Genomic DNA, 72089 nt, shown 5'->3' with positions numbered 1-72089 from the left:
ACTACAAGTGATATTCCTATCATTATTGCCATTTTTGTAAACATTGCACCCCATTTTCCCAAAGTTAAGTCCATCCAGTCCCAAACATGAGCATCATGCCCAGCATTGTCCTTAACCTCTTTTCGTAGTCCTTTGAGCTTAGTCATTGCTTTAGTGAATGAACCATCCGGGGCAGTATTATTGGGGATAAAAGTACAACATTAATCTCCAAACATAATACAAACTCCACCTTTTTCCGCTAATAGCCAGTTTAGAGCCTGCCTATTCTGCCATGCCATTCTACTGGTAGCCTGTACTTGCTCTCCTAGGGCTGATAATGCAGAGTCTGTGTAATTAATAAACCTTTGTTGATTATAATAAATATAATTGATCCATTCTAGGATTTTGTTGGTTGAAATCCAGACAAATATTGATTCAAATCCTGCTTTCATTTAATCTCTTGCCTTATATTCATTTGGAATTCCTATGGGTTGACCTATTGCATCTAAATATACATTGGGGTCATGTTCATATGCTCTTTTTACCCTTTTATTACTATTCTGTGCATCCCTATTTGTTGTCTTGTCTACCTCCCACTCTGATATAACCACCACCTGAAGCATTTGTACTCTAGCACATACTCCCTTCCATCCTTTAGGCAAAGTAGCTCTAATCTTTTGTTCTCCACATACCCAAAAGAAATCTGCCACTGCCACCGATTGATCCTCATAAGGAGAAATCAATGGCATTGCCAGTGTTTGCTTCTCACATTCCCCAGGGTCACCCGGCCCTCCATTTGTAGCTATTACCCCAGTACTTGATCCTGCGTCCTGATAAACTGCTCTGTGGGGAGTATCTGCATTCCAGGACATATCATTATTTAGGTGCCATGTGGTCTCACACTTTCCCTTAAATTTTCCCAAATCGTGCTCCCCATCCGTTTTGTTGTAGCATTCATAATTTTGATTATAGTCTATAGGGTATTTTTCCGGTGCTTCCATTTTTCTGGGCTCTATTCTGATATCAAATTTTTTACACCACTCTCCCCATCCTACTTGATTATATAATCTGTAATGATAGGGATTTCCCAAAAATGATAAACATTCTGCAGGACAGTAGGGCCTTTCTCCTCTTTTAAGATACTCAGTAGCTTCGTTTAAAGTTAGCACAGTCCTTGTAACTGTGTGGATTTGGTATTACTATCAATTATTTTAATTGAGAAGGAGCACATACTAAACAATTCGTTTTTCTATTAATTGTTTTAGCTGAATATTGTGCCCATTTGTACCAATCATTTTGCATGGCTCCCTCCCATAGCCTTTCTAATTTTGTTGGTGCTTTCATTACTTTCGGTATTACTGTTGGGGCTGAGGTAGATTGTCTATTTTCCTGATTTCCCCAATTAGTTAAAGAATCCCATACATTTTGAAAAAACCCAGTTGTTCCTATTTTTTCTAATCCTGTCTTTGTTGGTTCAACTGCTATAGCAATTAGTGGTCCTTGGGTAGTGGTCATAGTTACATTAACTATTTCAGGTTCTTCTTTGTTTGGAAATAGGATCAATGTCCATTGTTGTTATACTATTCCCTTCTGACCCTTTAGTGCTAACTATTTCCAATATGTACTTTGCATTCTTTTCTTGAGTCAATTCCTTTAAGGTAATTTCCCAACTAGTGTCTCCTTTGTTAACTTCTATTTGGCAGCCATATTCATCCCAGATTGCTTCTCCTCTTGTTTGATGATTAGCCCACCCACAAAGTGATTTTTCCGGCAGAGGTTTATCCTTCGTATTGAAAAGGATTTTTGAGTTTCCGTAGCTGTCAGTACTTGGGCTGGAATAGAAATACTGGTTCGAGCTATTTCCAAAGGTACATGCTTTTTTATTATATTTCTTATTTTAGCTTCAGGAACCAATTTCTTAAGTACTGACGAAATCATGAGATGTTTGGCTTGTTTTATATCCATAATTATTCCATGTCCATTCCCTTTTAGCTCTACTTCTACACAATTATTTTTTTGGCATTTTATTTTAAACATCGGATATCCTTCAATCTGACATTTCCCCAATCTAGGCCATCCTGTGTACGATACTTGTTCTTTATTCACAACAACAATTATTCCTGGCTCAGTAAGACTATTTCTAGAATATTGTATAGTTGTAGGCAGACTCACCACCATCTCTCCTAGGTTAACTGCTATTACCGTTAGAGCAATTCCACAGTTCTTAAATTGTTGGGGACCATGTGAGGGCAGAGAAGTCAATTGTGGGAAAGTCCCCTTCCTCAACAGCAGAGTCTCTTCCTTAAATGGTGAAGAAGTCACCTCCCTCAATGGTAGAAAGATCGCTTCCTCCTCCTTCTCCTGTTGTCCCTCCATTCCCTGGGTCTCTGCTTGTGTTTGGGGCATCTGCCATGGCAGGTATCCTATCAGCAGTATTCCCCACATCATAAGGCCCCACCTCCCGACTCTCCGGATTTTCAGGAGGGAGTGCCTGCTGTCCTTCGACGTTGGCATTTGGACTCGTGCTTGCTTCTTCTTCTTGGACTCCATCTGGTGCCTCGACATCCTCCGCTTCCCTATGGCTCGCCGACGGCAGACCGGTTCTCTTCGGGACCCTGGTGCAGTGGTTCAGATGGTACCATGTCGTGCTTCCTTCCACCTGTACTGCTGTGGGCGTCGCTCGGATCACCGTGTATGGTCCTTCTCTCCTGGGCTCGTTCCACTTCCTGCGAAACACTCAGATGTAGAATTGATCTCCTGGAATCACCGGCCCTGGCTCCTCTGGTCCAGGTTCCGGTTCTCACCCTTTTTCCTGGAGATAGATCACTTTATGTATAGCAGTTAGTTGTCTTACATATGCTTTAAGTTCCATCTCTAATTGTTCCAATGAGGGTCCTTTGTAGGGCCCTCTTAGAACTGGCACTGGCATGGGTCGACCCGTAAGCATTTAATGCGGGGTTAGATGCGTATTTCTGTTTGTTTGCATGCGATAACTCATCAACGCTAGTGGTAGTGCATCCATCCAATTGAGCTTTGCACTGGCACAGATTGCGGATGATACACACACCCTAGTCTTTGCTTAATCCTTAGCTGCTGTAATAATTGCTTCACTGTTTTCTGAATAAATTCTGATCCATTGTCTGAACTGATTTATGTTGGTATTCCAAATCTGGGTATTACTTCTCTGGTTAGAAATTTGATTACTGCTCCTGATCCTAGATCTGCTGAGGGTACCGCTTCTACCCATCTACTGAATCTATCTATGATCACTAGCATGTACCTTTTGCCATTCACCTTTTTTATCATATCTACATAGTCCATGACTAAGTGTCGAAATGGTCCTTCAGGAACTGGTATGTGCCCTATAGGCGTTGTTATTCCATTCCTTACATTGTTTTGTGCACACACCTTACATCTTGCTAATGCCTCATCTATTGTTGCCTGTAGGTATGGAGACCATTATACTTGTTTTTTAATTTTCCTTATTATCTCCCCCCTTGCGCAATGGTCAAAACCATGCGCATCAGTCATCAGTAGGTTGAGCAACACACTAGGTGCTACTATGGTTCCTTTATGAGATCTCCATAATTCCTTCACATCTTTGGTGGCCCCTCTTTGGTGCCACATAGTCTGTTCATAAGGTCCTGCTCTTTCCTGCATCCTTATTATATCATCTGGCTGTGGTATGGATTCAATAATGACTATTGGTGCTGTTAACACTGGGATGGTGCATCTAGATGCCTTCTTTGCAGCTTCATCAGCTGCATTGTTTCCTTTGGTTATAAATCCTTTTCCTTTCCTATGCGCCTGACATTTCACTATCGCCAATTTAGTGGGATACATTAACGCCGTCATTAATTCCACAATCTGCTTGTGGTGTTGTATGGGTGTACCATCGCTTTTCTTGAACCCTCGCTGCTTCCAGACTGCCCCAAATAAATGACACACCCCATGTGCATATGCTGAATCAGTATAGATATTAACAGTTTTTCGTTTTCCTAGGATGCAAGCTGCAGTGAGTGCTTTTAGTTCAGCCAACTGGGCTGAGCATGGCTGTGGACAGTATTCTGCTATCACCTCTTTGAAATCTTCTCCTTGTTTTTGCACTACTGCATAGCCTGCATGATTTCCCACATGATCTTTATAACAGGATCCATCAACAAAATACTCTTCTATGCACTCTTCCCCCAGGCTGGACAACGGGGTTGACTCTAAGTCTGGCCTTAGTCGAGTAAATGTCAATGAATCTGCTACACAGTCATGTGCTTGCCCCTCAAACTCCAAGGGGATTCTTTCAGCTGGGTTTACAGTACTGCATCGTTTAATGGAAACATCTGGATAGGTCAATAGAGTCATGTATTCTAAAGTTCTAGCATTGGTAAGGACAAACTTTCCTTGTTCTATTAGTTCCACTATTTTATGGTGTGTATGTATTGTTACCGGGTATCCCATAGTAATTGTGGACGCTTTGTCATATGCATATTTCTGCTTCAGGTTTCATATGGTATTGAGCCCTCCAAGGGGGCTTAACATCTGGCTTTGTTTTGACAAACACAGGACTTGCTGATTTTACCAATCCAACATCTGTATCATGTTGTGACCATACCTCATGAGGTATGTTTTTCTCCATTTCCTGTTTTTGCTGGTCCTCAAATTATGTTGCTTCCCCTAGCTGTGTTAGCTGTTGGGATGTAACTTCCACTTCCCTTGGGTCCCCAGTCATTATTGTAGTATGGTGTATCTTGATTAAGGCTTTATCTTTTGAGTGATAAATCAGTGGATTTTCTGTCTTGTTCCATTGAATTGTTTTTGCTCGCTTCATCATGGGTCCCAAATCCTTGGCCTCCATTCCCTTGTTTACCAGCAAGGTAATGTGTGGGGCAGCTTCAGAAACATTGTACCATTTTGCCACAAAGTCTGAGCCATCCATGTCCGTCACCTCCATTGCTGCTCCTTGTTTTCCTATAATTACAGTGGGGGAAAAAAGTATTTAGTCAGTCACCAATGGTGCAAGTTCTCCCACTTAAAAAGATGAGAGATGCCTGTAATTTTCATCATAGGTACACATCAACTATGACAGACAAATTGAGAAAAAACTTCCAGAAAATCACATTGTAGGATTTTTAATGAATTTATTTGCAAATTATGGATGAAAATAAGTATTTGGTCACCTACAAACAAGCAAGATTTCTGGCTCTCACTGACCTGTAACTTCTTCTTTAAGAGGCTCCTCTGTCCTCCACTCGTTACCTGTATTAATGGCACCTGTTTGAACTTGTTATCAGTATAAAAGACACCTGTCCACAACCTCAAACAGTCACACTCCAAACTCCACTATGGCCAAGACCAAAGAGCTATCAAAGGACACCAGAAACAAAATTGTAGACCTGCACCAGGCTGGGAAGACTGAATCTGCAATAGGTTAGCAGCTTGGTTTGAAGAAATCAACTGTGGGAGCAATTATTAGGAAATGGAAGACATACAAGACCACTGATAATCTCCCTCGATCTGGGGCTCCACGCAAGATCTCACCCCGTGGGGTCAAAATGATCACAAGAACGGTGAGCAAAAATCCCAGAACCACACGGGGGGACCTAGTGAATGACCTGCAGAGAGCTGGGACCAAAGTAACAAAGCCTACCATCAGTAACACACTACGCTGCCAGGGACTCAAATCCTGCAGTGCCAGACGTGTCCCCCTGCTTAAGCCAGTACATGTCCAGGCCCGTCTGAAATTTGCTAGAGTGCATTTGGATGATCCAGAAGAGGATTGGGAGAATGTCATATAGTCAGATGAAACCAAAAAAGAACTTTTTGGTAAAAACTCAACTTGTCGTGTTTGGAGGACAAAGAATGCTGAGTTGCATCCAAAGAACACCATACCTACTGTGAAGCATGGGGGTGGAAACATCATGCTTTGGGGCTGTTTTTCTGCAAAGGGACCAGGACGACTGATCCGTGTAAAGGAAAGAATGAATGGGGCCATGTATCATGAGATTTTGAGTGAAAACCTCCTTCCATCAGCAAGGGCATTGAAGATGAAACGTGGCTGGGTCTTTCAGCAAGACAATGATCCCAAACACACCGCCCGGGCAACGAAGGAGTGGCTTCGTAAGAAGCATTTCAAGGTCCTGGAGTGGCCTAGCCAGTCTCCAGATCTCAATCCCATAGAAAATCTTTGGAGGGAGTTGAAAGTCTGTGTTGCTGAGCGACAGCCCCAAAACATCACTGCTCTAGAGGAGATCTGCATGGAGGAATGGGCCAAAATACCAGCAACAGTGTGTGAAAACCTTGTATTGAGAAACGTTTGTTATTGACCAAATACTTATTTTCCACCATCATTTGCAAATAAATTCATTAAAAATCCTACAATGTGATTTTCTGGAAAAAAATTATCATATTGTCTGTCATAGTTGACGTGTACATATGATGAAAATTACAGGCCTCTCTCATCTTTTTAAGTGGGAGAACTTGCACAATTGGTGGCTGACTAAATACTTTTTTCCCCCACTGTATGTACTGAGACATTATAGGTACTGATTTCCCATTTGTATTTAACAGCCACAGTTGCTCTAAAAGATCATCACGATAGGGATCATATTGCATGGTGCAGTGATATTCAGACTTTCCTCTTTCTGCTTCTGGTATCTGAGCCTGAATAAACCTATCCCATTTCTTGACTACCCTATCTACTTCTGTCTCAATATCCCCTAACCAATAGACATTTGCTGTATCCTGTTTCATTACCATTTGTAAGTTTAACCCTGCCCTGTCTATGATTACCCCTTCGGAGGAACATCGAATTTGTATACCCATTTTGGATAGGGCATCTCTTCCCAATAGATTGACAGGGGTGTGCTCTGATACAAGTATAGGGAGGGTTGCGGATTTGTCTTCCGCTGTCAGGCGAACTGGAGCTGTCATTGGAATTAACTGCGTTTGTCCCGAGAATCCTACAGTTTTGGCATATTTGCCAGACATGGGGAGGTGAGAGGCATAATTTGGACTTACACAGGTGTAAGTGGCTCCAGTGTCAACCATCATGAGTGTGCCTCTGTTCTCTATTTGAACCTGCAGCATAGGTTCTCGATCAGCTCGTGTAGTTTGTACTGGAAACTGACCCTCCCTGGTAGGATTCTCTGGGCACCCCTAGTACCCCTGATTGGGCCCTGCCCATGGATTCACAGGACCTTGGATTTGTTGCTGATTTTGTTGCCAGCCGTCAGGTTGCTTTGGTTGCCAGCCGTCTGCTTGCTTCCAATTATTTTGGTTTTTGTTCCCCTGTTGTTTCCAGGGGTTTGTGGGGCAGTTTCGTCTGGTATGCCCTGGCTGCTGGCATCCCCAGCAAATTCCAGGTGGCCCTTGTGGGCCCCGATTTCCTCCTTTCTGATTATTTTGCTGAGATTTTTGCTGTTTATTGTTATTATTCCATTGCCGGGGTTGTTGTGCATACACATTCACTACTGGTGCTGTGGGTTGTACTTGGGCCTGTGGCGCGGGAAGCAGATATGGCCCTCCTGGAGTGACTGCAGCCATCATTCCTGTTTCATTCGCAGGTGCTGTTACTGGGGCCTGGATTTTCTTCTTCCCTCTGTTTGTCAGTTCTTCCAATTGGAGTTGAGTCAGTTTCCTCTGAATGTCTCTCCCCTGCTCCATAAGTCTCTGTTCATCCTTTCTGTGTTTTTCTACTGCATGTATCACATGTTCACAGAATTCTTTGTGTGTCTTTGAGGTTAGTCCCACCACATCCTCCAGCCTGCTTCTCACCTGATTGGGGCATGGCCTCTATTATTGAGTTTCGGAATAGAGTTGTCATCAGTGGGTCCCCTTCTGGATCTCGTTCTGTTTCCAGTCTCCATCGTTTCATCTGTTCATGTAGATAGGCAGCTGGATTCTCAGTTTCTCCCAGTGTCCCCCCTTTCAGTGACTTGGGGTCAATTCTCGCCGGGTATTCCAGTCGTAATGCTTGCCAGACTTCAGGGCGGTGTGAATCAAAGTCCATCCCATCTCCTTGTGGGTCACTCACTTCTCTCCTCAGGTCACTGTTCCCCAGTATATCCTCAATTTTTGCCTTTCCAACCACCCTTGCCAACAGTGCCTTCAGATCCCCCACAGCCAGCAGTTTCCCCATGGTTTGTTCCTCAAAAATCCTTATCCATTTTCCTGCCCCATCATGCAAATCTGGCAGACGGAACATAGTGAGCCTGGGTACCTTTTATTAGAATTTGATATTGTCCCTTGTATTTTTCAGGTCTTCTCAATGTTCTCCTATTCCGCAATCTTTCTTCCCTTACGCCTTGATTGCAATCTCCCCATATTTCAGCTGCTGCTCCTTCTTCCTCCTCTAGCTCTCTGCCTGTCCCCTGTCTTACCTCACTCTGCTCCCCCTCTATTTCTTCATTTTCTCTCAATATTCTCCTCATCCTGTCCATTTTTTCTCTATTAGTTCGTTTGTTGCTTCAATATCTGCCATTTCTTCATCTGAGAGTTCTCCATCATCTCTCTTCGTCATTTTCATTCTTCCCAATGATTCCCTCAGGTCTCCATAGCAGTCCAATCTGTTTGGCTTGATTTCTGCCCTTCGCTTGATTCCATCTGTTTTCTTTGAGTCTTTTTCCATCCTTTGGGAGGATGTAAACAAAGGTCTTTCTTCTTCCATTTCTATTTCTCCTTTTATTGATACTACTCCGGACACCTGGGGATATTGTCCACCAACATATGGTGGAGGTCCCACAGACCAATCTGCTTTCTTTTTGTTTGTTTTCTCATCATCTTTTCTCAACATGTTTCTGGCTTCTCGCATGTTCTTTAGCAATCCTTCTCCTTCCATTTTGAACATGTTGAGTACTTCTTTTTCTCTTTCTTTTTTGGCGCTTCTCTTCTTTCCTGTGTCTTTTGCTTTATGGTTCTTTATCAGTGTTTCCATTTCCTCACATACCGTGACATCAAATGTTCCTCCTTCTGGCCATTTGGTGGCCATTTTTCTGGTCCGTTTCTCCCATTTTTCAGATGTTTTCGCTATTCCTCCCTTGCCTAAGGGATACCTAGCACTCAGTATTTCTACCGCCGTTTTATTCATATTTATGGCCTGTATTTTTTTACTTCTTTTTAATCTATTTTAGTATTCGTCCTATTTATTTATTTCTCCTTCTTAATTATTTTTATATTAGTATTTGCTTTTGCTGTTAAACTTCTTCGTGCTTTTTTAATTATTGTTTGGTCAGAACTTATTTATTATTAATGGTCATTTGACAATCTCTTTATATGATACTAATATAATATCTCCTGATGTCCACTTTTCTTTTGTGTGGAACACCTCATGAATCTTTCCCTTGCTAGTGTTTTTCTTAGCTTTAAATCACTCAATTATATGTGTGTTTCTACCCCTATGAGCATTCACACACCATTCACTCTTCTTCCCTTGGTGTGAGACCGGGTGCGTCCTTCCTACCAGGTTACACTTAAGTAACGGTCCAGGAAAGGTGCGCCAACCTTTCTCCACCGATACAGAGATTTTCACACTTACTTGCACTCTCACAGAGAAAACTGAGCAAGGGAACACAGGGAAGTGAGGGCATAAATACACAGGTGAACCGATAGACACAGGTGACACAAATAGGATGATGTAATTAGTCCCTACTGTGAGTGAGGAGGTGCCTAAGGTTGTCGGAGTATGACACCTAGTGGGTCGCTCCGGAACTGCAACTCCCTCCTGTAACATGTCCCGGAACAACTCGTTAACGAAAAGTTGGAACACCGACGAAGCATTGGCTAATCCATAAGGCATCACCAAGTACTCGTAGTGGCCAGACATCGTGCTGTGTGCAGTTTTCCATTCATCCCTCTCCCGAATGCAGATCAGATTGTAGGCACTCCGCTGGTCCAAGTTGGTAAAAAAAACGGGCCCCGTGGAGCGGTTAGATCGCGGCCGCTCTGCGGTACTTGGGGGTGAGGGAATTGAGGCCTCTGTAATCAATGCATGGGCGTAGACCACGAAGAAGAAGTCTGCCGACACAGGGGAGGTGGACGTGCGGATTAAACCCTGTTGGAGAGCCTCCTGGATGTACTCCTCCATAGCCTTGGTTTCAGCAACCGACAGAGGGTAGATGCGGCTGCACGGAGGTTCAGAGCCTACAAGCAAGTCGATGGCACAGTCCCAGGGGCAATGAGGAATGAGACAGGTGGCGCGGGTCTTGGAGAAAACTTCCCGGAGATCCTGGTATACCTCCGGGATGTTGGGCTGGAGGGCAACCACAGGACTCTCAACCGACGTAGAACCACAGGGGAAGGGAAAGCAGGTCCTCCGCCATTCAGATGCCCAGTCTGTGATTTTCATCCTCAACCATGAGATGATGGGGTCATGACGTTGGAGCCAAAGGAGGCCGAGGATGACTTTGTGTCCTGGTGCAATGATGATGAGGAAGGGAAGGCTTTCTTGACGCATGGGTTCCACTGTGAGGGTGAGTGGTGCTGTGATGTGCGTTATTGTGCCGGATCCCAATGGTCTACTATCCAGTGCTTGGATCGGAAAAGGAGAGGAGAGCGGGTATGAGGTGATGTTTAGGGAGGAGGCTAGGGCCTGATCGATGAAATTCCCTGCGGTGCCGGAGTCCACTAGAGTTATAGAGACAACACGAGGGACAGCCAGACAGTGAAAGGGAAACCAGAAAGGGTTTGGCGGAAAGTGATGATGATGGAATACTTACGCCTACCATGGAAGACGGATGATCACGGGGCCGCCCCTCTGGCCTCGTGGACTCCGGGTTGGAACTCACCGGACACCGCTGAAGTTGGTGGCCCGCCTGACCACAATAAGAACAGAGCCCCAGCTGTCTCCGGCGAGCACCTACCTCCATGGGTTCAGGCTCTGTTTTAGGATGGCAAAAGGAGGAAGGCGAGAGAAGAGGGGGGTGCCGGCGCTCTCGAAGAAGGTTATCCAGACGGATGCCCATCACTATGAGTGTGTCCAAGGAAAGGTTGTCGTCCTGCCACGCCAACTCCATCTGGACCTCTTCGTGCAGTTCTCTTCGGAATAAGGTGCAGAGTGCTGGCTCATTCCATCCGTTGGAGGCTGCCACAGTCCGGAAGGTGAGGGCGTACCCCGCAGCGGTCTGGGCACCCTGCCAGAGTTGGAATAGTTGCTCACCTCCCTCTCTGCCCTCAGGTAGATGATCGAAGACCGCCCTAAACAGAGCCATGTACCTCTCATAGGAACCCAGTTCTTCCTCTCCTCTCTCCCAGACGGCCGTAGCCCACTCCAAAGCCTGTCTGGTCAGCAGGGAAATGACCGTGGCAACCTTGGACCTCTCGGTGGTGGGGGCTCCTGTCTGATGGGTGAAATAGAGAGAGCACTGGAGTAGGAAGCTACAGCATTTCGATGGAGTCACGTCATATTTGTCCGGGACGGACAATAGGGCATCGCTGACCTGGGTGGACTGCTGGATGGGATGGGGGACTGGCTCGCTGGGATGACTCATGGTAGAGGATCCTCCTCTAGATGGAGATGAATCCTCTCGGGTGTTGTCGAGGGGGTGGAGAACGCGGAGGACCTCATCTATTACCGTAACCAGTTGAGCCAGCTAGTCGTGGTGTTGACGGAGTAGGTGTTTCTATTCGTCGACCATCTGGGAGATATCCTTAACTTCTGCTGCTTCCATATCTTGAGAGGCAGTATTCTGTAATGAATACGCAGGGAGTCAGGAAGCAGGTGCAGAAGGTGAGTTTAATAATAAGAAACATGAAGATAAACAAAACAGGAGTAGTGTAATGAACGTAAACAAAACTAATACTGCCTGAAGACTGAGGCTACTGAGGGCTAAATAAAGGGAGAGTAATCAGGGTGATGATGAAGTCCAGGTGTGCGTAACGATGGGGAGCAGGTGTGCGCAATGATGGTTGCCAGGTGTGCGCAATGTGGGTGGCCAGGACCGGTGGTTAGTAGACCGGTGACGTCGAGTGCCGAAGCAGGAGACCGGGAGTAGGCGTGACAATTCCACATTGACATTATTGGGCCAGTGACAAAAAATCTAAATTTAATCTATTTTAAATTCAGGCTGTAACGCAACAAAATGTGTAAAAAGTCAAAGGGTGTCAATAGTTTCTGAAGGTACTGTACATGTAGGGTTAAAGTGACTAGGCAACAGGATAGATAACAGACAGTAGCAGCAGCAGGTAGCTATTTGATTAGCTATTTAGCAGTCTTGTTTAGCAGCCTTTTGGCTTGTGGGTAAAATCTGTTCAGGGTCCTATTGGTTCCAGACTTGGTGCACTGGTACACTCTTAGAAAAAAAAGAAGCTAAGTAGAACCATACAGGGTTCTTCGGTTTGTCACCATAGCGGAACACTTTTTTGTTCTGGGTAGAACCATTTGCAGAGGGTTCTATCTAGAACCATCTATGACGGGTTCTACCAATAACCATTTTATCATCTAAAGGTTCTTCTTAGAACCGTTAATGAATGGCTCTAACGGGAACCCTTTTATCTTTGGAGGGTTCTTCCTAGAACCCTCTATGAACAGTTCCATCAGCCTTATTTGCATTTAAAATTGTATGATTTATGACATTACATATACTAAGGCCTTTCTTTCAGGGCCTAGTTATACCCTAACACAGGTTTAACAAAGGGTATAAATCACAAAAAGCATATTCCTCTAAAATGTTCTGCGCAAATTTGTTAACATCCCTGTTAGTGAGCATTTCTCCTTTGCCAAGATCCACCTGACAGGTATGGCATATCAAGAAACTGATTAAACATCATGATCATTACACAGGTGAACCTTGTGCTGGGGACAATAAAAGGCCACTCTAAAATGTGCAGTTTTGTCACACAACACAACGCCACAGATGTGTCAAGTTTTGAGGGAGAGTGCAATTGGCATGCTGACTGCAGGAATGTCCACCAGAGCTGTTGCCAGAGAATTGAATGTTCTCTACCAACGCCATTTTAGAGAATTTGGCAGTACGTCCAACCGGCCTCACATCCACAGACCACGTCTAACCACGCCACATCCGGCTTCTTCACCTACGCGATTGTCTGAGACCAGCCACCCGGACAGCTGATGAAACTGTGGTTTTGCACAACTGTAGAATTTCTGGACAAAATGTCAGAAACTGTCTCAGGGAAGCTCATTTCCATGCTCGTCGTCCTCACCAGGGTCTTGACCTGACTGAAGTTCAGCGTCGTAACTGACTTCAGTGGGCAAAGGCTGACATTCGATGGCCACTGGCATGCTGGAGAAGTGTGCTCTTCACGGATGAATCCCGGTTTCAACTGTACTGGGCAGATTGCAGACAGCGTATATGGCTTCGTGTGGGCCAGCAGTTTGCTGATGTCAACGCTGTGAACAGAGTGCCCCATGGTGGCGGTGGGGTTATGGTAATGGCAGGCATAAGTTACAGACAGCGAACACAATTGCAATTTATCAACGGCAATATGAATGCACAGAGATACCATGACGAGATACTGAGGCCCATTGTCGTGCCATTCATCCGTCGCCATCGCCTCATGTTTCAGTATGATAATGCATGGCCCATGCAGCAAGGATCTGTACATACAGTAATTCCTGGAAGCTGAAATTGTCACAGTTCTTCCATGGCCTGCATACTCACCAGATATGTCACCCATTGAGCGTGTTTGGGATGCTCTGGATCGACATGTACAACAGCGTGTTCCAGTTCCCGCCAATATCCAGCAACTTCGCACAGCCATTGAAGAGGAGTGGGACAACATTCCACAGCCTGATCAACACTTTGCGAAGGAGACGTGTCGCGCTGCATGAGGCAAATGGTGGTCACACCCGATAATGACTGGTTTTCTGATCCACACCCCTACCTTTTATAAGGTATCTGTGACCAGCAGATTAATATCTGTATTCCAAGTCATGTGAAATCCATAGATTATGGCCTAATGAATTTATTTCAATTGACTGATTTCCTTATATGAACTGTAACTCAGTAAAATCTTTGAAATTGTTGCATGTTGCGTTTATATTTTTGTTCAGTGGTATATGAGTGCATTCTAAGAAGACACATTTGACAAGAAATTGAATACCTGAATCTCTCTTAATTATTTGTCTATATCAGTCAAATGTTTTATGTGCTATAATTCAGTCAATATCGGATGAATTATAACAATTCTAAAAGTTTGGAGTATCTTTGATGACCGTTGCTAATGTAGTCTGATGAAAGCCATATGAGCCAATACAGAGAAGTTGTCTGATACTTTCCGAGGTGAATTTGTAATACCTCTCTCCACCCACACCCATTCCCATCATACAGGAAGCATCAATCTGATGAACAAATACCAAGAAAGATAGCCACTGTGAGTCATTATCAGAATAGAAAACAGACAGGTTATGACAGAGGAACTTCCTGGAACCCAGAGGGTTACACTATTTTGATTTTAGCCATTGTGATATGATTATGCATGTGGGGGATAGGGAGGGTGAGGATATGATGGTATGATTTGTGATTGAGAAGACAAGACAGGTGCTGTCCATTTATGAGGACATAAATATGATGCAAAAAAATATTTTACACAACTATACACTTTTTTATACACTGCAGGTTCCATTGAGCTGAAGATGCCACCACAAAGGATCCCCAAAGTTGCTCTCAGATGGACACCAACAGGAAATCAGGCCAAAAACAACACAGTGACGGACAATGGTGGCTGAGCTAGAAGAGGTCTCACAGGGCACAAGCTGTGGCCAAAGACAAACTCCAGTGGCTGAAGATTGAAGACAACTAAGTAAGTAAGCAATACACTTTTTTTTACAAGTGTAAAAATTAGATTCAGATCATAGAATGGCTATGACTACAACGCTACACATGCATCATAAAGGCTCCCTTTTCATTGCAGTGATTGGGACCACATTTTAGCATGCAGTCCTGTTGTTAGGTTGATCAAATCACACTGCTACATCCAACATCCAACAGACATGACTATACTGTACTGTATTTACACACTCTCTTTTGTCAAACCGGTATAACATCGTCTGTCGACACACGTTTAACGGAAAGGTCAGAGCAGACTGTGAGTATACTGAAGGTGTAGGTGGAGAATAATTTGCATATTACAGGGCTTATCAGTGGTGATCTGATACACAAACACAAGGATAGTCATTGCAGTGTCTTGTTACTATCCTGTCCCTGACAGGTAAAAATAATAATCATCACAGAGGTAGGTAATGGAGGGGAGGCTGTGGTGTCAGATGTGCAGAAAAACAGTGTTTTATTACTAGGGGGAAAAAAACTATAGAAATGTGTTCAAGCAATCAATAACAAAACAAATGTACAGTGAGGGAAAAAAGTATTTGATCCCCTGCTGATTTTGTACGTTTGCCCACTGACAAAGACATGATTACATTTACATTTACGTCATTTAGCAGACGCTCTTATCCAGAGCGACTTACAAATTGGTGCATTCACCCTATAGCCAGTGGGATTTTTATTTTTTATTTTTGTATTTTTTTTTTGGGGGTGGGGGGGTAGAAGGATTACTTTATCCTTTCCCAGGTATTCCTTAAAGAGGTGGGGTTTCAAATGTCTCCGGAAGGTGGTGAGTGACTCCGCTGTCCTGGTGTCGTGAGGGAGCTTGTTCCACCATTGGGGTGCCAGAGCAGCGAACAGTTTTGACTGGGCTGAGCGGGAACTATGCTTCCGCAGAGGAAGGGGAGCCAGCAGGCCAGAGGTGGATGAACGCAATGCCCTCGTTTGGGTGTAGGGACTGATCAGAGCCTGAAGGTACAGAGGTGCCGTTCCCCTCACTGCTCCATAGGCAAGCACCATGGTCTTGTAACGGATGCGAGCTTCAACTGGAAGCCAGTGGAGTGTGCGGAGGAGGGGGGTGACGTGAGAGAACTTGGGAAGGTTGAACACCAGACGGGCTGCGGCATTCTGGATGAGTTGTAGGGGTTTAATGGCACAGGCAGGGAGCCCAGCCAACAGCGAGTTGCAGTAATCCAGACGGGAGATGACAAGTGCCTGGATTAGGACCTGTGCCGCTTCCTGTGTAAGGCAGGGTCGTACTCTCCGAATGTTGTAGAGCATGAACCTGCAGGATCGGGTCACCGCCTTGAACGACAGGGTGTTGTCCAGGGTCACGCCAAGGCTCTTCGCACTCTGGGAGGAGGACACAACGGAGTTGTCAACCGTGATGGCGAGATCATGGAACGGGCAGTCCTTCCCCGGGAGGAAGAGCAGCTCCGTCTTGCCAGGGTTCAGCTTGAGGTGGTGATCCGTCATCCATACTGATATGTCTGCCAGACATGCAGAGATGCGATTCGCCACCTGGTTATCAGAAGGGGGAAAGGAGAAGATTAGTTGTGTATCGTCAGCGTAGCAATGATAGGAGAGGCCATGTGAGGATATGACAGAGCCAAGTGACTTGGTGTATAGGGAGAAAAGGAGAGGGCCTAGAACTGAGCCCTGGGGGACACCAGTGGTGAGAGCACGTGGTGCGGAGACAGCTTCTCGCCACGCCACTTGGTAGGAGCGACCGGTCAGGTAGGACGCAATCCAGGAGTGAGCCGCGCCGGAGATGCCCAGCTCGGAGAGGGTGGAGAGGAGGATCTGATGGTTCACAGTATCAAAGGCAGCAGACAGGTCTAGAAGGACAAGAGCAGAGGAGAGAGAGTTAGCTTTAGCAGTGCGGAGAGCCTCCGTGACACAGAGAAGAGCAGTCTCAGTTGAATGACCAGTCCTGAAACCTGACTGGTTTGGATCAAGAAGGTCATTCTGAGAGAGATAGCAAGAGAGTTGGCTAAAGACGGCACGCTCAATAGTTTTGGAAAGAAAAGAAAGAAGTGATACTGGTCTGTAGTTGTTGACATCAGTGGGATCGAGTGTTGGTTTTTTGAGAAGGGGTGCAACTCTCGCTCTCTTGAAGACGGAAGGGACATAGCCAGCGGTCAAGGATGAGTTGATCAGCGAGGTGAGGTAGGGGAGAAGGTCACCGGAGATGGTCTGGAGAAGAGAGGAGGGGATGGGGTCAAGCGGGCAGGTTGTTGGGCGGCCTGCAGTCACTAGTCGCAAGATTTTATCTGGAGAGAGAGGGGAGAAAGAAGTCAAAGCATAGGGTAGGGCAGTGTGAGCAGGACCAGCAGTGTCATTAGACTTAACAAACGAGGATCGGATGTCGTCAACCTTCTTTTCAAAGTGGTTGACGAAGTCATCCACAGAGAGGGAGGAGGGGGGGGGGGGGGAGATGAAAAGATGCCAGGTCGGCAGGGAGTTTAGTTTTCTTCCATTTCCGCTCAGCTGCCCGGAGCTCTGTTCTGTGAGCTCGCAATGAGTCATCAAGCTACGGAGCTGGAGGGGAGGACCGAGCCGGCCGGGAGGATAGGGGACACAGGGAGTCAAAGGATGCAGAAAGGGAGGAGAGGAGGGTTGAGGAGGCAGAATCAGGAGATAGGAGGGAGAAGGATTGAGCAGAGGGAAGAGATGATAGGATGGAAGAGGAGAGAGTAGTGGGAGAGAGAGAGCGAAGGTTGCGGCGGCGCGTTACCATCTGTGTAGGGGCAGAGTGAGTAGTGTTGGAGGAGAGCGAGAGAGAAAAGGATACAAAGTAGTGGTCGGAGACATGGAGGGGAGTTGCAGTGAGATTAGTAGAAGAGCAACATCTAGTAAAGATGAAGTCAAGCGTATTGCCTGCCTTGTGAGTAGGGGGGGACGGTGAGAGGGTGAGGTCAAAAGAGGAGAGGAGTGGAAAGAAGGAGGCAAAGAGAAATGAGTCAAATGTAGACGTAGGGAGGTTGAAATCCCCCAAAACTGTGAAGGGTGAGCCATCCTCAGGAAAGGAACTTATCAAGGCGTCAAGCTCATTGATGACAAGGATATTAAGCTTAAATGGGCTAGTGACTGTGACAGCGTGGAATTCAAATGAGGAGATAGACAGATGGGTTAGGGGAAAAATTGAGAATGACCACTTGGGAGAGATGAGGATTCCTGTGCCACCACCACTCTGACCAGATGCTCTCGGGTATGCGAGAACACATGGTCAGACGAGGAGAGAGCAGTAGGAGTAGCAGTGTTTTCAGTGGTTATCCATGTTTCCGTCAGCGCCAGGAAGTCGAGGGACTGGAGGGTAGCATAGGCTGGGATGAAGTCAGCCTTGTTGGCAGCAGAACGGCAGTTCCAGAGGCTGCCTGAGACCTGGAACTCCAGGTGTGTGGTGCGTGCAGGGACCACCAGGTTAGAGAGGCAGCAGCCACGCGGTGTGAGGCGTTTGTGTAGCCTGTGCGGAGAGGAGAGAACAGGGATAGGCAGAGGCATAGTTGACAGGCTGTAGCAGATGGCTACAATAATGCAGAGGAGATCGGAATGAAATGAACTAAACATCTGGGAAAGGAGAGAGCAGGGCCTCCCTCACCAAAAAAATATAACTCTCCCAACTTCCACCTCAGAAACTATAATTGTTTCACTGAACCACCCGAATAAAACTCTCCCAACTTCCACTTTAGAAATTAGAATTGTTGTAAACTACAGCGGTTCAATGTTTCAAGGAATAGACTCAACTTACTTTATTCAGCTAGCTAACTATGACGCCATAGCTAACTAGCATGCTAGCATCCAATAACACACAGTTTAGCACCAATACTTGGTTACAACAAACTACCAATAGTGTGTTAACACAATTAACAGATAATTCGTGTCCGTGTCTAGTTCTTTCATAACGCAGCAATAATTAAACGTTGGCTAGCTAGCACAAATATATTGTATTTAGCTACCACAGTACAGCTAGCTGGTAGTGTTGGCTAGCTAGCAATGGCTGCTGTGTTGACTTTGTTTGAAAAACGGCTTCGCTGCGAACGAAATGTCTATCATTTTAATGGTAGGTTTATTTGAACAGTGAGAGACAGAATAACAACAACAAAAAAACAGAAAAACGCATGTCAAAAATGTTATGAATTGATTTGCATTTAATGAGGGGAATAAGTATTTGACCCCTCTGCAAAACATGACTTAGTACTTGGTGGCAAAACCCTTGTTGGCAATCACAGAGGTCAGACGTTTGTTGTAGTTGGCCACTAGGTTTGCACACATCTCAGGAGGGATTTTGTCCCACTCCTCTTTGCAGATCTTCTCCATGTCATTAAGGTTTCGAGGCTGATGTTTGGCAACTCAAACCTTCAGCTCCCTCCACAGATTTTCTATGGGATTAAGGTCTGGAGACTGGCTAGGCCACTCCAGGACCTTAATGTGCTTCTTCTTGAGCCACTACTTTGTTGCCTTGGCCATGTGTTTTGGGTCATTGTCATGCTGGAATACCCATCCACGACCCATTTTGCCCTGGCTGAGGGAAGGAGGTTCTCACCCAAGATTTGACGGTACATGGCCCCGTCCATCGTCCCTTTGATGCGGTGAAGTTGTCATGTCCCCTTAGCAGAAAAACACCCCCAAAGCATAATGTTTCCACCTCCATGTTTGACGGTGGGGATGGTGTTCTTGGGGTCATAGGCAGCATTCCTCCTCCTCCAAACACGTTGAGTTGAGTTGATGCCAAAGAACTCAATTTTGGTCTCATCTGACCACAACACTTTCACCCAGTTCTCCTCTGAATCATTCAGATGTTCATTGGCAAACTTCAGACGGGCCTGTATATGTGCTTTCTTGAGCAGGGGGACCTTGCGGGCGCTGCAGGATTTCAGTCCTTCACGGCGTAGTGTGTTACCAATTGTTTTCTTGTTGACTATGGTCCCAGCTGCTTTGAGATCATTGACAAGATCCTCCTGTGTAGTTCTGGGCTGATTCCTCACCGTTCTCATGATCATTGCAACTCCACGAGGTGAGATCTTGCATGTAGCCCCAGACCGAGGGAGATTGACAGTTATTTTGTGTTTCTTCCATTTGCGAATAATCGCACCAACTGTTGTCACCTTCTCACCAAGCTGCTTGGCGATGGTTTTGTAGCCCATTCCAGCCTTGTGTAGGTCTACAATCTTGTCCCTGACATCCCTGGAGAGCTCTTTGGTCTTGGCCATGGTGGAGAGTTTGGAATCTGATTGATTGATTGCTTCTGTGGACTGGTGTCTTTCATACAGGTAACAAACTGAGATTAGGAGCACTCCCTTTAAGAGTGTGCTCCTAATCTCAGCTCGTTACCTGTATAAAAGACACCTGGGAGCCAGAAATCTTTCTGATTGAGAGGGGGTCAAATACTTATTTCCCTCATTAAAATGCAAATCAATTTATAGCATTTTTTACATGCGTTTGTCTGGATTTTTTTGTTGTTATTCTGTCTCACTGTTCAAATAAACCTACCATTAAAATTATTGGATGATCATTATTTTGTCAGTGGGCAAACGTACAAAATCAGCAGGGGATCAAATACTTTTTTCCCTCACTGTATATAGATACTACAGTATGCCAAGTTGGTGTTACAAACAGAAAATGTGGGAGGGTAAGACTGGATGTGGTCAAAGTAAACAAAGTTACACAATTCAGCAACATTTCTGGAGAGGGAGGACCTCTTCAGATTTTGCAGTGAAGCATAGCGGGCACAGTTATGGCAGTTAGCTGGATGTTGACTGACGTAAAGCATTGCCAGGTATCTTGTCTATAATTACCTGATGAGTTGCCCATTTACTCGTACCTTTTTTCAGTCTCAAATGCCCAACACTAACCCCGATTGTCTTCTGTACTGAAACCATACTCCAATCTGTTACAGTACCATAACCTTCTTCTTTACAATACCCCTAAGGAGACCATGAAAGATTGTATAAATGCCCAAGCTCATACTGTTTCTCTCTATTGCTGCAGTTAAAAATATTATAATGCATAGCTTGCCATAACATCAGACAAAGTGTGTGTGTCAGTACAGTTGCTATAATCCTTGATTAATGGAAGTAGTGAAGGACCCACCCCTCAGTCAACCAGTTTAAACACATTCTCCTTTCCTGAACAAAACCAACAAGGGTGGTCCAAGACTGTATGGGAAATGAATTAATCTCCCATGTCATTTACTACTCTTAAATCATAGTTTACCAAATCATAGTTTACCAAACTACCAATTACTTGACACTGGAAGAAGTTAAGCTACACTAAAGATACCCTTAATAAAAATATAGTTTATTTAAATAAAGCTACTTTGAAAAAGTAATTCACTACATCCAAGCAACTGTACTTTGTGAAAACGTATCATATCTAAATCTGAAATGTCATAGAATACAAATTGCAAGAACAGTTCACTCTAGGGTCTTTTTATTTTTTATTTTTTTTTACATAATGTGTAATTTGGCCTATTAAACACAAAAAAATATGTTTCAAGTGAGAATTAGGTTGGTCTGATGCTGAAAAAGAAAGGAAATTCGGTAACACTTCAATTGTAACAAGAAGTGTAATTAATTGTAATAATTCATAGTAACACTGTAATAACAACATGTAACTGGTGGTAATTGCAGTCTGTAATTACAGAGGTGTAACAACGAATGCTTGTTACCATGCTTGTTACAAATGTTAAAGTTTTAAATAGCATCCCATCCAGTGGAGGCTCCTCAGAAGAGGAAGGGGAGGACCGTCCTCCTCAGTGAATTTCATTTAAAAAAAAATTGTGAATTTGTTTTAGATAAAACTATACTAAATATATTCACGTCACCAAATAATTGATTAAAACACACTGTTTTGCAATGCAGGTCTACAGTAGTCTCAGAAGCATTCTGTAGGGTAGCATCATGGTGTAGCCGGAGGACAGCTAGCTTCTGTCCTCCTCTGGGTACATTGACTTCAATACAAAACCTAGGAGGCTCATGGATCAGGGGTGTATTCATTGCACCGATTCTGTTGAAAAACGTTTCTTAAACAGAAGCTAACGAAACGAAACGGGGATAAACATACCTGAATTTCTCCAATAGAAACTCTCGTTTGCAACTGTTGGACTAATGATTACACCCTAGATCAGCTAGATGCAGGCAAGAGTGTGCAAGGCGGTATTGAATGTGTCACTGTCTGTCACTTTGATTACTCAAAATACTCTCGACCTGTGTACCTACACCACCGTTCAAAAGTTTGGGGTCACTTAGAAATGTCCATGTTTTCGAAAGAAAAGCAATTTTTTTGTCCATTAAAATAACATAGAATTGATCAGAAATACAGTGTAGACATTGTTAATGTTGTAAATGACTATTGTAGCTGGAAACGGCTGATTTTTAATGGTATATCTATATAGGCGTACAGAGGCCCATTATCAGCAAACAACAGTCCTGTGTTTCAATGGCACGTTGTGTTTGCTAACTGGCTCTAACCAGAATAGAAAGAGGAGTGGAAGGCCCCGGTGCACAATTGAGCAACAGGACAAATACATTAGAGTGTCTAGTTTGAGAAACAGGCTCCTCACATGTCCTCAACTGGCAGGGAGTAGTACACAGCGTTGTACGAGATCTTCAGTTTCTTGGCAATTTCTCGCATGGAATAGCCTTCATTTCACAGAACATGAATAGACTGATGAGTTACAGAAGAAAGTACTTTGTTTCTGGCCATTTTGAGCCTGTAATCGAACCCACAATTGCTGATGCTCCAAATACTCAACTAGTCTCAAGAAGGCCAGTTTTATTGCTTCTTTAATCAGCACAACAGTTTTCAGCTGTGCTAACATAATTGCAAAATAGTTTTCTAATGATCAATTAGCCTTTTAAAATGATAAACTTGGATTAGCAAACACAACGTGCCATTGGAACACAGGACTGATGTTTGCTGATAATGGGACCTATGTAGATATTCCATTAGAAATCAGCCGTTTCCAGCTACAATAGCCATTTACAAAATTAACAATGTCTACACTGTATTTCTGATCAATTTGATGTTATTTTAATGTACAAAAAATTGGTTTTATTTAGAAAACAAGGACATTTCTAAGTGATTGAGTAGGCCTATATCTTTGTTTAATCTAATTAATCAATTTATTAACAATATAAATCCTTATTATTTTGTAAGACATTTTTACATGTTGCAATAAAGTTGACTAAAGTATAAGCTCATCTTATGTTTGTTGGTATTGTAGTAAGTAATTACATTGAAATACACTTCTTTTAATCTAGCTAAATCCTGTGTAACGCCTATTAATTACATTAAACGTATGCAGATATTACATGTACTCTGTGGTGTACTAGTGTGTTTATTTTCTCACTTGGGTAGTGCTTCCAGAAGCTTTAAATTTAGGGACAGGTTGTCAGGATGAATAATGTACTATATACAGTACATTAGGAAAGTATTCAGACCCCTTGACTTTTTCCACATTTTGTTACACTACAGCCTTATTCTAATATATATATATATATATATATATATATATATATATATATATATATATATATATTTAAACAACATAAATCTACACACAATACCCCATAATGACCCATCTGTGTAAAGGTGAGACTCACAGACACGTACAGTACCAGTCAAAAGTTGAGTTGAGGTTGGGTGATTGTGGAGGCCAGGTCATCTGATGCAGCACTCCATCACTCTCCTTCTTGGTCAAATAGCCTTTACACAGCCTGGAGGTGTGTTGGGTCATTGTCCTGTTGAAAAACAAATGATAGTCCCACAAAGCGCAAACCAGATGGAATGGCGTATCGCTGCAGAATGCTGTGGTAGCCATGCTGGTTAAGTGTGACTTGAATTCTAAAAAAGTCACAGACAGTGTCACCAGCAAAGCACCCCCACACCATCACACCTCCTCCTCCATGCTTCATGGTGAGAACTACACATGCGGAGATCATCCGTTCACCTACTCTGCGTATCACAAAGACACGGCAGTTGGAACCAAAAATCTCAATTTTGAACTCATCAGATCAAAGGACAGATTTCCACCAGTCTAATGTCCATTGCTCGTGTTTCTTGGCCCAAGCAAGTCTATTTTTCTTATTGGTGTCCTTTAGTAGTGGTTTCTTTGCAGCAATTCGACCATGAAGGCCTGATTCACAAAGTCTCCTCTGAACAGTTGATGTTGAGATGTGTCTGTTACTTGAGCTCTGTGAAGCATTTATTTGGTTCTTTGGTCTTGGCCATAGTGGAGTTTGGAGTGTGACTGTTTGAGGTTGTGGACAGGTGTCTTTTATACTGATAACAAGTTCAAACAGGTGCCATTAATACAGGTAACGAGTGGAGGACAGAGGAGCCTCTTAAAGAAGAAGTTACAGGTCTGTGAGAGCCAGAATTCTTGCTTGTTTGTAGGTGACCAAATACTTATTTTCCACCATAATTTGCAAATAAAATCATTAAAAATCCTACAATGTGATTTTCTGGATGTTCTTTTCTCATTTTGTCTGTCATAGTTGACGTGTACCTATGATGAAAATTACAGGCCTCTCTCATCTTTTTAAGTGGGAGAACTTGCACAATTGGTGGCTGACTAAATACTTTTTTTCCCCACTGTACCACTTTGTCTCGAGCATCCACAGTGAGGGTAGATCAGAGCATATGTGCATGATTCAGACTCAGTTTGCTGAGGGATCATTAGAACAATGTATCTGTCACGCCCTGGCTCTGGGGACTCTTATATGTTGAGCCAGGGTGTGTAGGGTCTATGTTTTGTGTTCTATGTTCAGTTTCTAGTTCATGTGTTTTCTAGGTTGGCCGGGGTGGTTCTCAATCAGAGGCAACGAGAATTAGCTGTTGCTTGTTGTCTCTGATTGGGAACCATACTTAGGCAGCCTGTTTTGCACTTGTGTTTTGTGGGATCTTGTTCCGTGTTGGTTTGTGTTCATGACCGAGGACTTCACGTTTCGTTTTGTTGTTTTGTATTTTGTATCGTGTTGCTAGGACACTATTAAAGAGATGTACGCATATCACGCTGCACCTTGGTCCGTTTCATCCACTGTTTGTGACGAGCGTGACAGTATCAAACGGGCAGACCCATTCAAAGTGAAGCTTATATGAATATGGTGAAATCCTTTTTTATTTAGTCAACTTGTAAAGTTGCATGTGTTAAGTAAAAGTAAAAGACGTCAGTAAAAGTGGGCAATATGAGTAGCTCTGTACTGATAACAATATTTATGTATTTCTTTAATTTTTTATTTTTTTTTACATCACTTGACAGTGAACAAACTGTGGCCGGGTAAGATATGTGTAGTGCCGGAACCACACAAAATGACCTCCTCTGTCGTCCACAAAGCTGTTACAGAAGGTACAGTGAGGGAAAAAAGTATTTGATCCCCTGCTGATTTTGTACGTTTGCCCACTGACAAAGAAATTATCAGTCCATAATTTTAATGGTAGATTTATTTGAAAAGTGAGAGACAGAATAACAACAAAAAAATCCAGGAAAACGCATGTCAAAAATGTTAAAAATTAATTTGCATTTTAAGTAGGGAAATGAGTATTTTACCCCCTCTCAATCAGAAAGATTTCTGGCTCCCAGGTGTCTTTTATGAAGGTAACGAGCAGAGATTAGGAGCACACTCTTAAAGGGAGTGCTCCTAATCTCAGCTTGTTACCTGTATAAAAGACACCTGTCCACAGAAGCAATCAATCAATCAGATTCCAAACTCTCCACCATGGCCAAGACCAAAGAGCTCTCCAAAGATGTCAGGGACAAGATTGTAGACCTACACAAGGCTGGAATGGGCTACAAGATCATCGCCAAGCAGCTTGGTGAGAAGGTTACAACAATTGGTGCGATTATTCGCAAATGGAAGAAACACAAAAGAACTGTCAATCTCCCTCGGCCTGGGGCTCCATGCAAGATCTCACCTCGTGGAGTTGTAATGATCATGAGAACGGTGAGGAATCAGCCCAGAACTACATGGGAGGATCTTGTCAATGATCTCAAGGCAGCTGGGACCATAGTCACCAAGAAAACAATTGGTAACACACTACGCCGTGAAGGACTGAAATCCTGCAGTGCCGCAAGGTCACCCTGCTCAAGAAAGCACATATACATGCCTGTCTGAAGTTTGCCAATGAACATCTGAATGATTCAGAGGAGAACTGGGTGAAAGTGTTGTGGTCAGATGAGACCAGAATGGAGCTCTTTGGCATCAACTCAACTCGCAGTGTTTGGAGGAGGAGAAATGCTGCCTATGACCCCAAGAACACCATCCCCACCATCAAACATGGGGGTGTTTTTCTGCTAATGGGACAGGACAACTTCACCGCATCAAAGGGACGATGGACGGGGCTATGTACCATCAAATGTTGGGTGAGAACATACTTCCCTCAGCCAGGGCATTGAAAATGGGTCGTGGATGGGTATTCCAGCATGACAATGACCCAAAACACACGGCCAAGGCAACAAAGGAGTGGCTCAAGAAGAAACACATTAAGGTCCTGGAGTGGCCTAGCCAGTCTCCAGACCTTAATCCCATAGAAAATCTGTGGAGGGAGCTGAAGATTTGAGTTGCCAAACGTCAGCCTCGAAACCTTAATGACTTGGAGAAGATCTGCAAAGAGGAGTGGGACAAAATCCCTCCTGAGATTTGTGCAAACCTAGTGGCAAACTACAAGAAACGTCTGACCTCTGTGATTGCCAACAAGGGTTTTGCCACCAACTAAGTCATGTTTTGCAGAGGGGTGAAATACTTTTTTCCTTCATTAAAATTCAAATCAATTTATAACATTTTTGACATGCGTTTTTCTGGATATTTTTGTTGTTATTCTGTCTCTCACTGTTCAAATAAACCTACCATTAAAATTAGAGACTGACCATGTCTTTGTCAGTGGGCAAACGTACAAAATCAGCAGGGGATCAAATACTTTTTTCCCTCACTGTATGTACGTTTTACCAATAACTCAAGGTTCAGACAGGAAACGGCATGCATTTGTTTAACCATTTATTAGAAAAGATTATAATACATGCAATATGTTAGTCTTGATGTTAGGCTCTGCTCTTTCGGGGTATCTCACTGCCAGAGTGTATACAGTGGGGAAAAAAAGTATTTAGTCAACCACCAATTGTGCAAGTTCTCCCACTTATAAGATGAGAGAGGCCTGTAATTTTCATCATAGGTACACGCCAACTATGACAGACAAATTGAGATTTTTTTTCTCCAGAAAATCACATTGTAGGATTTTTAATGAATTTATTTGCAAATTATGGTGGAAAATAAGTATTTGGTCACCTACAAATAAGCAAGATTTCTGGCTCTCACAGACCTGTAACTTCTTCTTTAAGAGGCTCCTCTGTCCTCCACTCGTTACCTGTATTAATGGCACCTGTTTGAACTTGTTATCAGTATAAAAGACACCTGTCCACAACCTCAAACAGTCACACTCCAAACTCCACTATGGCCAAGACCAAAGAGCTGTCAAAGGACACCAGAAACAAAATTGTAGACCTGCACCAGGCTGGGAAGACTGAATCAGCAATAGGTAAGCAGCTTGGTTTGAAGAAATCAACTGTGGGAGCAATTATTAGGAAATGGAAGACATACAAGACCACTGATAATCTCCCTCGATCTGGGGCTCCACGCAAGATCTCACCCCGTGGGGTCAAAATGATCACAAGAACGGTGAGCAAAAATCCCAGAACCACACGGGGGGACCTAGTGAATGACCTGCAGAGAGCTGGGACCAAAGTAACAAAGCCTACCATCAGTAACACACTACGCCGCCAGGGACTCAAATCCTACAGTGCAGACGTGTCCCCCTGCTTAAGCCAGTACATGTCCAGGCCCGTCTGAAGTTTGCTAGAGTGCATTTGGATGATCCAGAAGAGGATTGGGAGAATGTCATATGGTCAGATGAAACCAAAATAGAACTTTTTGGTAAAAACTCAACTCGTCGTGTTTGGAGGACAAAGAATGCTGAGTTGCATCCAAAGAACACCATACCTACTGTGAAGCATGGGGGTGGAAACATCATGCTTTGGGGCTGTTTTTCTGCAAAGGGACCAGGACGACTAATCTGTGTAAAGGAAAGAATGAATGGGGCCATGTATCGTGAGATTTTGAGTTAAAACCTCCTTCCATCAGCAAGGGCATTGAAGATTAAACGTGGCTGGGTCTTTCAGCATGACAATGATCCCAAACACACCGCCCGGGCAACGATGGAGTGGCTTCGTAAGAATCATTTCAAGGTCCTGGAGTGGCCTAGCCAGTCTCCAGATCTCAACCCCATAGAAAATCTTTGGAGGGAGTTGAAAGTCTGTGTTGCCCAGCGACAGCCCCAAAACATCACTGCTCTAGAGGAGATCTGCATGGAGGAATGGGCCAAAATAACAGCAACAGTGTGTGAAAACCTTGTGAAGACTTACAGAAAACGTTTGACCTGTGTCATTGCCAACAAAGGGTATATAACAAAGTATTGAGAAACTTTTGTTATTGACCAAATACTTATTTTCCACCATAATTTGCATATAAATTCATAAAAAATCCTACAATGTGATTTTCTGGATTTTTTTTCTCATTTTGTCTGTCATAGTTGACGTGTACCTATGATGAAAAATATAGGCCTCTCTCATCTTTTTAAGTGGGAGAACTTGCACAATTGGTGGCTGACTAAATACTTTTTTTCCCCACTGTATCATGTTAAGATAATAATAATTACAGGCAGTGAGCAAGGTACGCTGTACCAATCCCTTAGCAGGAAGGAAAAACAGAACCAAACAGGTAACATATCATACGGAGTGGATGATGGACATCCACAAATTAATACATATCATACGAAACGTAACATATGATACTAAATAAAGGGAGACAGATTTCCATTTACTATGTTACGTCTACCCCTGAGTCCAGGTTGACCACACAGCTAGTACGATACTACTCCAGGGAGGTCAAGAAATGTTTTTTTAAGCAACTTGGGTAAATCCATATCCAAAGCAGAAAAAGGTTATAAAAAGTATCATTCACACAACTGTAAAGCTCCCACAGAAGTGATGTTGACATTTCCATCAAAGTGTTAGCATTGAAGTTAATCCCATTCTGGCATAACCAGTAGAGCAAGAGATTGTAAAATACTATTGAAAGTACTGTGAAGCGTAGCAATGATAATATCACATATAACATAACAAAACAATCACCATACAAACACACCCGGTCCTGTCAAAACCGAAATCCATAAAGCCATCCAAGCATGATGCGGTTTATTCAGTACAGTAAGGTCATCATTCATTATGTCAGGCAAAAATGTCAGAAGTGTCTCTCCCAGTCCCTCTTTTGGGTAAAAGCCAATCCACAACAGTTTTGGTCTTTAAGAAAATGTCACACTGACGTCGACAACGCAAAGCTTGATCCAAAATCCCAATAGAGGAAGTTTGGTGTAAATGTGTCCTCTTCTCCAACTAATAGGTAATCACCCCATTCACCTCAAACAGGGGACGATGACAGACGTGTCTAATAATCATCTCCCAGCCAGGTGTGTGTGTGTGTCTACAGCCTAATGTTCCTCTTCTGCATGTCCTCGTGACAGATGCCCCCCAGGGTGTTGAACTTTGACCCCAGGTCCTCTAGGAACTTCAAGTCATCCCCTAGGTTGCTTAGCGATAGCTCATCCAGCGACTGGCAATTGCTGCCTCTCCCCTCGTAGCCGTACTCGTAGGATTGGTAGTCCATCTCATCTCCAATCATATACAGCCTCTGGGGAATGAACACGCCAACGGTAGAGGATGTTAACTATTACATTTTTACATAATTAAATGTTTACAAGATCTTTAAAAAACTCTCAATACTAGTAACTAAATAAGTACTTATAATAGATCCATGGGAGGGATATTTCTTATATTAAAGAATGTTTGTAGTAACAAAAAGACAAATATCGCCACCATTAGTTACTGTTTTCAAGACCACACGGTGCATCATACACATCTTGACATAATTGTCTGTCTCTGTTCTCACGGCACACGCTACTTGTGACATTTTCCCTCGTATTGTACAAACACCTGGTGTTACACAACACTCTCCCACGCTAATACAAAGGAGTTGTGCTAAAATGCCTCATAGTGAGGGTTACGGGTCTCATTTTGGGATTACACATGGGCTGGCCTGAGGTGGTTCCCCCTCTGGGGCCCACAGTTCCCTCTCTGGGGCCCTTGGGCCAGTGTACACACAACCGGTTCTGTAATGGCTGTGCTTCTGAGGGGCAGGTGTCTTACCCGGTCTATGTGCTCTGAGATGTGCTGGTCCGACAGCAGGCTGAAGGAGCGAGAATACCTCGAAGAGTTATTCTAAGGAGAGAAGGGAGGAGCCCGTGAAAACACAGGAAAACAAACATGGAGGATTGATGGAGGAACAACAGTTTATGTAGTGTGTATGTGTTAATGGTGGGGTGTCAAGTAGACCAGATTCTGATAGTTACTGCACAGCAACACTTACCCTCATGGTATTGTTCCTGCTTGTAGTCCACTTCTGGTACTGCTGTTAGAAAATACATATTCACATTGTTGATATGAGAATGATCGACTGCATTAATGCACCCACTTCACTGTATAAAACCTTGATAACCTGTAGTTAATGTAATAACCTGTCATAAATTGTATCTCTACAACTGTCGAATCATATACAGTGCCTCCAGACTTATTCCACATTTTGTTGTATTACATCCTGAATTTAAAATTGATTAAATATATATATTTTCTCACCAATCTACACACAATACCCCATAATGACAAAGTGAAAACTTATTTAGAATTTCTTGCACTTGTATTAAAAATGAAATACAGAAATATCTCAATTACATAAGTATTCACACCCCTGAGTCAATACATGTTATAATCACCTTTGGCAGCGATTACAGCTGTGAGTCTTTCTGGGTAAGTCTCTAAGAGCTTTGCACACCTAGATTGTACAATATTTGCACATTATTCTTTAAAAAATTCTTCAACCTCCATCAAGTTGGTTCTTGATCATTGCTAGACAGCCATTTTCAAGTCTTGCCAAAGATTTCCACTCAGGAACATTCAATGTCGTCTTGGTAAGAAACTCCAAGCTCATCATTAAGCTTGGGGCCCTGGGTCTGAACCCCGCCTTCTGCAAGTGGGTCCTGGACTTCTTGATGGGGTGCCCCCAGCTGGTGAAGGTAGGAAACAACATCTCCACTACGCTGATCCTCAACACAGGGACCCCACAAGGGTGCGTGCTCAGCCTCCTCTTATACTCCCTGTTCACCAATGACTGCGTGTCCACGAACGCCTCCAACTCAATCATCAAGTTTGCAGACGACACAACAGTATTAGGCCTGATTACCAGCAATGACGAGACAGACTACAGGGAGGAAGTGAGGACCCTGGCGGAGTGGTGGCAGGAAAATAACCTCTCCCTCAACGTCAACAAAATGAAGGAGCTAATTGTGGACTTCTAGACACAGCAGAGGGAGCACGCCCCTGTCCACATCGACGGGACCGCAGTGGAGAAGGTGAAAAGCTTCAAGTTCCTTGATGTACACATCAATGATAATCTGAAATTGTCCATCCACACATACAGTGTGGTGAAGAAGGCACAATAGTGCCTCTTCAACCTCAGGAGGCTGAAGAAATTCGGCATGGCCCCCTCACAAACCTTTACAGATGCACAATTGAGAGCATCCTGTCGGGCTGTATCACCGCCTGATACGGCAACTGCACCCCCCGCAACCGCAGGGTACTCCAGAAGGTGGTGCGGTCTGCCCGACACATCACCGGGGACACATTGCCTTCCCTCCAGGACATTTCGCTACACCCGCAATAACATCTGCTAAATATGTGTATGTGACCAATACAATTTGATTTGATTTGTATATTTGGCCATGTGTTTTAGGTCGTTGTCCTGCTGAAAGGCAAATTTGTCTCCCAGTGTCTGTTGGAAAGCAGACTGAACCAGGTGTTCCTCTAGGATTTTGCTTGTGCTTAGCTCTATTCCATTAATTTTTATCCCAAAAAACTCCCTAGTCCTTCCTTGCCGATGACAAGCATACCCATACCATGATGCAACCACCACCATGCTTGAAAATAGAGTGGTACTCAGTGATGTGTTGTGTTGGATTTGCCCCAAACATATCGCTTTGTATTTAGGACATTAAGTTAATTTCTTTGTCACATCTTTAGTGTTTTATTGCAAACAGGATGCATGTTTTGGAATATTTTCATTCTGTACAGGTTTCTTTCTTTTCCCTCTGTTATTTAGGTTAGTATTGTGGAGTAACTACAATGTTTATCCATCCTCAGTTTTCTCCTATCACAGCCATTGAACTCTGTAACTGTTTTAAAGTCACCATTGGCCTCATGGTGGAATCCCTGAGCGGTTTCCTTCTTCTCTGGCAACTGAGTTAGGAAGGACGCCTGTATCTTAGTAGTGACTGGGTGTATTGATACACGATCCAAAGTGTAATTGATAACTTCACCATGCTAAAAGGGCTATTCAATATCTGCTTCTTTTATTTTTACCCATCTACCAATAGGTGCCCTTCTTTGCGAGGCATTGAAAAACCTCCCTGGTCTTTGTGGTTGAATCTGTGTTTGAAATTCACTGCTTGGGACATTCCAAAAATATATACAGTGAGGGAAAAAAGTATTTGATCCCCTGCTGATTTGTACGTTTGCCCACTAACAAAGAAATGATCAGTCTATAATTGTAATGGAGGGTTTATTTGAACAGTGATAGACAGAATAACAACAAAAAAAAATTATAAATTGATTTGCATTTTAATGAGGGAAATAAGTATTTGACCCCCTCTCAATCAGAAAGATTTCTGGCTCCCAGGTGTCTTTTATACAGGTAACGAGCTGAGATTAGGAGCACACTCTTTTTTGCTCCTAATCTCAGCTTGTTGCCTGTATAAAAGACACCTGTCCACAGAAGCAATCAATCAATCAGATTCCAAACTCTCCACCATGGCCAAGACCAAAGAGCTCTCCAATGATGTCAGGGACAAGATTGTAGACCTACACAAGGCTGGAATGGGCTACAAGAACATCGCCAAGCAGCTTGGTGAGAAGGTGACAACAGTTGGTGCGATTATTCGCAAATGGAAGAAACACAAAAGAACTGTCAATCTCCCTTAGTGACATACTGGGTTCAGCCTTCAAGGTACAGTATTATTTCATCCATCTCAAGGCATCGGGGGAAAAGTTGAACTTGGACAGTTTTGTGATGAGAACCTCATGGTTAACAGTATCAAAGGCTTTCCTTAGGTCTAGAAATACAGCCCCAACAACGCCCCCTTTGTCCATCTTGGACTTCACATTTTCCAGAAGAAAGCAGTTGGCCATTTCTGTGGAGTGGTTTGCTCTGAAGCCAAACTGCATGGAGTGTAATGTGAAGGGGCTGTTGTTGAGGTGGGCAATCAGTTGCTCTGCTCCACACTTTTCAGCAACCTTCGACACCACAGGTAGTATACTAATGGGCCTGTAGTTACTCACGTCAGCAGAGTCAACTGATTTAAAGATGGGCATTATAATGGCCGACCTCCAGACCCTTGGAAACACCCCCTGACCAATAAACGTGTTGGTGACCTTAGTAATGGGGCCAGTGAGTGACTCTTTGTAGTTTTAAGAAAGGTAGAGTCCAGCCCAAACACATATTTGTCTTTAGATTTCTTTAGTGAGCTAATCACCTTGTTCACCTCTGACTCAGAAACCTCCCTTATTGTGAAGACAGGTTGAGTCTCATTCACTGGCGCTGAGCCCAAGTAACCAGTGGAGAAGTTATGCTTCAGTACCTTGACAGAGACAACAAAGTATGAGTTGAAGCCTGTTGCTATTTCGACTGCATTCTGTGTTAGACTGCCATTCACATTGATTTCTGGTCTTTTTACAGTGTTGCTATTGTCTTGCCCTGTCAACTTCTTTAGATTCTCCCAGATCAATTTTGAATTTTCCTTAGCTTCACCAATTATGTTAATAAAAAAAGTTTTGCCTTGGCCTATCTGATTTCTTTCATCACCTTATTTATCAATATGGTAAACCTACATCCATCATGCTCTAATTTGGACTTTAGGGATGTTTTTAGTGCATGAGCTCATTCTTTCATCAGTTTCTCCATTTAGCCAAGGAAGTGCTCTTTTGGCCAGGTTTGGATTTGGTTTTCCTTGTAGCCATTTGTAGTCTGGATTGTGGATAGAAAAACCTGACTGTCAGCTTCCACATTTGAATAGGATAGAAGATCATTCCAGTTAACTCACCCTTAGGTATTCTGAGTTGATCAGGCTTAATAACACTAGAGAGGTAAAACATGTTCAGTAGAGAGGTTAACCCTGTTCAGTAGAGGTTAAACCTCTTCTTAGAAAGCTGTCTGGCTATAAGTGTCACATTATAACCATAGTAACCATGTAGAATTATTTAGTCACTCTCTGGTTTATTAATAACCAACAGATCTAGCTGTGTGAGGTCAAAGGTATTGTAGTGGTAGTGGTGTGTATTCATGGATGCCAAGGAAAGCCAGGCTTCCCCAAAGAATTTACCAAAAATTAATTTAAAAAATCCCGTATATTTCGTCTCTGTGTTTCATAATTTTCCTTCGATTTGCAAGAGGCTGAATGTACAGTATCTAAATGGAGAAAGCATCAGAGTAGGCGAAACAGCGCTCCTCTGTCTCTGTATGTGTAAGCCATCTATCTGATGCTGTCTGGTCAAAAAGAGTATGACATTGTTGCCACCCGTAGCATTGCATGCAAGGGAAGCCAGCGAGCATTTGGCCTCCCTTGATAAAAAAAGTATAAAATAATAGCCAATAGCTAAACTGAGTGAGCTCAAATGTGAATGGTCCTGGCGCACCAAAGAAAAGTGTCAAGGGAAGCCAGTTTGGATTTGGCTTCACTCCAATCACATCACATCGAGAGCAATACGTCATTGACAGAAACAACTTGAATTGTTGCCTCTTGCTGTGTTGTTGTACTCCGGTGGCTAGCTAGATAGCTATAATTGTCCCTTTCATAAATTAGCCATGGATGGACTTGTGGCTTTACTTCATTCTCCACACTGGCTAATAATTATAATGGTGATTCTGATCCAACCATACATTCATACATTGTGCCCCTTGCCTGAGAGGATGGAAGTTCAATATGTAGCTAGATGTTGAAGGCAATGTTAACTAGCTAATGTTGCCTATGAAAGGAAGTTAGGCTAGCGAGCAAGCATTTTAGCCAGGTAGCCTAGGACAACAAAAAATAAATGCTTGTATTGTATGACGGTTGAGGTTGGACAGGGTCATAGACTTTCATGTTTTGTCAACATGAAAGAGAGGAGGATGGCGTTGGCATTTCTCTAGAAGTAGGGTGAGTCAGCATGTTTTTTCTACTTGCACGAACGCACACGCAGAACACACACACACACACACACACTCAGAAATCATGGACAGTCTTTGTGGTTCTAAATCAATAGTGTTTAGTAGTCCGAAAATGTCAGAAACATTAACTTGCTTTACCATGCTATAGGTCATGTAACTGTTTGTTACATGCAAAATGCTTTGTGGACTTCACCGGACAGAGGTTGATCTCTGTGGTTGAATTTATTCTGCCCCTGTGTCTTCTTATTGTCTTGGCATTAGGCTTATATATCACGGGCGCAAGACATATGAACTAACAGGGTATAGAGCAAACAACACAATTATCACAACACATATGTTGTAATATGGCTTTTTTTTCTGGCTTCACTTCCCCAGTGATTTTACCCACACACAGCTACTGCCCTTGGGGTCCCAAGGACCGAGTTTGGAAAATCCTGTTCTAGTTCATTATCACATGACCACTCAATTTGTTTACATCGGATTTGTTCTTTAATGTAAATCATCAGACCCCCTCCTCTTCCTACAATCTTCTCTCCTGAAAACATTGTAGACGGGTACAATCAAAGCAGCAAATGGAACATTTTTATGGAGCCATGTCTCTGAAAGGCAGAGGAAGTCAAGGTTGGAGTCCTTGAAAATATGTTGAATTCGACAACTTTTTGGAATGACACTGCGAATGTTCACGTACCCCCCTAGTAGTCACTTGGGCTTAGCTCGTGGGTCCCAGATGACTTGAGAGTGATTGACAGTTTGAAAAAATATATATTTTCGGTGTTTTCTGACTGCTGGGTTTAGGCCATTTTGTTTTGATTGGGGGCAGTTTGGTAGTGCAATTAACTATCCCTCGCAATTGCACTGGATGCGGGGAATTAATTCAAACAGCTTGCGTGCCAGAAGCAGAGTCAAGAATCACGTATAACGACTTGTATACAGCATGTTTGGACAGTCAAAGTTTGTCTTGGAGCCGGGCGACTCAAGAGAAATCATGGGACCATAGCACTCCACTGCCATGCACTGCTTTCTACTCCGGTGAGTATCGCTGGCTTGGTGGTGTTAGTCCCAGCCCATCCCTGGAGAGCAGGAGGGTAGTCAACAGGTAGCTTAGCAGTTTCAAAAAGGTGTTGAAGGACTTGTTTGTTACTCCCAAGTGATTCAGTCAAGTAGGAAGCGAGGTAGACTTTGTCATTAATCAGGACATCATGCTGTGTACTGTCCGGAGATGGCATTTCCCGACGCCGACAGTAGATTGATTGTGTCATCCCAGCAAGGATGCACTGAGATTATCAGTAGAGCACAGCTACCTAGCTGACAATTGTGTCCATGTACTGGAGATAAAACGCATAATTGCGCTTTAAATCTTTTCAAGTTATTTAGCTGGGGTCAGCGTACACAACCTGGTCTCAGAGCATTTTGTATTATTCTGTATTATTTGTATTATTCTGTACCTAAATCCGAGACACTCGGATTTTGCCTTAAATAACCAGATGGTTATTTAAGGCAAAACGAAAGGCGGGTGGTTGGTCGGAGTGGTCATATAACGCGAATGTCTAGCAACCTAAAGGTTGCGAGTTTGAATCTCATAACGGACAACTTTAGCATTTTAGCTAATTAACAACTTTTCAATTACTTACTACTTTTTAGCTACTTTGCAACTACTTAGAATGTTAGCTAACCCTTCCCCTAAACTTAACCCTTTTAGCTAACCCTTCCCCTAACCCTAATCTTAACCATCTAACCTAACTCCTAAACTTAACCCTAAACTTAACACTAACCCCTAACCCTAACCCCTAGCCTTGCTAACATTAGCGAGCTAGCTAACATTAGCCACCTACCTAGAATTCTTAAAATATCATACATTTGCAAATTCGTAACATATTGTACGTTTGCAAATATATTGTAGTTTGCTAATTCACAACATATAATATGAATTGTAATTCGTAACATATCAGATGAAATGGGTGATGGATATCAACAAATTAATGCATATCATACGAAACATAACATATCATACTGAAAGGAGTGTCTTGGATTTACGTACAGAATAATACGAAATGCTCTGAGACTAGGTTAGCGTACACCTGATCTTTTAGATAAAATAACAGAATATGGAGGAGAAAGATCTGCTATCTTTCTTTACAGTATTAGGAGAACCAATAAGTTGAATACTTATTGACTCAAGCTTTTCATTTTTTATTAACTTGTACAAATTTCTACAAACATAATTCCACTTTGACATTATGGGGTATTGTGTGTAGGCCAGTGACACAAAATGTAAATATAATCCATTTTAAATTCAGGCTGTAACACAACAAAATGTGGAAAAGGTCAAGGGGTGTGACGTGTGAACACTTCCTGAAGGCACTGTATGTAGCACTAAGGAATAAAAAGGAGGGTTATGTTGCCCCCTTGTGGCTGCCTGGAGCAGATGTCACTTACCATGCCCCGCCCATTCTGGCTTCTCAGAGTTCCGTTGGCTTCGCTCAATGTTCCCCATCCTGAGAACCCTCCCCCTCCTGAGGAGGACACCTGGTTGACCTGGGGAGAGATGGAGGGTGAGTACTGAGACAGGGGCACAACTGCCATTATACATGATATACCTTATAATGTACACTATATGTACCAAAAGTATATGGATTTGCCTAATTCAGCCACACCCGTTGCTGACAGGTGTATGAAATCGAGCACACAGCCATAAAATCTCCATAGACAAACATTGGCAGTAGAATGGCCATACTGAAGAGCTCAGTGACTTTCAACGTGGCACCGTCATAGGATGCCACCTTTCCAACAAGTCAGTTCGTCAAATTTCTGCCCTGCTAGAACTGCCCCGGTCAACTGTAAGTGCTGTTATTGTGAAGTGGAAATGTCTAGGAGCAACAGCGGCTCAGCCACGAAGTGGTAGGTCACACAAGCTCACAGAACAGGACCGCCAAGTGCTGAAGCGCGCAGCAAGTAAAAATTTCCTCGGTTGTAACACTCACTACCGAGTTCCAAACTGCTTCTTGAAGCTATGACAGCACAATAACTGTTAATCGGGAGCCTCATGAAATGGGTTTCCATGGCCAAGCAGCCGCACACAAGCCTAAGATCACCATGCGCAATGCCAAGCATCGGCTAGAGTGGTGTAAAGCTCACCGCCATTGGACTCTGGAGCCGCCATTGGACTCCGGAGCAGTGGAAACAAGTACTCTGGAGGGATGAATCAAGCTTCACCATCTAGCAGTCCGACGGATGAATCTGGGTTTTCCAGATGCCAGGAGAACGCTACCTGCCCGAAAGCATCGTGTCAACTGTAAAGTTGGGTGGAGGAATAATGGTCTGGGGCTGTTGTTCATGGTTCGGGCTAAGCCCCTTAGTTCCAGTGATGGGAAATGTTAACGCTACAGCATACAATGAATGACATTCTAGACGATTCTGTACTTCTAACTTTGTGGCAACAGTTTGGGGAAGGCCCTTTCCTGTTTCAGCATAACCATGCCCCCGTGCACAAATTGAGGTCCATACAGAAATTGTTGACTGGCCTTATCAGAGCCCTGACCTCAACCCCATCGAACACCTTTGGGATAAATTGGAACGCCGACTGTGAGCCAGGCCTAATCACCAACGTCAGTGCCTGACCTCACTAATGCTCTTGTGGCTGAATGGAAGCAAGTCCCTACAGCAATGTTCCAACATCTAGTGGAAAGCCTTCCCAGAAGAGTGGAGGCTGTTATAGCAGCAAAGGGGGGACCAATTCCATATTAATGCCCATGATTTTGGAATGAGATGTCCGACGAGCAGGTGTCCACATACTTTTGGTAATGTAGTGTACACTGATGCCCTACTCCATCAGCTGACTGAATTGTGTACCACTGTTTTCACCACTACCTTGTTGAGCTAAGTAATGCCATGATATGCACAAGTTAGATAATGACATAGTAATAATGTAAATGCACAAAGTGCAAAATGAAAGTATAACTAAGGACTATAGAGTTGTATTGTGTTTTGCACACTGTGATGTAGTATCACTCAAGGTAGAACTATGGAAAGTATACTACTGAGACAGGTAGAAAGAGCATGTAAGGTCTTTACTCTTTGAGACATCACTCATAAATAGTTGACACAGGTCAAAGACAATGCTATTCAGTGCTATTGAACAGAGATAGTACAACTGGTCCAAGCTGTAGTAGATAAAACATTGGCAATTTACAAAGTTCCCCACACTTGAGCTAGGGCAGGGCTCTCCAACCCTGTTCCTGGAGAACTACCCTCCTGTAGGTTTTCACTCCGACTCCAGTTGTAACTAACCTGATTCAGCTAATCAACCAGCTAATTGTTAGAATCAGGTGTGCTTGATTAGGGTTGGAGTGAAAACCAACAGGACAGTAGCTCTCCAGGGAAAAGGGAAAAGTATTTCAAAGATATTTTAAAACACAACAAGTTTTAAAACATAGCATTGATGTTTCCATTACGCAGAATTTAGGCTGAAACCTCAATGCTTGAAAAATCAGCGAGCATTTGGCCTCCCTTGATAAAAAAAGTATAAAATAATAGCCAATAGCTAAACTGAGTGAGCTCAAATGTGAATGGTCCTGGCGCACCAAAGAAAAGTGTCAAGGGAAGCCAGTTTGGATTTGGCTTCACTCCAATCACATCACATCGAGAGCAATACGTCATTGACAGAAACAACTTGAATTGTTGCCTCTTGCTGTGTTGTTGTACTCCGGTGGCTAGCTAGATAGCTATAATTGTCCCTTTCATAAATTAGCCATGGATGGACTTGTGGCTTTACTTCATTCTCCACACTGGCTAATAATTATAATGGTGATTCTGATCCAACCATACATTCATACATTGTGCCCCTTGCCTGAGAGGATGGGAGTTCAATATGTAGCTAGATGTTGAAGGCAATGTTAACTAGCTAATGTTGCCTATGAAAGGAAGTTAGGCTAGCGAGCAAGCATTTTAGCCAGGTAGCCTAGGACAACAAAAAATAAATGCTTGTATTGTATGACGGTTGAGGTTGGACAGGGTCATAGACTTTCATGTTTTGTCATCATGAAAGAGAGGAGGATGGCGTTGGCATTTCTCTAGAAGTAGGGTGAGTCAGCATGTTTTTTCTACTTGCACGAACGCATACGCAGAACACACACACACACACACACACTCAGAAATCATGGACAGTCTTTGTGTTTCTAAATCAATAGTGTTTAGTAGTCCGAAAATGTCAGAAACATTAACTTGCTTTACCATGCTATAGGTCATGTAACTGTTTGTTACATGCAAAATGCTTTGTGGACTTCACCGGACAGAGGTTGATCTCTGTGGTTGAATTTATTCTGCCCCTGTGTCTTCTTATTGTCTTGGCATTAGGCTTATATATCACGGTCGCAAGACATATGAACTAACAGGGTATAGAGCAAACAACACAATTATCACAACACATATGTTGTAATATGGCTTTTTTTTCTGGCTTCACTTCCCCAGTGATTTTACCCACACACAGCTACTGCCCTTGGGGTCCCAAGGACCGAGTTTGGAAAATCCTGTTCTAGTTCATTATCACATGACCACTCAATTTGTTTACATCGGATATGTTCTTTAATGTAAATCATCAGACCCCCTCCTCTTCCTACAATCCTCTCTCCTGAAAACATTGTAGACGGGCACAATCAAAGCAGCAAATGGAACATTTTTATGGAGCCATGTCTCTGAAAGGCAGAGGAAGTCAAGGTTGGAGTCCTTGAAAAGATGTTGAATTCGACAACTTTTTGGAATGACACTGCGAATGTTCACGTACCCCCCTAGTAGTCCCTTGGGCTTAGCTCGTGGGTCCCAGATGACTTGAGAGTGATTGACAGTTTGAAAAAATATATATTTTCGGTGTTTTCTGACTGCTGGGTTTAGGCCATTTTGTTTTGATTGGGGGCAGTTTGGTAGTGCAATTAACTATCCCTCGCAATTGCACTGGATGCTGGGAATTAATTCAAACAGCTTGCGTGCCAGAAGCAGAGTCAAGAATCACGTATAATGACTTGTATACAGTATGTTTGGACAGTCAAAGTTTGTCTTGGAGCCGGGCGACTCAAGAGAAATCATGGGACCATAGCACTCCACTGCCATGCACTGCTTTCTACTCCGGTGAGAATCGCTGGCTTGGTGGTGTTAGTCCCAGCCCATCCCTGGAGAGCAGGAGGGTAGTCAACAGGTAGCTTAGCAGTTTCAAAAAGGTGTTGAAGGACTTGTTTGTTACTCCCAAGTGATTCAGTCAAGTAGGAAGCGAGGTAGACTTTGTCATTAATCAGGACATCATGCTGTGTACTGTCCGGAGATGGCATTTCCAGACGCCGACAGTAGATTGATTGTGTCATCCCAGCAAGGATGCACTGAGATTATCAGTAGAGCACAGCTACCTAGCTGACAATTGTGGCCATGTACTGGAGATAAAACGCATAATTGCGCTTTAAATCTTTTCAAGTTATTTAGCTGGGGTCAGCGTACACAAACTGGTCTCAGAGCATTTTGTATTATTCTGTACCTAAATCCGAGACACTCTATTAAGCCAGATGGTTATTTAAGGCAAAACGAAAGGCGGGTGGTTGGTCGGAGTGGTCATATAACGCGAATGTCTAGCAACCTAAAGGTTGCGAGTTTGAATCTCATAACGGACAACTTTAGCATTTTAGCTATTTAACAACTTTTCAATTACTTACTACTTTTTAGCTACTTTGCAACTACTTAGAATGTTAGCTAACCCTTCCCCTAAACTTAACCCTTTTAGCTAACCCTTCCCCTAACCCTAATCTTAACCATTTAACCTAACTCCTAAACTTAACCCTAACCTTAACCCTAACCCCTAACCCTAACCCCTAGCCTTGCTAACATTAGCGAGCTAGCTAACGTTAGCCACCTAGCTAGAATTCTTAAAATATCATACATTTGCAAATTCGTAACATATTGTACGTTTGCAAATATATTGTAGATTTGCTAATTCACAACATATAATATGAATTGTAATTCGTAACATATCAGATGAAATGGGTGATGGATATCAACAAATTAATGCATATCATACGAAACATAACATATCATACTGAAAGGAGTGTCTCGGATTTACGTACAGAATAATACGAAATGCTCTGAGACTAGGTTAGCGTACACCTGATCTTTTAGATAAAATAACAGAATATGGAGGAGAAAGATCTGCTATCTTTCTTTACAGTATTAGGAGAACCAATAAGTTGAATACTTATTGACTCAAGCTTTTCATTTTTTATTAACTTGTACAAATTTCTACAAACATAATTCCACTTTGACATTATGGGGTATTGTGTGTAGGCCAGTGACACAAAATGTAAATATAATCCATTTTAAATTCAGGCTGTAACACAACAAAATGTGGAAAAGGTCAAGGGGTGTGACGTGTGAACACTTCCTGAAGGCACTGTATGTAGCACTAAGGAATAAAAAGGAGGGTTATGTTGCCCCCTTGTGGCTGCCTGGAGCAGATGTCACTTACCATGCCCCGCCCATTCTGGCTTCTCAGAGTTCCGTTGGCTTCGCTCAATGTTCCCCATCCTGAGAACCCTCCCCCTCCTGAGGAGGATACCTGGTTGACCTGGGGAGAGATGGAGGGTGAGTACTGAGACAGGGGCACAACTGCCATTATACATAATATACCTTATAATGTACACTATATGTACCAAAAGTATATGGATTTGCCTAATTCAGCCACACCCGTTGCTGACAGGTGTATGAAATCGAGCACACAGCCATAAAATCTCCATAGACAAACATTGGCAGTAGAATGGCCATACTGAAGAGCTCAGTGACTTTCAACGTGGCACCGTCATAGGATGCCACCTTTCCAACAAGTCAGTTCGTCAAATTTCTGCCCTGCTAGAACTGCCCCGGTCAACTGTAAGTGCTGTTATTGTGAAGTGGAAATGTCTAGGAGCAACAGCGGCTCAGCCACGAAGTGGTAGGTCACACAAGCTCACAGAACAGGACCGCCAAGTGCTGAAGCGCGCAGCAAGTAAAAATGATCTGTCCTCGGTTGTAACACTCACTACCGAGTTCCAAACTGCCTCTGGAAGCTATGACAGCACAATAACTGTTAATCGGGAGCCTCATGAAATGGGTTTCCATGGCCAAGCAGCCGCACACAAGCCTAAGATCACCATGCGCAATGCCAAGCATCGGCTAGAGTGGTGTAAAGCTCACTGCCATTGGACTCTGGATCCGCCATTGGACTCCGGAACAGTGGAAACGAGTACTCTGGAGGGATGAATCACGCTTCACCATCTGGCAGTCCGACGGATTAATCTGGGTTTTCCGGATGCCAGGAGAGCACTACCTGCCCGAAAGCATCGTGCCAACTGTAAAGTTTGGTGGAGGAATAATGGTCTGGGGCTGTTGTTCATGGTTCGGTCTAAGCCCCTTAGTTCCAGTGTTGGGAAATGTTAACGCTACAGCATACAATGAATGACATTCTAGACGATTCTGTACTTCTAACTTTGTGGCAACAGTTTGGGGAATGCCCTTTCCTGTTTCAGCATAACCATTCCCCTGTGCACAAATTGAGGTCCATACAGAAATTGTTGACTGGCCTTATCAGAGCCCTGACCTCAACCCCATCGAACACCTTTGGGATAAATTGGAACGCCGACTGTGAGCCAGGCCTAATCACCAACGTCAGTGCCTGACCTCACTAATGCTCTTGTGGCTGAATGGAAGCAAGTCCCTACAGCAATGTTCCAACATCTAGTGGAAAGCCTTCCCAGAAGAGTGGAGGCTGTTATAGCAGCAAAGGGGGGACCAATTCCATATTAATGCCCATGATTTTGGAATGAAATGTCCGACGAGCAGGTGTCCACATACTTTTGGTCATGTAGTGTACACTGATGCCCTACTCCATCAGCTGACTGAATTGTGTAACACTGTTGTCACCACTACCTTGTTGAGCTAAGTAATGCCATGATATGCACAAGTTAGATAATGACATAGTAATAATGTAAATGCACAAAGTGCAAAATGAAAGTATAACTAAGGACTATAGAGTTATATTGTGTTTTGCACACTGTGATGTAGTATCACTCAAGGTAGAACTATGGAAAGTATACTACTGAGACAGGTAGAAAGAGCATGTAAGGTCTTTACTCTTTGAGACATCACTCATAAATAGTTGACACAGGTCAAAGACAATGCTATTCAGTGCTATTGAACAGAGATAGTACAACTGGTCCAAGCTGTAGTAGATTAAACATTGGCAATTTACAAAGTTCCCCACACTTGAGCTAGAGCTGGGCTCTCCAACCCTGTTCCTGGAGAGCTACCCTCCTGTAGGTTTTCACTCCGACTCCAGTTGTAACTAACCTGATTCAGCTAATCAACCAGCTAATTGTTAGAATCAGGTGCGCTTGATTAGGGTTGGAGTGAAAACCAACAGGACAGTAGCTCTCCAGGGAAAAGGGAAAAGTATTTCAAAGATATTTTAAAACACAACAAGTTTTAAAACATAGCATTGATGTTTCCATTACGCTGAATTTAGGCTGAAACCTCAATGCTTGAAAAATCAGGTTTGTAATCAAGGCTGTCACTCACCATGGTCCTCCCTGTTGTTCTGTGCATCTCATTGGTCTTTTGGGTCATCTCATTGGTCTCCTGAGTAAACTGTCCAATCAGAGCAGAGAATCAAGCACAGCATAAATAGCCTATGCTGAGTACCCAACAACCGGATGTTCCGGTTTTCAGGAGATATGGAAAGAGAGCTTTTGGACCTTAACAAGGCAACACTCCATCTTAACTTAACTGGATTGGTTGAACAGTGCAGAAGAGTACTTCCCCCGACAGTTTTTTTTCTTCTTGTCAAGACCAGTATGTAGACCAACCCTGTTCCTGGAGAGCTACCCTCCTGTAGGTTTTTGCTCCAACCCCAGTTGTAACTAACCTGGTTCAGCTTATCATCCAGCTAATTAGAATCAGGTGTGCTAGATTAGGGTTGGAGTGAAAACCTACAGGACGGTAGTTCTCCAAGAACAGGGTTGGAGAGCCCTGATGTAGGGGATTTAGTTTCAGGCATTTATTTTAAACAACAAGGATTTAGACTGTGATCACTGTGTTGTAGTGAAATGGTGGAAGATGGAGTACAGATGTTGGATCTTAATTTGATCACCCTTTTGCAGTAGAACTGCAGGAAATGTAAAAATTGTGGTGTATTTGTGGTTTAAAAAGGCGTTTGTAATTTCCACTTTTAAATTACAGACTTAATTTTCCCTTCCAAAAACTGATAGCCCTTTATAATACCTCCACATAATAAAACATTTATAATGGATTAGTAAATAGTTTATTCATCATTTATTAATCTTATGAATCATTATTAAATACTTTAAACATTGTTTATAAATGTGTGAATAACTAGGTTACTAACATTTACAAATGTGGGAGTAATGATTCATAAATGATGAATAAACTATTTACTAATGCATTATAATTACGTGGAGTTATTATAAAGTGCTACCCAAAAAATGTGTCAACCCCTACAAAAATTTATATTAATTATAATCCACATAATAATTCACATTTCCTGTTGCTGTTGGATTATTTTCCTGCTGTAGCAAACTGGCTCAGATTAAGATACTACTTCTGAATAAAGTAACTAGTCTTGTTGTTGTTGGTGAAAGAGTTAATAATATGATATATGTGGAGTAGCAGTTCTCTCACAGTGGCTAAATGCAGAGGTGGTAGTGTAGCAGATAGAGAGGTGTAGCAGATAGCGAGGTAAGGTAGATTGTAAGTAGTTCTGTTCAACAGTAGAGCTATCTTACAGTTCTACATTGGCAAGCTGATGGCATGCTTTTTTCCATCCTTTTTAGGAAACCATCATTAAAGATGATGCACTGTTTAATAATTTTGCGCCCTCATAAATCTTCTAAATCTCACTAATGTTCTCTAGTCATCTTACTTTACTATGCCCTCTAGTGCACACTGTGCCCTACACAATCCACTATTTTAAATATCTTAGTTCACATTACTTCACATTACTTCACAATTCAATCAATCAAATTTGATTTATAAAGCCCTTTTTACATCAGCAGATGTCACAAAGTGTTATACAGAAACCCAGCCTAAAACCCCAAACAGCAAGCAATGCAGATGTAGAAGCACAGCACATATTATCCCGTACGCTCCATACATCTCTAGTACACACTACTGTGATATGCCTAACACATGGCTCTTTAGTATTCATGTCTGTACTGTACTATTTTTGTGATTCAGTTTTCGGTACTTTTACCCCTAATTTCGTGATATCCAATTGGTAGTTACAGTCTTGTCCCATCGCTGCATCTCCCCTACGGACTCGGGAGAGGCAAAGGTCGAGAGCCATGTGTCCTCCGAAACACAACCCTGCCAAGCCGCACTGGTTCTTGACACAATGCTCGCTTAACCCGGAAGCCAGCCGCACCAATGTGTCGGAGGAAACACTGTCCAACTGGCAATTAGCGTCAGCTTGCAGGTCCCCGGCCCGCCACAAGGAGTCACTAGAGTGCGATGGGACAAAGAAATCCCAGCCGGCCAAACCCTCCCCTAACCCGGACGACACTGGGCCAATTGTGTGCCGGCTCATGGGTCTCCCGGTCACGATGCAGTGCCTTAGACCGCTGCGCCACTCGGGAGGCTGCTGTCTCTACTGTATTCTATACTTAATACAAAAGACAAGTCATCCAAGCCGATCAACTAGGCCTACAGGTATTTACAAGCAAATGTAACTGCCACCGTTTCCTGGGCCTCTAACACATTCTTTGAGCAGACTAGTTCATCTTCCCTGAGCAGTCAAACTAAATATGGAAGTGTGGTTTGGAGAATGTGGTCAGTGTTGTAGGCCTACTCATTCTGCATGTGGCACATATGCTCATGAGTCACGAGTCACACCCAAATATGTATGTGAGCTATTTTACGCTCTCTCATTGGTACAATAGAAAATAAATGATGCTAGTGGTGACAGAACCTGCTTCCTTCAGTGCTTTCCATACATAAAGTACATATTAGAGGGAAGCACACACCCTACACAGAAACCACTAATTACCTGGAACTGTCATGGTATTAATGACTTCTACTAACCCTTTTCCTCCATCACGGTTCACCTCATACACTCTCTCACACACAACTTCACCTAACCATGCAGAACACACACACACAACATTAAAAAACCTCAAACCGTGCTGTGACCATAGACCGTTTATAAATAAAGTTTGTGACGCAGAAAGAGATTAGTTAAAGAAAAATATGAAAAAGAAGAAGAGAGGAAAGTAAGGATAGTGGCCAGTTTACCTTTTTGCCGGGGGTGGCCTGCTTCACTCCATCTACCAAGTCCACGGCTACACGGTTGGAAATGGTGCGAGTCATGCTCAGCATGGGCTCACTCTAAGAGAGAGGGACAGGAGGAGAGAGAGAGGAGAAGGGGAAAGAAGGAGGGTAGGGGCATGAGAGAGGAGGAGTGGATGCAGGAGAGGTGAGTAGAGAGGATTGGAAAATAAGAGGAGTTTAGGAAAGCAGTGGAGGAAAGAGAAGGAGAAAAGGGGTGAGGAGAGAAGTGAACGTAAAAGAGGAAATGACAAGAACAATTCAAGTAATTACAAGATGAAACATGTCAGATTACATACAGAGCCTTTCACGTACCAGAGGAAGAACACCGATCTTGCCATCAGTACATACCAACCCAGACCTGTCATACCCAGAACTGTCATACCCAGAACTGTCATACCCAGAACTGTCATACCCAGATCTGTCATACTCAGACCTGTCATACCCAGACCTGTCATACTCAGACCTGAAATACTCAGACCTGTCATACCCAGAACTGTCATACTCAGTCCTGTCATACCCAGAACTATCATACCCAGAAATGTCATACTCAGTCCTTTCATACCCAGAACTGTCATACCCAGACCTGTCATGCTCAGACCTGAAATACTCAGACCTGAAATACTCAGACCTGTCATACTCAGAACTGTCATACTCAGACCTGTCATACCCAGAACTGTCATACCCAGACCTGTCATACCCAGAATTGTCATACGCAGAACTGTCATACTCAGACCTGTCATACTCAGACCTGTCATACCCAGAACTGTCATACCCAGAACTGTCATACTCAGACCTGTCATACTCAGAACTGTCATACTCAGACCTGTCATACTCAGACCTGTCATACCCAGACCTGTCATACTCAGAACTGTCATACCCAGAACTGTCATACTCAGACCTGTCATACCCAGAACTGTCATACCCAGACCTGTCATGCTCAGACCTGAAATACTCAGACCTGAAATACTCAGACCTGTCATACCCAGAACTGTCATACTCAGACCTGTCATACCCAGAACTGTCATACCCAGACCTGTCATACCCAGAATTGTCATACGCAGAACTGTCATACTCAGACCTGTCATACTCAGACCTGTCATACCCAGAACTGTCATACCCAGAACTGTCATACTCAGACCTGTCATACTCAGAACTGTCATACTCAGACCTGTCATACTCAGACCTGTCATACCCAGACCTGTCATACTCAGAACTGTCATACCCAGAACTGTCATACTCAGACCTGTCATACTCAGACCTGTCATACCCAGAACTGTCATACTCAGACCTGTCATACTCAGACCTGTCATACTCAGAACTGTCATACTCAGACCTGTCATACTCAGACCTGTCATACCCAGAACTGTCATACTGAGACCTGTCATACTCAGACCTGTCATACTCAGACCTGTCATACCCAGAACTGTCATACTCAGACCTGTCATACTCAGACCTGTCATACTCAGACCTGTCATACTCAGACCTGTCATACCAGACTCAATGACCAGAATAATGTAAGCACATGACAGCTCAGTAAGGGATTGTATTGTACACTCCTGCCTGTGTGCTGAACACCCCAAACAGTGCATATTGTGTACAAATAGACATCTAATGTTATTCCTACGCACACACACAGAGATGCGCATTTGAGCACACACTTGCACACGCACTCACATGCGCACACACACACCCACACACACCTTGCATGCGGAGCTCCCTCCCTCCTCGTTGTATTTGATAAGAGTCTGGTTTCCCTCATCTTGCAGATTGAGGGGGAGGTGTGTGAACGTCTTACCACCACACTCACACAGCAGGAGGAAAAGCAGTAGCACTGGGAGAGGGACACAACCACAGAGTCACTACAAACAGTCATACGTGTAACATAGCATTTTACCATACAAACAACTCATAGATGTTTAAAGTCATGTTTGTATAACACTTCATAGCATGTCATTGCTATATTACTGCTATCTATCAACATGTTTTAACAATATTGCATCACAAGTTTGATCTCATTTCGACAGATGTGATTTTGTTTAGACTGAATTGGTATCTCTCTTAATTTTCTCCACTCCAGATTTCAGTTCTAAGAGTGTCTGAGTAACTGATTTACTGATTATCCACCTACTCTCTACCTCTCCCTTATCTCTATCTACAGTAATCCATATCTATTCACTTCTAACTCACGGAAGAGGAGCAGCAGTCCAGCCAGCAGTAGTCCTATAGCCGCCAAGCCCAGGCTGGAGGTCCGGGGCAGAGAGGCCCTACACTTATCCCCTCCCTCACAGTCACACACCATAACCTGGACAGTTTCATTTACAACTAGCCCCTGCTGGTCCTGGATCACGAGAGGCACCGTGTAGTTACCGTACGGCAGGCTCTTCAGACTGACCAGACCCGCCTCCATACCTGACCACCGGGGAGAAAGAGAGAGAGGGGTGGAAGGGAGTTAATGATATTCATTTTTGTGCCGCTTTGAAGGACCTGACATCTGAGTAATTGTATTTATTAGGTCAGTAGGTTGTGTTGAGATGTGCTGAAATGTCCATGTATATTTATGGACTTTGGAAGAGGTCTGTAACTGCTATACAGCCTTTCAGCTGTGTATGGAAATAGTAGATTACTATATATCAGAATAAAAGCAGTGCTTTGGTGTGTGTGTATATGGGTGTGTGCGATTCCGCTAACCATTGGCAGGGTCCAGTTTCCAGCGGCTCTTCAGTGCTTTGTCTCCGTGGTCCGCTCCAAGGGAGAGGTAACAGGGACATCCAAAGGGAGGGATGTCCTTGTCTGCTAACGGCACAATCACCTTGTTACCACACATCACCAGCTTCTTCTCCACCACATAGGGTGTGTTATCATTGATATCCCCCAGGTGGACCAGAATAGTGCCTGTAGCTGTGGCAGGGGGCTCGCCTGAGAGAAGAAGACAGAGACTTTGAATACTTTATTATGCTCAATACCGTACACATATGCGTACGTACACACACAGCTGCATGCATGCTCACACGCACGCAGTCTCGCACGCATGCGAACACACGAACACACGCACACACACAGACACAAACACACACACACATACACACTACACACTAACCGTTGTCTATGGCTTGGATTAGGACAGTGTAGATGTTGTCTTTGTTGACGTGAGGTGACTCCCGGTCCATCTTCTTCACTGTAGTAACCACTCCTGTCTTGGGATCTATGGTGACCCAGCCTGCTGGGTCGTCAACTAACTCATACCTGGTCAGGACATGGAGAGGACAGACGGACAGGTAGACCGGCAGACAGGTCAACACATGGCTTTTCTCTATATTGTCATAAGTAATAATGGTGAAACCAACACAAATAACCCAGAGGCTTCAAATAATATGCAGATGCTTAATGTGAACACATACATGCAATATACACTACATGGCCAAAAGTATGTGGACGCCTGCTAGTCGAACATCTCATTCCAAAATCATGGGCATTAATATGGAGTTGGTCCCCCCTTTGCTGCTATTACAGCCGTCACTCTTCCAGGAAGGCTTTCCACTAGATGTTGGAACATTGCTGCAGGGACTTGCTTCCATTCAGCCACAAGAGCATTAGTGATGTCGGGCACTGATGTTGGACGATTAGGCCTGGCTTGCAGTTGGTGTTCCAATTCATCCCAAAGGTGTTCAATGGGGTTGAGGTCAGAGCTCTGTGCAGGCCAGTCAAGTTCTTCCACACTGATCTCGACAAACCATTTCTGTATAGACCTCGCTTTGTGTATGGGGGCATTGTCATGCTGAAACAGGAAAGGGCCTTCTCCAAACTGTTGCCACAAAGTTGGAAGCACAGAATCGTCTAGAATGTCATTGTATGCTGTAGCGTTAAGATTTCCCTTCACTGGAACTACGGGGCCTAGCCCGAACCATGAAAAACAGCCCCAGACCATTATTCCTCCTCCACCAAACTTTACAGTTGTCACTATGCATTGGGGCAGGTAGCATTCTGCCAGATGGTGAAGCGTGACTCACCACTCCAGAGAACGCATTTCCAGTGGCGGTGAGCTTTACACCACTCCAGCCGTCAATTGGCATTGCGCATGGTGATTTTAGGCTTGTCTGCGGCTGCTCGGCCATGGAAACCCATTTCATGAAGCTTCCGACGAACAGTTAGTGTGCTGACATTGCTTCCAGAGGCAGTTTGGAACTCGGCAGTGAGTGTTGCAGCCGAGGACAGACGATTTTTACACGCTCCTAGATGTTTCCACTTAACAATAAGAGCACTTACAGTTGACCGGGGCAGCTCCAGCAGGGCCGGAATTTGAGAAACTGACTTGTTGGAAAGGTGGCATCCTATGACGGTGCTACGTTGAAAGTCACTGAGCTCTTCAGTAAGGCCATTCTACTGCCAGTGTTTGTCTATGGAGATTGCATGGCTGTGTGCTCGATTTTATACACCTGTCAGCAATAGGTGTGGCTGAAATAGCCGAATCCACTCATTTGAAGGGGTGTCCACATACATTTGTATATATAGTGTAAGTTGCGGGAATCAATATCACAACCTCGGGTGAATGAAGAATCATTATGATGTTTCTGAGGCATAACATGTTATGCCACCCACCTGATTTTTTCCACATCTGAGTCAACGTCGGTGATCTTGGGTTTGTACAGCACTTTCCCCTTCTCCTCCTGCTCTTCCTTTGCATACACGTCTGTCACTTTCCTGTCAAACATCGGGGGGTCGTTCACGTCAATCACCTTCACAGTCACGTTGACTGTCTGGGGGGGCACGGTCAGGGGCTTAGCAGTGGACACGGCCCCTCCGGAGCTACACACAAACAAAGGCTCCTCGTTCGCCACGGCGATCTGCACATTGGTCAACGTTGTCTTTTCCTTAATATTCTTTCCCTGAAAAATTTTGTCCCGTACTTATGTTAGAGCAATACAAGTCAGTACAATACACTATTACAGCAGAAAACAGTCAATCATCACAATAACTGTTCAATCACCGCACTTCAAAAAGAGGGCTCGCAATTTTAACCAATCACTGCACTTTTACTGCACAAAATGTTTCAATCAAGCAACACAAATGTTTTCCCTTGTCAGTGTATTTTTGTGACAAATTGCACAAAATCATCACAAATTGCCATGCAAAATGTCTTTATTGAAGCAGCAAAATCAAGCATTTTGGAATGCAACTATCACAAAAACTCTGCGAAATCCTGGAGGGACTGACTAAGTGATGTTCATGCTCAGAACTTTGTTAGCCTACTCATGTAAGGTCATAAGGTCAAACAGACTCACCTTGATGACAGTCAGTATACCCTCGTTGGTCTTGGGGTCGGTCTCAATCTTATAGTTTCCTTCCTCGTTCCCCTTCACAATGGAGTAAACGGCTCGCCATGCGGTGGTGTTGGGGGTGTCTGCATCAGTCACAGCCACTCGGAGTATCTCTTTATTGGATTCCATCTCCATCATGTGAGCATTGTACTGTACAGAAATATGGTAAAGTAAGTATTTGTGTTTCACAAATCAATAAATAAATGTTCAATCAATCAATCAATTGTTCAATTGTTCAAACACCCGATCAACCAACAAATCATTGAATCAATCAACCAGTCAACCAATCAACCAACTTGGAACTTACGGTCTTGTTTTTGAACACTGGTTGGTGAGTGTTGGAGTCCGTTATTTGGAGGTTGACCACTACAGTTGAGGACAGGGCTGGTATCCCATGATCCCGAGCTTCAACAACCACCTTATACATCTTTGCTTTCTATGTGAACAACAAAATAAATAAAATATTGATCCCACCATTTTACATAAAGGTGTAGATTGTGTGCGTGTGTGTGCATCAAGTTTGTGTGTGTGTGTTTGCACATGCTGTATGTAATGGTGTGTGTGTGTGTGTATGTGTCATAGTGGAGCCTTACGTCATAGTCAAAGCAGCCAGTGAAGGTGAGCTGGCTCATCTTGGTGCCCTCTACCTCCTTCAGGTTGATCTTGGGCTCGGCTGGCTCCTGAGACAACACACTTATACTGATGTTGGAGTTCTGTGTGTTCACCTGATCCATGTCCCTGGCTGTCAGAGGCACTGGCAGATACCCTGAGACAGAGGGTGAGGGAAGGAGGAGAGGAGGGGGAAAGGTGAGGAGGAAGAACAGGAATAGGAGGAGGGGGAGGAGGAGAGGGGAAATGAGTTCCCCTTTACATGTTTGTTCTCTATGCTCAAGAAAGAGCCTCCACTTGACACTTAATTTCCCCAACTGAACGCAACAACTGCCTGGTTCTTGGGCGAACAGTCTAGCTAAGTATACTTTGTGCAAGGTTTATTTCTTTTGATTTACAGCCTTTGTGTGTACTGACCCTCTGGTGTACTCTCTTTTACACTGGCTTCTATGACAGGGTGCTCAAAGTAAGGGGCGTTGTCATTGATGTCCGTAATCGCCACATCGAACGCCAGAGTCTTGTCCACGGGTCTATTAGTCACCTTGTCAATGATGTCAAACATAATCTGTGGGAAATAATGTTAATACTGTTATGTTTAGATATTCCGTTTGTCTGTTTAGATTGTCTGTCTGTCCATCCGTTTGTCTCTGTCTGTTGATGCTTACATGAAAGAAGGGGTGTGTCTCCCTGTCGATAGGCTTGAGTACGTACACCACTCCGTCATTGTCGCCGATGGAGAACACGCCCAGAGGTTCCTCGGTCACTCCCATTCCAGATAAACGGAACTGGTGGCTTTTGAAAAGCTCAGTTCTATCATTGAACATCTGTAAAGACAGCCTTGTTGATGAGCAGTTTTCAGGGCTATGAACACTGGGTCTCTGGTTCAGGAGAAGCCCAAGAGGGGTCCAGGGTTCACAGTAAAGCTTACTACAGAGTTATGTTGGAACTGTTCTTCTGGTGAATGATTATATACTACAGTGCTATGAAAAAGTATTTGCCCCCTTTCTAATTTTCTCTACTTTTGCATATTTGTGATACTGAATGTTATCAGATCTTCAACCAAAACCTAATATTAGATAAAGGGAACATAAGTGAACAAATAACCCAACAATTACATATTGATTTCATTTATTTCATAAACCGTTATGCAACACCCATTTCCCCTGTGTGAAAAAGTAATTGCCCCCTTACACTCAATAACTGGTTGTGCCACCTTTAGCTGCAATGACTCGTATCAAGTCCTGCCACAACATTTCGCCAGGCATAATGGGACCCATCTCGTCCAAAAAGTTGGCTCAAGTTTGCCAAAACGCATCTGGATGATCATCAAGGCTCTTGGAAGAACGTTCTATGGACAGATGATTCAAAAGTATAACTTTTTGGACGACATGGTTCCAGTAATGCCTGGCGAAAACCAAACTCTGCATTCCACAGTAAGAACATCATACCAAAGGTCGAGCATGGTGGTGGTGGTGTGATGGTTTGGGGATGCTTTGCTGCCTCAGGACCTGGACGACTGAAGTCTACATGAAAATTGCTAAAAAGCAACAAATTGGAAGTTTTGGAATGGCCTAGTCAAAGTCCAGACCTAATCCCAATTGAGATGTTGTGGCAGGACTTGAAACGAGCAGTTCATGCTTGAAAACCCACACGTCACTGAGTTAAAGCAGTTCTGCATGGAAGAGTGGGCCAAAATTCCTCCACAGCGACGTGAGAGACTGATCAACAACTACAGGAAGCATTTCGTTGGAGTCATTACCTCATCCCTATATTGTTATTTATTTTGCTCTTTTGCACCCCAGTATCTCTATTTGCACATAATCTCTTGCACATCTAGCATTCCAGTGTTAATACTATTGTAATTATTTTGCACTATAGCCTATTTATTGCCTTACCTCCATAACTTGCTACATTTGCACACACTGTATATATATATATATATATTTTCTGTTGTATTTTTGACTTTATGTTTTTTACCCCATATGTAACTCTGTGTTGTTTTTATCGCACTGCTTTGCTTTATCTTGGCCAGGTCGCAGTTGTAAATGAGAACTTGTTCTCAACTGGCTTACCTGGTTAAATAAAGGTGAAATAAAAAAATAAAATAAAAATAAAGGAGGCACAACCAGTTATTGAGTGTAAGGGGGCAATTACTTTTTCACACAGGGGAATTGGATGTTGCATAACTTTGTTTATGAAATAAATATGTAATTGTTGGGTTATTTGTTCACTTATGTTCCCTTTATCTAATATTAGGTTTTGGTTGAAGATCTGATAACATTCAGTATCACAAATATGCAAAAGTAGAGAAAATTAGAAAGGGGGCAAATACTTTTTCATAGCACTGTATTTATGGGCCCAGTGGTTTTGTACCTTTACTGAGGTAGCATGTCTAGAAAGATTTGTCCTGTTTGTTGCAGTATGATGTTTTTACCTGTGTGGCAAATTTAGGGAAAGGTCCAGGGTCCTCCTCCACTAGCTCAATGGTGGACAGGACCCACCTTCTTTTGGAACGCGCCAGCAGCTCCTTTAGGAAATCAGAGAAGGTGAGGGGAAGAGGGTCATTGTACCTGTGTCTTTAAATCTTTAATTTCTGGAAATGGTCATGACATACCCTCTTTTCCCGCTTGTTCAGTGTATAGTTGCCAGTATCATGTGCCAGTGCTAATGCAACCGTCATGGAGACCTGATGACATAAGAGTGCAAACATGCAATTAGAGAGAATATATTCACAGGTGTGTGTAGTAAAAATACATAAAGATGAAGGTGTGAATCATTGCAGGAGACAGACCTGTGGGAGCCATCATGATAGTGGGAGAGGTTGGATGTACTGTATAATGGTATGCGAGTGTGTGTGTGTGCGTGCATGATGAGTAATGATGATTGTGGGAAGTACATTATATGCAGCAGGGGATGATTTTATGGAGCCGTGTAAGATAGAGGACATTGACATTCTGTGTATTGTCTGTATTAGTCTCACATGGCAGGAAGTTGCAATGCAAACACATTGCATGATTAACTGCACACTGTAAATATTATTGTTAAAAACGTATTTTATTTTTCTGCTTATCCACATGTCATTTTCTCTATGATCTTTTGCTCTATCACTTGTTTGTGTTTTGGTGCAACTGCCGTTTGCTCTCATACAGTTAATTGTTTAGTACCACTTTCTATGAAGCAGAAATCTATGATGCATTATAAACACTCATAATGAGTTATAATGCACTAGAAGTCTTTCTCAACTGTGAGGTTGACAGGAAGGAGAGTTTTCTCTACTAGGTCATTCTGTCTGTCGGTGTTTCTCTCTGTTTTTGTCTCTATCTCTCTCTCTCACCCCTTCTCACACCTCTTTTTTAATTGAGTGCTACTTGGAAACCATTGTTGAGTAATCTTTCTGCTTTCCTCTAATTCACCATCTTCATTACGTTGTCATTACATTCTCATGTACCTCAACTACCTCGTAACCCTGCACATTGACTCGGTACTTGTACTCCTTGTATATATTATTGTTTTTATTGTGTTACTATTTCCTTTTTTATTTAGCAAATATTTGTCTGACTTTAACTTTGCATTGTGGGAATGAGCTCGTAAGTAAGTATTTCACTGTAAAGTCTACACTTGTTGTATTCGGCACATGTAATCAATACAATTTTATTTAAACCTGTGATATTGAAACAACTGCAATCAGACAACAATGCCCAAATTGCAAGCCATGAAATGGTAAAGAAACCACATAAATCTTATCTTATACACTCTTGGAAAAAAGGGTTCCAAAAAGGTTATTTGGCTGCCCCCATAGAATAGCACAGTATGAGTCATAATACCCATAAAAACTTGCAGTCAAACAGGAAAATGGTTCCAATCATTTTTCCACCATTCATTTTTCCCATAGGAGATTTTAGAAACACTTCAAATATGGGCTGTGTTTTGTGTAGGCTTACCCTGGCGTGACATTTTGATAACCATGTAAATCACTCTAGGACAAGGTGACTTTTATCAATATATTCACCTGTATTTACCCCCCCAAAAATGAAATGCTAATTAGTTGCTAATGAGGCTATCATAAAGAACTACAGTGCCTTGCAAAAGTATTCATCCCACTTGGCGTTTTTCCTATTTTGTTGCATTACAACCTGTAATTTAACTGGATTTTTAATTGGATTTCATGTAATGGACATACACAAAATAGTCCAAATTGGTGAAGTGAAATTAAAAAAATAACTTGTTTCAAAAATTTGAAATAATACATAACGGAAAAGTGGTAAATGCATACAGTGGGGAAAAAAGTATTTAGTCAGCCACCAATTGTGCAAGTTCTCCCACTTAAAAAGATGAGAGAGGCCTGTAATTTTCATCATAGGTACACGTCAACTATGACAGACAAATTGAGGAAAAAAATCCAGAAAATCACATTGTAGGATTTTTTATGAATTTATTTGCAAATTATGGTGGAAAATAAGTATTTGGTCACCTACAAACAAGCAAGATTTCTAGCTCTCACAGACCTGTAACTTCTTCTTTAAGAGGCTCCTCTGTCCTCCACTCGTTACCTGTATTAATGCCACCTGTTTGAACTTGTTATCAGTATAAAAGACACCTGTCCACAACCTCAAACAGTCACACTCCAAACTCCACTATGGCCAAGATCAAAGAGCTGTCAAAGGACACCAGAAACAAAATTGTAGACCTGCACCAGGCTGGGAAGATTGAATCTGCAATAGGTAAGCAGCTTGGTTTGAAGAAATCAACTGTGGGAGCAATTATTAGGAAATGGAAGACATACAAGACCACTGATAATCTCCCTCGATCTGGGGCTCCACGCAAGATCTCACCCCGTGGGGTCAAAATGATCACAAGAACGGTGAGCAAAAATCCCAGAACCACACGGGGGGACCTAGTGAATGACCTGCAGAGAGCTGGGACCAAAGTAACAAAGCCTACCATCAGTAACACACTACGCTGCCAGGGACTCAAATCCTGCAGTGCCAGACGTGTCCCCCTGCTTAAGCCAGTACATGTCCAGGCCTGTCTGAAGTTTGCTAGAGTGCATTTGGATGATCCAGAAGAGGATTGGGAGAATGTCATATGGTCAGATGAAACCAAAATAGAACTTTTTGGTAAAAACGCAACTCGTCGTGTTTGGAGGACAAAGAATGCTGAGTTACATCCAAAAAACACCATACCTACTGTGAAGCATGGGGGTGGAAACATCATGCTTTGGGGCTGTTTTTCTGCAAAGGGACCAGGACGACTGATCCCTCTAAAGGAAAGAATGAATGGGGCCATGTATCGTGAGATTTTGAGTGAAAACCTCCTTCCATCAGCAAGGGCATTGAAGATGAAACGTGGCTGGGTCTTTCAGCATGACAATGATCCCAAACACACCGCCCGGGCAACGAAGCAGTGGCTTCGTAAGAAGCATTTCAAGGTCCTGGAGTGGCCTAGCCAGTCTCCAGATCTCAACCCCATAGAAAATCTTTGGAGGGAGTTGAAAGTCCGTGTTGCCCAGCGACAGCCCCAAAACATCACTGCTCTAGAGGAGATCTGCATGGAGGAATGGGCCAAAATATCAGCAACAGTGTGTGAAAACCTTGTGAAGACTTACAGAAAACGTTTGACCTGTGTCATTGCCAACAAAGGGTATATAACAAAGTATTGAGAAACTTTTGTTATTGACCAAATACTTATTTTCCACCATAATATGCAAATAAATTCATTAAAAATCCTACAATGTGATTTTCAGGATATTTTTTCCTCATTTTGTCTGTCATAGTTGACGTGTACCTATGATGAAAATTACAGGCCTCTCTCATCTTTTTATGTGGGAGAACTTGCACAATTGGTGGCTGACTAAATACTTTTTTTCCAAACTGTATGTATTCACCCCCTTTGCTATGAAGCCCCTAAATAAGATCTGGTGCAACCAATTACCTTCAGAAGTCACAAAATTAGTTAAATAAAGTAAACCTGTGTGCAATCTAAGTGTCACATGATCTGTCACATGATCTCAGTATATATACACCTGTTCTTAAAGCCCCCAGAGTCTGCAACACCACTAAGCAAGGGGCACCACCAAGCAAGCGGCACCATGAAGACCAAGGAGCTCTCCAAACAGGTCAGGGACAAAGTTGTGGAGAAGTACAGATCAGGGTTGGGTTATAAAATAATATCAGAAACTTTGAACATCCCACAGATCACCATTAAATCCATTATTCAAAAATTTAAAGAATATGGCACCACAACAAACCTGCCAAGAGAGGGCCGCCCACCAAAACTGACGGACCAGGCAAGGAGGGCATTAATCAGAGAGGCAACAAAGAGACCAAAGATAACCCTGAAGGAGCTGCAAAGCTCCACAGCGGAGATTGGAGTATCTGTCCATAGGACCACTTTAAGACATACACTACACAGAGCTGGGCTTTACGGAAGAGTGGCAGAAAAATGAATAGTTATGCACGCTCAAGTTTTCAGATTTTTTTTATTTTTTCTAGTTTGTTTCACAATAAAAAATATTTTGCATCTTCAAAGTGGTAGGAATGTTGTGTAAGTCAAATAATACAAACCCCCCAAAAATCCATTTTAATTCCAGGTTGTAAGGCAACAAAATAGGAAAAATTGAAAAACAGCCTGGGATCAACCCCGGGTCTGTAGTGATGCCTCAAGCACTGCGATGCAGTGCCTTAGACCGCTGCGCCACTCGGGAGGCCCCCTTTAATTCAATTTTTGACTTTATTTTTATTTTTAATGCCAGTGAGATGTCTCGCCGTGGGGCACACCCTCCGCCGGTCGTGGGCAATACTTAAGTAGACCAGAGTGGCCCCGCACCGATCAGAAAAAGGGAGTGGGGTGTTTATGAGGTAGGCTAGATAGACTCATAACCTTTCAGCGTTCAGAGAGAAAACACTCAAAGCATTGCAAAGTGTCATACTAATGTTTTGACATGATATACTGCACCCGCATGACACTTCCGTAATCTATATTTCAGTACAAAATATAGTAGGAAGAAGTATGCAAAAAGTATTCACTCACATACTCTGGATAAATTACTAAAATGTAGATATGTTTACGTTTATGAAAATGTACCCTATTGTGTCAAAGCTAATTCTGTAGAAGCTGGTTTCGTACTCACCATCAGCAAAAGCAAGGACACCTTCGCCATTTTGGACCGTTCCTCTTGATATCCTCTGGGTAAGTGTCAAGAACTCACCTGTGGGAGAGATATTTGAGACATTTGCATGTGAGGGACGGCCCATTATCCCTCCAGGCTCCCTCAACATCTGACACAATCGTGTTTGTTCCAGTGTGTGTCTGCGTTCCCTGACGTGTCCCCACCAAGTATGTGTGTGTGTGTGTGTGTGTGTGGGAGAGATATTTGAGACATTTGCATGTGAGGGACGGCCCATTATCCCTCCAGGCTCCCTCAACATCTGACACAATCGTGTTTGTTCCTGTGTGTGTATGCGTTCCCTGACGTGTCCCCAACAAGTATGTGTGTGTGTGTGTGTGCGAGAGAGAGAGAGAGTGTGTGTGAGTGTAGGTGTTTACACTTTGTTTAAGTATGTAAGTGTGTGCATATGCGTTAGTGTGTGCGTGTATAGGTGTGCTACTAATAACCCGTTGCTGCTATGTGACACATCTCAGGTCCCCAGGGTTATAGTGACGGGCGTAGTTTGCGAAGTCTGCCAGTCTCAGCATCTCATATTATATCGATGATCATCCTACAGCACGGGAGGACTCATCCTAGACACTACCTAGATCTCTGGGGTTATGTCTAAATCAGAAAGGATTTTATAGGCCTGCAGACGATACAGATGCCGTATCTTAATTGGATCATTCTGTCGTTGCAGGAACTTTCCTGCATAGCAGGACATTCAAATGTGTATTGTATTCGAGGTTTAGGTCAATAACGTGTAATAGGTTGAGTGTCCAGGTTTCATCAGAGTTGCAGATGGCAGAGGGATGTCGCAGTGCACAGTGCATCATAAACATAATTCTAACGTATATTATCCTAGCCTATCCCTCTCCTCACGCCCCAACCCTTTGCACCGCAAATATTTATTGATTGAGGGTTTGCATGGCTTTTAATTAGGATCAGAACAGTGATGTGCCAACTGGTTTTCTTTGTACAGTACACAACCCAATAATCTGCTTTGTGTCCTGGGGGTGTGAGGAAATGCCAGAATTTAGTGACTCATGCTCCAGGGGTAGTGCAATGGCTGGCAGCCAAGGATGCTATGTCTATATACTTACATAACACTAAGATGGGTAGACCGTGAGACCACACTCTTGTTAGACTCTCCATTGACACTACTGCTGACACAGGCATATATCTTTTTTCCAGGAGCACCTGTCGGATAATGTATCCATTTGCAATGTAATATTCAACATAAATGTTTAATTTACAACTTCCTGCATGGACAGATAACAGTGTAGGCCCACAGTGAACATATAGGGACTGAGTAAACCTGAGTACCTTCTTAGTGTCTTGATAGTGTGGGAATCAGTGGATTAATCCAAATGCTACGTATCAAGTTTACTTTGACGTCTCTTAGGCGAAGAGTCATTCGGCGAGAGGTACTTAACAAATTCCTCCCTGCTAAATTACCCCTATACCTTCCCTCTTGAGTCTCATCGAAAGGGAAGCTAAAAGTACCTGTCACACAACCTTTAGTTACTACCTCGCTCTTATCCTCAGCTCCACTAGTGCCTCTGGGCTTTAAAACATACCTGTGAATAACAAATCTATTTTCCACCCAGCCTCAACTCCAGGAAGAGACTCCTGAAGGTTGAATGCAAACTGAAATTTGTTTGATTATCAGGATGGTTCTTTTTGTTTTTGAATGTGATTCCCATACTGTGATATGGAGGAGGTCGTTTAAAGTATTTGAGATCAGAGACACACAGTCATAGAAGTATAATTCAAGGTTGGAATTTTGATTATATGAACACAGCAGTGGCAGAAGAAGGACCCACAAACTGCCCTGGCCCCATGGGTGTTTTAATCCAATTTAACCAAACTTGATAACTTAACCAAACAGAGGCATTATGTGGAGTCAATTGGGATGAACCTCAACCTATAACAACAGTCAATTTTCATAGTGGATAATTATTATGTCAGTATTCAAACATTACATACAGGTACTTACATGGTTTGTAATTTAGCAGCAAAATATGTAACGAGCTTAGAAGTGTTCAACATTCTATTCCATTTTCCTCGGTTGTATGACCTTTAAGAAAAGTTATAGAGAGCTTGAGGCAACACACACACCAAGATGTTCGTATGGTACTCTGAAAAAAAAGGATACGAAAGATTGTACTTATTTATTTCATAATTGTATTCATCATTTTATTCTTTATCTTGACTCAGATAAAGATAGAGAGAAATTATACACATACACCAAGTTTTTCCACTGTCAAATAAGGACCATCTTAAAAACAGAAGGCAGATGCACACTCACAAACTTAGCATGAGGACTCCCATACCCATGAAATGGATTACAATGTAATCTGAAATGTCAGGGAAAACACTGGAAATGATACACTTTATTGCAGAATGATCAAACCTATATAGAGGCCTTTACCAAGGTGTTGTTCTGGTGAGGTTTTGCCCTGGTAGACTCCTAACTAATAGGCAGTGCTTAATTTGTGAATCGGGAGGTGCCGGAACAAACAGTGAGCACGAGAGGGGATTCAGAGGTACCAGAATGCATAATAATAATAAAAATCCTTTATAATAAAGCATTGCATTCATATCATTGCATTTGCATAGTGGCATAGAGCAGTAGAGTAGAGGCACTTACAGAAGTTGCAAACATGGGGTACATTTGGGGTACAAATGTTGGCCTTTTATAAGCTAATTTCATGCAATTCTACGTAATTTTACATGACTGGAGACTTTGGCAGAATCGTTGTTAATACGACACAAATGATCGAAATGGCAGGATACGTTGACACTGACAAACTGAGAATCAGAGATCGATAAAAACTACCTTGTCTTGAATCCATCAATAGCCTAGGCCTAGGTGTGTTGAGACACATAATGTAGGCTACAATATGAGGAGGAAAGTTTAGTCCTAAACATGCTTTTGCGCAGGTCACTCACTGGTGATGGCCAATGCACTCGTGCCAAAAGCCTATCTCGCTCTCTCTTTTGTAAAACAATATTTGGAAGTTTCAAATATTTTGGTGGCTTACAGCATAGAGTCTAAATAAATGATTAAGTGCAATGCTTGAGAGATGAGAGTTCAGGGTCATGTCTATCGGTGCAAAGAGGGAGAGAGATCATAGAAAATGAATCTCATTCTAGTTATGTGAGAGATACTGGCGTGCTTCTCACACAGCCACCGTCACGGTCTCAGACATATACTATGCCCACATACTCTAGTATAGCTGAGGGGCTTACAAGTCTGAATTTCTTATATCCTAATTTTCAAGACATCAATGTACAGCAACATTTTTAAGCGCCACTGCAGAACACCCGCCATATGCATATGCACACATATTCAACTGTGGGGCTTACAAGACTCGAATTTCATATACTTTTCAAGACATCAATGTAGCAGTAGAACAAACATATCACAATCATTTTATTTGATATCAGAATATACTTCAAATAAAATAAATCAATGTAGGCTACAGCAGAACACATTGTATAATATATAGGCCTCCTGCCTATGTGATAATATATAGAATTCTCCACATGTGAAGTCCATTTAACTCCTGACAGTCAATTTCTTGCTCAAAACCGTGAGCGGGTCTGTGACGTTTAGCCTGCTTGTAAGCTGTTCGGAAGACTTTGGCTCTAGTGTCTGTGTTTTTATTTTGAGTGTTAGCTATAACCTGTGTTAAGGTGTCCTCTTTAGCCTTGTCTACAATGCTTGCTGCCGCTAAATGGGCCTTGGTTTGGGCATGTTCAAAAACCCTTTTTTCTGAGGGCTCTTTGTTGCTTTTTTTACATCGGAGGCAGAGGATGTTACTGTACATTCCACCCACTCTTTTGCTAGTTTCATCCCTCCAGTCTTTTCAGGGCCCAAACTCCCTACCTTTTTGCATGTTGAACAGCCCAGCTTTGAATTTTGCTTGACAAGCCAGGGGTTATAAGTTTGCTTGGTCTTGAACTGAGCCTCTGTCCAAATTGCACCTTCTCTGGGCACTTCGTCGGTGGATGCACTGCCCCCCCCCCCCCCCCCCCCTACTAGCTAGTGGAGGTGCCGGTGGTGATGCTGAACTGGCAGGATAAGCAGCGCAGCTAGCTAAGGCATCGCCATCAGGAGCAGTTTGCTTCTCACTCCTCTCATCCGGCACTGACAGTTCTCTGGCTCGTTTCAGGTTAGATTCATCATATTTTCCAGGATTTTGCCTTTTCTTATTCATTTTTTATTTGGCTTTCCCTCAGTTTCAAATTCAGTAGGGAGACGACTAGCCTAGGCTACATGACATGATTACATAGGGACCTCTTCACTAGCTGACCACCACAGCCAAGACCTGTTTCAAGATCAGTTACTTACCTCGCCGGCCCGCCCCATAACCTTTATGTTCAAATAAGAGAGCAGGTCTGGAATCAGTGTGGAAGGAGTAGGATGATTGCACAGAAGGATCACCGCGTTTTTACATGATGGTTTTTCTGGGAGGCGGGAGAAATAACCAGGAGGCAACATGATTTAACTATTTTTTATGTTTACAGTGCAAACAGTGGAGAAATTGTATAAATAATGCCACGTGAGGTACCGGAGCCGGGAAATAGGAGCTGGAATAAAGGAGGTCATATCTGAGAGGTGCGGGATCCTGTTAAATGAATCACTGCTCATACGACTACTGACGTGGGGGAATGCCCCACAGGGTTGTTTCTGTTTACGTTGAAACTCCACTCTAAGCTCGTCCTCACCCTCTTAACTGACATTACATTTCAAAGAAAATGGGTGTGATCAAGGTGTCCTGAGCTGGAGGTAACAGCAATAGCAGAATCCAAAGCAGAAAATCCAGTCTACATGTAGAATGTGAGTGACTGATGTGGTATCCCTTTCAACTGTCACATGAAGGGAGGTACAGTGCATGTGGAATGTATTCAGACCCCTTGACCTTTTCCACATTTTGTTACATTACAGCCTTATTCTAAAATTGATTAAATCGTTTTTTCTATCTTTTTTTTCATCAATCTACATACAATACCCCATAATGACAAAGCAAAAAACGTTTAAATTTTTTATGTTTGCATATTTATATATAAATAAAACGGAAATATAACATTTACATAAGATTTCAGACCCTTTTCCTTTGGCAGCGATTACAGCCTCAAGTCTTCTTGGGTATGACGCTACAAGCTCGGTGCACCTGTATTTGGGGAGTTTCTCCCATTCTTCTCTGCAGATCCTCTCAAGCTCTGTCAGGTTGGATGGGGAGCGTCGCTGCACAGCTATTTTCAGGTCTCTCCAGAGATTTCCGATCGGGTTCAAGTCCGGGCTCTGACTGGGCCACTCAAGGACATTCAGAGACTTGTCCCGAAGCCAATCCTGCATTGTCTTGGCTGTGTGCTTAGGGTTGTTGTCCTGTTGGAATGTGAACCTTAGCCCCAGTCTGAGGTCCTGAGCACTCTGGAGCAGGTTTTGATCAAGGATTGCTTTGTACTTTGCTCCGTTCACCTTTCCCTTGATCCTGACTAGTCTCCCAGTCCCTGCCGCTGAAAAACATCCCTACAGCATGATGCTGCCACCACCATGCTTCATCGTAGGGATGGTGCCAAGTTTCCTCCAGATGTGACGCTTGGCCTGCTTGGTTTCATGAGACCAGAGAATCTTGTTTCTCATGGTCTGAGAGTCCTTTAGGTGCCTTTTGGCAAACTCCAAGCGGGCTGTCATGTGCCTTTTATTGAGGACTGGCTTCCGTCCTGCCACTCTACCATAAAGGCCTGATTGGTGGAGTGCTGCAGAGATGGTTGTCCTTCTGGAAGGTTCTCCCATCTCCACAGAGGAACTCTGGAGCTCTGTCAGAATGACCATCGGGTTCTTAGTCACCTCCCTGACCAAGGTCCTTCTTCCCTGATTGCTCAGTTTAGCCGGGCGGCCAGCTCTAGGAAGAGTCTTGGTGGTTCCAAACTTCTTCCATTTAAGGATGATGGAGGCCACTGTGTTCTTGGGGAACTTCAATGCTGCAGAAATGTTTGGTACCCTTCCCCAGATCTGTGCCTTGACACAATCCTGTCTCTGGGCTCTGCGGACAATTCCTTCGACCTCATGGCTTGGTTTTTGCTCTGACATGCACTGTCGACTGTGGGACCTTACATAGACAGGTGTGTGCCTTTCCAAATCATGTCCAATCAGTTGAATTTCCCACTGGTGGACACCAATCAAGTTGTAGAAACATCTCAAGGAAACAGGATGCACCTGAGCTCAATTTCGAGTATCATAGCAAAGGGTCTGAATACTTATGTAAATAAGATATTTCTGTAAACATTTCAATACATATTTTTTCACTTTGTCATTATGGGGTATTGCATGTAGATTGATGAGGGAAAAACATTATTTTATCCATTTTAAAATAAGGCTGTAACGTAACAAAATGTGGAAAAAGTCGAGGGGTCTAAATACTTTCCGAATGCACTATAAATAGCTTGACTGAGAACAAATGAAACCAAACTGCTTAAGACTACCACTAACTGAACCCAATCATGCAGCAAAGAGACTCATCATGTATCAGTGTGTTAGAATTCAGTGTTTAAATAGCAGCATTAAGGAATGGATAGGATTGGATCTAGGATGTAGTCTCTCAATGTTCACAGGTTCTTATGTGAGACAGACATCTGGATCAGTCTTAATTCTTCCCTCTGACCATGATATTCTGTGTATGATAAATATGGCAAACACAATATTGACACCTTGATAATGGTTAAACAAAATATGAGTATAATTCTTTGAAGCAACAGAAAAAACTGCAGTGAAAACTAAGTGTTCAGTACAATAGTGCTAAGTTGAAATGATAAGACGTCATCAATAAGTATACTGAACAAAAATGTAAATGCAACATGCAACAATTTCAAAGATTTTACTGAGTTACAGTTCATATAAGGAAATCAGTCAATTGAAAAAAATTCAATAGGCCCTAATCTATGGATTTCACATGACTGGGTAGGGGTGCAGCCATGGGTGGGCCTGGGAGGGCATAGGCCCACCCACTTGGAAGCCAGGCCCACCCACTGGGGAGCCAGGCCCAGCCAATCAGAAGGAGTTTTTCCCAACAAAAGGGCTATATTACAGACAGAAACACAGCCTAGCCCTCTCCTCAATCCCAACCCTTAGCACTGCAAGTACTTATTGATTTAGGGTTTGCATTACATTTTATTAGGATCAGAACAGTGATGTGCTTTCGGGTATTCACTGTACCGTAGACAACACAATAATCTGCTTTGGTGATACCTAATCAGTTTCACAACTGAATGCATTTAACCGAAATGTGTCTTTTGCATTTAACCCAACCCCTCTGAATCAGAGAGGCGCGGGTGGCTGCCTTAGTCGACATCCACGTCATCGGCGCCAGGGCAGCAGTTGTTGGGGGTTAACTGCCATGCTCAAGGGCAGAACGTCAGATTTTTCCACCTTGCCGGCTCTGGGATTCAAACCAGTAACCTTTCGGTTACAGGCTCAATGCTCTTAACCGTTAGGCTACCTGCCACCGGTGTTCTTTGCGTCCTGGGGGTGTGAGAAAATTCCAGACCTTCATAGACTCTCCATTGACACTACTGCTGACACAGACATACACTACCGTTCAAAAGTTTGGGGTCACCTTCTAGGCAGAGTTGCAAAGAAAAAGCCATATCTCAGACTGGCCAATAAAAATAAAATATCAAGATGGGCAGCCTGCTGACACAGGCATATATCTTTTTTCCAGGAGCACATGTCGGATAATGTATCCATTTGCAATGTAATATTCAACATAAATGTTTAATTTACAACTTCCTGCATGGACAGATAACAGTGTAGGCCCACAGTGAACATATAGGGACTGAGTAAACCTGAGTACCTTCTTAGTGTCTTGATAGTGTGGGAATCAGTGGATTAATCCAAATGCTACGTATCAAGTTTACTTTGACGTCTCTTAGGCGAAGAGTCATTCGGCGAGAGGTACTTAACAAATTCCTCCCTGCTAAATTACCCCTATACCTTCCCTCTTGAGTCTCATCGTAAGGGAAGCTAAAAGTACCTGTCACACAACCTTTAGTTACTACCTCGCTCTTATCCTCAGCTCCACTAGTGCCTCTGGGCTTTAAAACATACCTGTGAATAACAAATCTATTTTCCACCCAGCCTCAACTCCAGGAAGAGACTCCTGAAGGTTGAATGCAAACTGAAATTTGTTTGATTATCAGGATGGTTCTTTTTGTTTTTGAATGTGATTCCCATACTGTGATATGGAGGAGGTCGTTTAAAGTATTTGAGATCAGAGACACACAGTCATAGAAGTATAATTCAAGGTTGGAATTTTGATTATATGAACACAGCAGTGGCAGAAGAAGGACCCACAAACTGCCCTGGCCCCATGGGTGTTTTAATCCAATTTAACCAAACTTGATAACTTAACCAAACAGAGGCATTATGTGGAGTCAATTGGGATGAACCTCAACCTATAACAACAGTCAATTTTCATAGTGGATAATTATTATGTCAGTATTCAAACATTACATACAGGTACTTACATGGTTTGTAATTTAGCAGCAACATATGTAACAAGCTTAGAAGTGTTCAACATTCTATTCCATTTTCCTCGGTTGTATGACCTTTAAGAAAAGTTATAGAGAGCTTGAGGCAACACACACACCAAGATGTTCGTATGGTACTCTGAAAAAAAAGGATACGAAAGATTGTACTTATTTATTTCATAATTGTATTCATCATTTTATTCTTTATCTTGACTCAGATAAAGAGAGAGAAATTATACACATACACCAAGTTTTTCCACTGTCAAATAAGGACCATCTTAAAAACAGAAGGCAGATGCACACTCACAAACTTAGCATGAGGACTCCCATTCCCATGAAATGGATTACAATGTAATCTGAAATGTCAGGGAAAACACTGGAAATGATACACTTTATTGCAGAATGATCAAACCTATATAGAGGCCTTTACCAAGGTGTTGTTCTGGTGAGGTTTTGCCCTGGTAGACTCCTAACTAATAGGCAGTGCTTAATTTGTGAATCGGGAGGTGCCGGAACAAACAGTGAGCACGAGAGGGGATTCAGAGGTACCAGAATGCATAATAATAATAAAAATCCTTTATAATAAAGCATTGCATTCATATCATTGCATTTGCATAGTGGCATAGAGCAGTAGAGTAGAGGCACTTACAGAAGTTGCAAACATGGGGTACATTTGGGGTACAAATGTTGGCCTTTTATAAGCTAATTTCATGCAATTCTACGTAATTTTACATGACTGGAGACTTTGGCAGAATCGTTGTTAATACGACACAAATGATGGAAATGGCAGGATACGTTGACACTGACAAACTGAGAATCAGAGATCGATAAAAACGACCTTGTCTTGAATCCATCAATAGCCTAGGCCTAGGTGTGTTGAGACACATAATGTAGGCTACAATATGAGGAGGAAAGTTTAGTCCTAAACATGCTTTTGCGCAGGTCACTCACTGGTGATGGCCGATGCACTCGTGCCAAAAGCCTATCTCGCTCTCTCTTTTGTAAAACAATATTTGGAAGTTTCAAATATTTTGGTGGCTTACAGCATAGAGTCTAAATAAATGATTAAGTGCAATGCTTGAGAGATGAGAGTTCAGGGTCATGTCTATCGGTGCAGAGAGGGAGAGAGATCATAGAAAATGAATCTCATTCTAGTTATGTGAGAGATACTGGCGTGCTTCTCACACAGCCACCGTCACGGTCTCAGACATATACTATGCCCATATACTCTAGTATAGCTGAGGGGCTTACAAGTCTGAATTTCTGATATCCTAATTTTCAAGACATCAATGTACAGCAACATTTTTAAGCGCCACTGCAGAACACCCGCCATATGCATATGCACACATATTCAACTGTGGGACTTACAAGACTCGAATTTCATATACTTTTCAAGACATCAATGTAGCAGTAGAACAAACATATCACAATCATTTTATTTGATATCAGAATATACTTCAAATAAAATAAATCAATGTAGGCTACAGCAGAACACATTGTATAATATATAGGCCTCCTGCCTATGTGATAATATATAGAATTCTCCACATGTGAAGTCCATTTAACTCCTGACAGTCAATTTCTTGCTCAAAACCGTGAGCGGGTCTGTGACGTTTAGCCTGCTTGTAAGCTGTTCGGAAGACTTTGGCTCTAGTGTCTGTGTTTTTATTTTGAGTGTTAGCTATAACCTGTGTTAAGGTGTCCTCTTTAGCCTTGTCTACAATGCTTGCTGCCGCTAAATGGGCCTTGGTTTGGGCATGTTCAAAACCCCTTTTTTCTGAGGGCTCTTTGTTGCTTTTTTACATCGGAGGCAGAGGATGTTACTGTACATTCCACCCACTCTTTTGCTAGTTTCATCCCTCCAGTCTTTTCAGGGCCCAAACTCCCTACCTTTTTGCATGTTGAACAGCCCAGCTTTGAATTTTGCTTGACAAGCCAGGGGTTATAAGTTTGCTTGGTCTTGAACTGAGCCTCTGTCCAAATTGCACCTTCTCTGGGCACTTCGTCGGTGGATGCACTGCCCCCTCCCCCCCCCCCCCCTACTAGCTAGTGGAGGTGCCGGTGGTGATGCTGAACTGGCAGGATAAGCAGCGCAGCTAGCTAAGGCATCGCCATCAGGAGCAGTTTGCTTCTCACTCCTCTCATCCGGCACTGACAGTTCTCTGGCTCGTTTCAGGTTAGATTCATCATATTTTCCAGGATTTTGCCTTTTCTTATTCATTTTTTATTTGGCTTTCCCTCAGTTTCAAATTCAGTAGGGAGACGACTAGCCTAGGCTACATGACATGATTACATAGGGACCTCTTCACTAGCTGACCACCACAGCCAAGACCTGTTTCAAGATCAGTTACTTACCTCGCCGGCCCGCCCCATAACCTTTATGTTCAAATAAGAGAGCAGGTCTGGAATCAGTGTGGAAGGAGTAGGATGATTGCACAGAAGGATCACCGCGTTTTTACATGATGGTTTTTCTGGGAGGCGGGAGAAATAACCAGGAGGCAACATGATTTAACTATTTTTTATGTTTACAGTGCAAACAGTGGAGAAATTGTATAAATAATGCCACGTGAGGTACCGGAGCCGGGAAATAGGAGCTGGAATAAAGGAGGTCATATCTGAGAGGTGCGGGATCCTGTTAAATGAATCACTGCTCATACGACTACTGACGTGGGGGAATGCCCCACAGGGTTGTTTCTGTTTACGTTGAAACTCCACTCTAAGCTCGTCCTCACCCTCTTAACTGACATTACATTTCAAAGAAAATGGGTGTGATCAAGGTGTCCTGAGCTGGAGGTAACAGCAATAGCAGAATCCAAAGCAGAAAATCCAGTCTACATGTAGAATGTGAGTGACTGATGTGGTATCCCTTTCAACTGTCACATGAAGGGAGGTACAGTGCATGTGGAATGTATTCAGACCCCTTGACCTTTTCCACATTTTGTTACATTACAGCCTTATTCTAAAATTGATTAAATCGTTTTTTCTATCTTTTTTTTCATCAATCTACATACAATACCCCATAATG

General features: G+C 43.0%; 1 protein-coding gene across 2 annotated transcripts; it reads right to left on the bottom strand.

Moving 5' to 3' along the window:
• Positions 1-26727: 26727 nt before the first annotated feature.
• LOC311147943 (cadherin-like protein 26) lies at positions 26728-60719 on the bottom strand. 2 transcript variants are annotated; one of them, XR_014614830.1, is made up of 21 exons: positions 60506-60719; positions 55991-56062; positions 55811-55903; positions 54042-54200; positions 53794-53941; positions 53361-53533; positions 53075-53203; positions 52732-52917; positions 52049-52335; positions 50550-50695; positions 50141-50368; positions 49640-49861; positions 49153-49283; positions 47417-47509; positions 44690-44758; positions 42606-42704; positions 37544-37642; positions 30224-30265; positions 30004-30075; positions 28390-29488; positions 26728-26900 (listed from the first exon to the last, which is right to left on the bottom strand). XR_014614830.1 is itself a non-coding variant. In XM_084184791.1 (20 exons), exons 1-20 carry the CDS (start codon positions 60533-60535, stop codon positions 29282-29284), a joined length of 2685 nt encoding a protein of 894 aa, XP_084040917.1. In that variant the 5' UTR covers positions 60536-60719; the 3' UTR covers positions 26981-29281. The 2 variants fall into 2 exon arrangements, 1 of the variants encoding a protein (XP_084040917.1); XM_084184791.1 differs by lacking the exon at positions 26728-26900 and having other exon boundaries at positions 26981-29488.
• Positions 60720-72089: the final 11370 nt, after the last annotated feature.

The sequence above is a fragment of the Coregonus lavaretus genome (assembly GCF_964263955.1).
Source record: "Coregonus lavaretus genome assembly, chromosome: 20".
NCBI lineage: Eukaryota > Metazoa > Chordata > Actinopteri > Salmoniformes > Salmonidae > Coregonus > Coregonus lavaretus.
Note: the sequence above shows the minus strand (reverse complement) of the source record. Positions and strands in the feature narration are given on the sequence as shown.

Bases quoted from the DNA above. Each gene is read 5' to 3' on its own strand.
- LOC311147943 (XM_084184791.1), bottom strand. From the start codon at position 60,535: ATGGCGAAGGTGTCCTTGCTTTTGCTGATG. The intron at 53,204-53,360 runs GTAAGGCTCCAC...TTGTTCACATAG, and splicing joins CTGGCTGCTTTGACTATGAC to AAAGCAAAGATGTATAAGGT. The intron at 42,705-44,689 runs GTGAGTGACAGC...ATCTCTCCCCAG, and splicing joins GAACAACAGGGAGGACCATG to GTCAACCAGGTATCCTCCTC.